This window comes from Babylonia areolata, chromosome 7 (genome assembly GCF_041734735.1).
Source record: "Babylonia areolata isolate BAREFJ2019XMU chromosome 7, ASM4173473v1, whole genome shotgun sequence".
Taxonomy (NCBI): Eukaryota; Metazoa; Mollusca; class Gastropoda; order Neogastropoda; family Buccinidae; genus Babylonia; species Babylonia areolata.
This window is the reverse complement of record NC_134882.1, coordinates 13,473,941-13,541,440: the sequence shown is the minus strand read 5'-3', so window position 1 is coordinate 13,541,440 and position 67,500 is coordinate 13,473,941. Positions and strand designations below refer to the sequence as shown.

Sequence of the window (67,500 nt, the reverse complement as noted above, 5' to 3'; positions counted from 1 at the left end):
CTGCGTTTCGTTCTGGGCACTGCTGCCACAGAGTCCACTGGGGTCGCTGCCTCCATCTTCATGGAAGGGGTGAGACAAGCTCGTCATCTCTCTCTCTCTCTCTCTCTCTCTCTCTCTCTCTCTCTCTCTCTCTCTCTCTCTCTCTCTCTTTCGAACTAGTCATACCTGAAAGTACAGAACAAATTCACGGTATCATTAGCAACGATTTACATTTGCTATTCGTCTTGTCCGTTTTGTCATAAACCTTCAATGATGTCATAATACAGATTTAGTCATTAGACATTTGATTCGTACTTCCGGCAAGAACATCGTATGCTCCCCCGTTTAAGCTTTTACATCAAAAGAAACACAGAAACACTTTTGTAAATATTATACAACATGACAGCTGAGGAAACCAAGTGCAGGTGACATCACACGATGGCTTCGGAAAGAACATGAATATACACAAGGAATAAACAAAAAGATGGCCAGGTACCCTGCCAGTTTCATTTTCAGGCAATCAAAAAGCTATAGAAATGCTATTTACTTTGTCCTTCATAAAAATTGTTATCCTTAGGGAAAGGAAACAGCCCACTCTTTAAACAATGTTTTCATTATTGTTTACTGAAAAACACGTTAGCATAGACTGGTAAATTATAGGTTATTTCGTTCCAACCGAAACATAGAAACGAATAGAAACTGGAAAGCCCCCGAAACATAATGATATGCTGGTTTATTACTTTTTCAATCCTGTTTGATAATATCGTTAAAAAAGAATACAGCCGAAATTTATGGAATGTTAACAGGGCTGTCCATCTATACATATACGTGTGCGTGTGTGTGCGTGTGTGTGTGTGTGTGTGTGTGTTTAGCTTTCTATGTTAGTGTCACAGATGTTATAGTTTGTGAATGCTAGTCCTTTTATACCCATATGTTTCATGTATCCTCGTTATGCCTTTCTTTATTTCTTTCGGATTTTATTGTCCATCACAAAAAGTTGTTGACAAAATTGTTTCGATGATTCGGATTTTGCCACAAAACAACAGATGCTTATCATTCAAAACATATGTCGCAGAATAAAAAAGAGAGAAGTTTTCTCTTTGCCATAGTGAAGCCGACTATCAGTCTATAAATGGCCATTGTATCAAGACTTAACTACGCAGTTTAACCTTTGCTGGAGTGAGCACCCTATGTTGGCATGTAATGGTTACACATCAGTTTCCTTCACTGTATCCGAGGTTAAAGATCAAGGTCGTCACATGGGTTCGAACCATGGCAGCCTTCAGTCGACATTGGGAAGGTATATGTTGCGCTGTATGGTTCAGGAGCAGTTACCACAAAATGTCGAATACTGTTCTCATTAATTAAATATATAATCAAAAGAAAACTCTGCATCACTGCTGTCAGTAATAAAGTCCCTTTAACTCATTATTTAAAGGAATTTCACCCCCATGCTTCTTATCAAATAAGAAATGAAAACAGTTTCGCAAACCCATTCTTTAAACTTCATAGCAGTCAGTCAGATTCAGAAAGTGAAAGGGGACAAAAAGGGAAGCAAAAAAGAAAGAACAAGAGAGGCAAGGCCTTCAAGACTCACTTGTGATACACTTTAAAAAAATCCAAGCTTTTTATGTATTGAGTATAATTTCAAAATGTAATGTTTAAGATGAGAAAGATCAGTTTAAAGCAAATTAACTCCCCTAGCATTACAGAGTAATTTCCCTTTTTTTACTATCTGCACCAAAACGTTTGCAAAATAAATAAAACTTCCATGCTTAGCAAAAGAAGTTCCTGTTTGAACAAAAAATGATACTAATGACTGCTCTAGCTGTTGGGTCAGAATATCAGATCAAGGTGCCAAGTTTAGAGAATACAAAAAATATAAATATAACAATAAATGCAGTTTGCATATAATTAGGCTTCATTCTTTTTTTTTTCTTCTTTTTTTGTGCCCATCCCAGAGGTGCAATATTGTTTTAAACAAGATGACTGGAAAGAACTGAAGTTTTCCTATTTTTATCCCAAATTTGGTGTCAAATGACAAAGTATTTGCAGAGAAAATGTCAATGTTAAAGTTTACCACGGACACACACACACACACACACACACACACACACACACACACACACACACACACACACACCCACACACACACAACCGAACACCGGGTTAAAACATAGACTCACTTTGTTTACACAAGTGAGTCAAAAAGCAACAGAAAGAATCAAGAAACGAACCACTTGAAACTCATTCATGAATCAATTCTGCTCGCAGGTACGCTCAGTGCATTACAAAGAAATTCATACGCTCAATACATTGCAAACACATTTATATGCTAAATAATAATAATAATAATAATAATAATAATGGTATTTATATAGCGCTGAATCTTGTGCAGAGACAAATCCAAGCGCTTTCGCACCAGTCATTCACTCGCAAATACAATTCAAACATTGTAGTGCGCCCATGCTTTACAAACAAATTTATGCACTCACATCAAGAATAGAACGACTTAAAACACATGAAGCATTCTGAGCTCTCGTGTACACTCAGTGCAATAGAAATAGACTGATATGTATGTGCACGTCGTCCACCGCTAAGGAATGCTTGCACAACTATGTTTTCAGGCCAGTGCTTTGCTGACTCTCCGGCCCTACCTGGATGGGCTGACCAAGTCCGAGCTGTTCGCACTGGTCACAGCATGCCTGGCCTCCATTGGCGGAGCCTTTCTGGCCATGTTGGCACAGATTGGGGTGAGTGAATCATCCACAGATAGTGCTTGGCGTCCTTTGCTGGTTTGTCTGCAACATGCCATAGTAACAATATGTGACGTGTTCAACAAAGGTCTGTTCTGACCACAACTAGGAACTTTCTACGATAATGTGTATCAGAATAAGAACTTAATGTTGATGTTAAGAATTGTTTTAAACGAATACATTCGGTGATTTTATTCTGAAACTAAAATGGTTTTAAACTGAAAAAAAAAGACATCTACAAACGGGACGGTGTGGCTACAACCAGAAGTAAATGCGTCCAAATTGCAAAAACAAAACAAAACCCACGGTGTATAGCATCGACAAACTCGGGAACTAAACTGTTTCCTGCCTCAAGCAAGCAGCTTTGGCAATCTGATCTTAGTTAGCAGACGTCCAGACGCAGAAAGAACCTTAAAATAGCTACAATGCGTTCAAGCGGATACTGCCTTCGCAACCGTATATTTGCTGACTGTCACCCTAACAAAACCAAAGTTATGAACAACCTATCTCATCTGATGCAAACAGAAAAGTGAGATCACCTATTCAACATTTTAAACTCGAAAGTCTGTACTTTTTTTTTTCTTCTTCTTCTTTCGTGGGCTGCAGCTCCCACGTTCAAACATATGTAAGGGTGGGCTTTTATGTGTGTGTCCCTTTTTAACCCCGCCATGAAGGCAGCTATACTCCGTTTTCGGGGATTGCATGCTGGGTATGTTCTTGTTTCCACAAGAACACTGACATGGATTACAGGATCTTTAACGTGCGTATTTGGTCTTCTGCTTGCGTATGCACATGAAGAGGGTTCAGGCGCAAGCAGGTCTCCGCTTAATGTTGACCTGGGAAATCGGAAAAATCTCCATCCTTTACCCACCAGGCGCCGATACCGAGATTCGAACCTGGGAACCTCGGATTGAAAGTCCAAAGCTTTAACCACTCGGCTATTGCTCCCGTCGAAACTCTATACGCCCTGCAGTTACCCAGCCGGCGCCGCGTGACCGAGAACTTTAAGAATCTCTTGTGTCAGCAGAATGGTCAAAGATTCTAGAAAAGCAAACCCTTCCAGCAGAAATAATGAAATCAACCGCGTTGCTTCCCTTAGACCAAAGGACATAACCATTTAGCTGACAATCAGCTAAATCGTTGTTGTTGTTGTTGGTGGTGGTGGTGGTTTTTGCTTGTTTGTTAGTTTCTTTGCTGTGTTTTGTTGTTTTTCTCACTATCTTTCAACAGTTACTAAATAACTTATATAATAATTTTATATACTCTAAAACTGCACCTAAAACTGTACCATAGAAATCTTTAAAATGAGTCACTTATGCATACAGATAATTATGCTTGAAACAATACTGCAGAACTGTTATTTTCTCCCATCCAGATTCCCGTGGAGTTCATGTTGCCGGCCATGGTCATCAGTGCCCCCGCCACGTTCACTGTGTGCAAGCTGATGGTGCCCGAGACACGACAGACCAAAAAGGTCTCCTTCAGCGGGGATCTGCCGCCTGACATGTACGTCTTCCCTCTCTCTCTCTCTGAACCTTGTAAAATTGCAAGACTAAAGACATGTGCAAAACGGTTAACTGTTTCTGAATAGATAAATGATAGATTGGAAAAATATATCAATCATAATTAGATAGAAAGTATATAAGGGTAGGTGGGAAGATAGGAACAGGTAAATTAAATCAAAATGACCACGATTTTATGGACGTGTTTGGCTCTGGTCCGAGTCCCAATCGATTAGACGTCTATGGTGATCTGTATTGATGTCAGGATTTTAAAAAATGTTATGAGAATCTTAACTTTTCTTTTTTTATTGCAGAAAACAATACATACATGCATTAACATAAAGTACCATATATGATGCTTGCGCAACATCTGAAGCATCAAATGGTAAGACAGAGTGTCCAATCTACAGGTCCAAAGGAATTGTGCCCTACCCAGTGTTGATTGAGTGTGTGCTCCTCCAATGGACAGGACAATTTGTCCGAATGGAGGATAGCAGAATTCCAAAGATGCTGCTCTACAGACAACTGAACGGAGGACAACGTGACCAAGGAAATCCTCTCAAGTAGATACAAAGACACCTTGAAGGCCAACTTCAGAAGCTGCAGCATCGACACTGCTTCCTGGGAAGCACACAGAACACAGTGGAAGCAATGGTGTACTCAGGGCACAAAGACATTCGAGTGCAACGGAGCAGCCGCCATCCAGGAAAAGAGGAATCGGAGAAAACGGGGCCCATCCTTGCAGGACTCAGTTCCATGCAGCGTTCTGTGGACGACCTTGAATTCCTCAGGAACTGGTCTTCATTCCCATATGAGGACCTACATATCAGTAGATGACCTGCCTTTAACGTGCGTCTGTGTGTCTGTGTGTGTGGAAATACGGGCTGGTATCTTCCTTCATTCCTTTTTAGGCGATACTCATCCATTCTGGAGGCGGCACAGACAGGGGCGATCAGCGTGATCGGTGTGGTGGCTGACGTGGTGGTGAGTGCCTTCGCCCTCTTTTCCCTCATCGAATGGATCAACACCACCCTCACCTGGTTCGGCCTCAGAGTCGGCGTCCAGCAGCTCACAATGGAGGTGACATATTGATTGATACCTGTTGTTATTTTTCATCATAATTAGAAGGGAAAAAACAGAAAATTTTGGTTAGAATGTTTTATGTTTAAAATGTGTGTCTGTAGACACAAACCATGAGCAGTATTTTTTCTTTAATGGATGTCAATCACCCAATACATTAATTTTGAAAATAATTATGGTTCAAGGCATAAAAAGTTATTTTACTCTTAGTGTGAAGGTCTTAAACTATCTACATTCGCTCAGATAGTCGTTTTGTTGATAAGACGTAGAGTCCCCTGTGGCTTCCTTTTATGTATCTCATCATCAGCACGCGGACCGAAGCAATAGTTCACAAAAACATATGATTGAAAGGAAGCGAAGGAAACTGCTGAGTGTTGTTCAGAGAATGACTTCTGCAAAGACCGCATCACTGCATAATGTCCACGAATGACCGTCCAGAATAATAGATGTGCTTGCCATTCGGTGTTGGGTCTCAACACCGTTACACTAACTGGCACCAAGCAAGTGCATCTGAAGGGTTGTTGTTCTTGGTTTTTTTGTTTTTCGTTTCTGATTGGATCAGTGAGATGCAGACTTCGGCAATCATTTGGAAATAAATGCTCTTATTATTTCAAATGAGCTTGCGTTTTCACGAATGCAGACAATGACTAGCCATTTGGGGGCCGTTCGTACCCATGTTACAGTGCTAACAGAGGTTTGAACAGCTTCGCTTTTACAGTGTCTTAAGTCGCGTGTACAATCAAGGTCTCCCTGATTTGACACACGGAGAAGACAATAAGATGATCAAAATGTTCCGAGTGGGAGCAAGGAGAAGACAATACCATGATAAAAATGTCCGGAGTCGGAAAACGTATCCGATCCGCCGATCCTGACTTTGATGACAATTATTACCCAGTACAATTATCGTGTAGGTACATCCAGTAATGTGTTTCGAGATTTTGTTTCAGTTCACCGAAGCAGGGATGTAGTGGTGGAAGAAGAGATAATTTTGAAACTTTAACAGATCCATATTACTATCAGCCAATGAAATTCCGATCGATGTTTGCTGCTCTAGGTGGAAGTGTTCAGCAAAGACCTTTGGGTTCGAAAAACATTCGTTTCTGAAGGTGAGCAAGGCGAGGGGGTCTGATGCCTGAAGTAGAATACACCAACTGAAGTGTCTCTCTGTGAATGTATTGACACGCTCGATTTGTCATCTCCTTCCTCCCCCAGAAAATCCTGTCCTACATCTTCTACCCGTTGGCCTACCTGATGGGCGTAGAGCGGAGCGACTGCTGGAATGTCGCCAAGTTGTTTGGCTTACGGATATCGACCACCAACTTCGTGGCCTTCCTGAAGATGTCGCAGATGACGGTCAACAGGGCCAAGTTTCAGCAGTATTCCCTGCTGCCTAACGCCACTGTGACCCATGACGGTGACCACATTGTGCTGGACCAGTGGAACGTCACCCTGATCGACGGGTACATCTCGGTAAGAAGGGCGGGAAGGGTGTCATGCTCCTGCCCCAGGCTCCTGTCAGCAACTCACAAGCATGAAGAAAGATGACTCATTTTTCAATGATCCTTTATTAAAATGAAATATTGCATCAATGCTTTCATTGATATAGATATATGATAATATTATTCTGGCTATGCTCGTGTTTATTTTGGTTGAATATTCGTTGCGATTTCAGTTGAAACGATAAATACATTGACTTCACACGCTTCCTAGTAAGGCAAGACAGAAATTCACAAAAGCAGATACCTCTGCTCGTATCTCTCAGTTTTATATACTCACATCTGAAGGCTACTGCTGTGTGGACGTACACAGCAAGAATGCATTGCAAACATCCAACCTATGCTTGCTTTCTTATTTGCTGGAAAAGATTGTTTATCGCTCAAAGTGGGTTTTAAATCCATATGGGAAAAGTCTACATTTTGCGATCATTATTGAGTTCGTGTTGGAGAACAGAACATGGAATTCAAATGAAACTTATTTGGATTGCTTAGAAAGCATGAATATGTGCACATATGTTGCTCCAAAGCCATTTAGAATAACAGTTTGTCAGTTTCCAAAGCCATGCCATTATCGCTGTGTGAAAGAAGGCAGTTTCAGTAGTTTCAGTTTCAAGGAGGCGTCAAAGCGTGCGGACAGATCCATATACGCTGAACCACATCTGCTGAAATAGGAGAAGAACGAAAAATATAGAATCGAACAGGGACTGACCAAAGTATGACTTTATCCTCAGAGAACGAGTCAGAACTGGACTCATGGGTGCAGTGCATGCAGTCTGCTGTAGTATTGTTTGTGCGAAAGGCCCACAGTGATCAGAACCACAGATTCAAGTTTGATTGGATGACTGTGTGAATATGAATGATTTTAAGATTGGACAGAAAAATGACATTTTCTTACTTGGAATTGCAAATTACATTTCTTGCATTTAAATTTTCTCAATCCAGGCACCTTAGAGATTGACTTAGTAAGCGTTGATCACAAGGGGGCATATTGCTCATTTTCCTTTCGCACCAACACGCACGTTTTTAGGACTTGTGTGTGATTCATAATAGTTTGTGTTGGTGCAACACATTTGCTGGTACCGATAATACTGTCAACATGGAAGCAAAGTGGGACATCGATTCTGGTTCAATTCAGTCAGCTTTCAAACAGATAAAGACCATTCCCAGGACTGACTTGTTTGCATTCCGATTCAATACACAAATGAAACAACATTTCTGACAGACTTGACCCACACTAAGGCGTAGTTCTCAGTCTTGTGGACATATCAGTACCTTTTACGCATCTCGGGCTTTCGCTATCCTCGTACGGGTTCTCCAAAGGTGTAGAAAATCAAGGCACGGGGAACTGTTAGTGCTAAACCTCACAGAGCTGGTATCCAGTCTTGTGCAACCTAGATGTAATGGTTCATGTGTATCCTATTTGCAGGTACAATGTACTCCATTTCAAAATGCGGGAAATACGCTTTCTGATCCTGAAACAAAATCCAACTTCTCTTTCTGGTCTGCAGCTAACTCTCAGAAAACCGGGATTTGTAGAATGGGGTCGGGGGCTGTCCATGTGATGACCATCCTGGAGCACAGCATTGAACAAAACACATAAAACATTTCTCAAACTGTGACAGGATTTTGCTAATATGACAAGACTGTCTCAATTGACTACACGTTTTAATCTCAGCATGCCTGTAGAATAGAATAGATTTTATTGTCCTGTATAAGTTAGGAGATACTCATGGCACCATGGAGTCACCATATTGTCTGGGGACTGACCAAAGTTTTGTCGTTATCGTCTTCTTAGTTGTTGCTGATGTTCTTTTTCTTCTTCTTCTTCTTGTTTTGTTGTCTTTGTTAGTTGTTGTTTTTTCAAGGAAGACCTTCTTGACCACCTTACACTGAGAAAAGGATATTGGAACTGAAGATATGTATCCAGAGACAGACTGATCAGTAAAGACTGCTTAGACCTTCCACCTTACACAGCGGGTTGCACATCGGTGTCTTTCGTGGAGACTTCAATTTGCAGAAAATCATGGAAAATACCAAATGGATTATGCCTGGGAAGACGAAAGTTAATTCTCATTTTGAGGGCAACTTCAGAAATCATAACTGCACACCTGATCATCATGCTATGAATCATTTTAACTTTCATGCCCTTCCCAAATATCACTCTTCAGAGGAACACGCATTCGTTCTACTAACGTCATCCTCTACATAACCGGAATTTACCTTCATCTCCATGTCAGACTACCGTTTAATCATGTCGTTATCATTCATTCATTTGTTCATGTTTTTGATTAGTGTATTCCGGAAAGGTATCATATTCCTTCAACATAATCAAAGGATTGATGAAAAAAAAAAGGTTTATTATCAAGACATCGCTATAGTTCTTTTTCTTCCTCCATATTCTCCGTCTATCCCTCTTTTGTCATGTTTGAGGATCGCATTGTTTTGACAGTCATTTTGTCCTTTCCATGTTTTTCAGAGGCGGTCGGAAGCTATTACCACCTACTCACTGTGCGGGTTTTCTGGGGCTCTGTCCTTGTTCATCACTCTCAGTATCATTGCCACCCTGCTCCCCAAGCGGCGACCCTGGCTGGTCAGCATGGCCATCCCGCTTCTGATGGCCGGCAACCTGGCCAACTTCATGGTCGGCTGTTTTGCAGGTCAGTGCTCCAGTGGCATCTGAATTTTGGGAAGCTCTGGCATAACGGTGTGGGATTTTCCTTGCGGTAATGATCATAGTTTGTGCTTGTGTGTTTTAGATCAGAAGACTCGCCATGATATACTTAATATAGATGTTTGGGACTCTGATAGAGAAACACAATCCTCGCCTCCTCTCCTCATCCCATCCTCATTTCCCTTGTTCTCCATTCTGTCTAGTTGTGGGTGATGTTTTAAGTCGTAGTAAACGTAGAACAGCTGAAAAACAGACAGGCATATCTACGCAGCCATATCGCGCGCGCACACACGCTCGAATACACAATAAAATGAACGTACGTACACACGCATGCACGCACCCCCGATCCACACACACACACACACACACATACACACGCACACACACACACGCACACACACACACACACACACACACACACACACACACACACACACACACACACACTGTGAATCAGCCGCACTCGTTACAACATTATGATGATCTGTGTTTTGCAGGTTTACTGGCTGATCTCCAGTGAACTGCCCTCAGCCCAGTGTGCAAGACACCCTCAGAAAGTTTTCTGTGGATATGTGCACTGTTTGTGCACCGCCATGTCGGTGCAACATGTACCCGACAAGGTACAATAACATCCTGTTGAGGTCAAGACAAACTTGTATATATGAAGACCAAGGAGCAAGACACTTTTTGTTACACACGATATCAGTTAGTGACATTAGCTCTCTGTCCCTGTCTCTGTCTCTCTCTCTCTCTCTCTCTCTCTCTCTCTCTCTCTCTCTCTCTCTCTGTCTCAATGTTTTCCCCATTTTGTAATAGTGTGAATGAGGATGAAAATCATTTTATATATGCATGTCCTTTGTATGTCGATCTTAGAAAAAAAAAAGTTTCTTAGTTTGTATGTCAATGTTCAGATTAACATTCTGCTGGAAGGTGTAGATAAAAAAAAACGATCTTGTTCTGTAGCAAAATATATTTTTCATTCAATTAATCGCAGACAAGAAGCGATAACTAATCAATGAAGAAGAACATTTCTAGACACGTGTGTGATGGTAAATGTGGTATGAAAATCCATTTCAGTAAAATGATGAATATATATCTGACATTACGGGATATATTTATACCAATCCTGTACAAAATCGGTGTTGATGTTACATCAATGTCAGAGTATTGGATAATTTCTAATATTCATCAGAATGTCAATGGAATGCTATTGTCATCACGTCCCCCTTCCCAGCATCCCAATGCAATGATGTCTATGGCCTGAATGCAATAAAACATTCATTTATTCATTCATTCATTCATTCTCACTCTCAACAACAATAGTTTTACGGCAACAACTAACCAGTTTGTATACTGCTGCAAGTTCTTTGCTTTTAAAAGTGAATATGGATAAAACGACTTTTGTTCGTGAGGGTATTTGGCAAGAAATAAAAGATGGTCGAATGGAAATGAAAGAATAACTACAGTTAGTGCGTTTAAGTACTTTAATATTTAGTTTTCAACAAGACTCATTTTCAACTTCGCATGTCAAGACATAGCTGACAAAGCAACGGAAGCAGTAATTATAATGCTACATATTTTGTATAAATTAGATTGTAGCTCGTTTAGTGTATTTGTCATGTTATTTGTTTTTTTAAGTTCAGCCCTAGTTTGAAGCAGAAATATGGGCAATGGAAAATAGCGACAGAAAAAGTACTCTTACTTTCAGTGAAACGGTTTCTGAATGCAGACAACCGAACTCAAAGTGATGAGCTGAGTGTAGGTTTAGAGGCGCGAGGCGTGTCTGGAATTATGAGTATGAATGATAAGAAAAAAAATAAACTTCAAGGAGATAAACGTTTAGTCGGTAATTATCTCTTAATTCAGTTGTATGCATATGATTATATTCGGACGACGGCGATCGGTCTGTCCACACAGAACAGGTGACTTTGAACAATACCATTCTCTTAATAGGGCAAAGACATGTTATTACTCAAATCAATTTTAATCAGTGTTTTGACACTGAATATGTGTTCATCCATGTCTAAGACGTTTTTGACTCACGTGTGTGTGTGTGTGTGTGTGTGTGTGTGTGTGTGTGTGTGTGTGTGTGTGTGTGTGTGTGTGGGTGGGTGGGTGGGTGGGTGTGTTAAACTTTAAATTGCCATTTTCTCTGGAAATACATTGTCTGCCAATACAAACTTTGGCTTGAACATAGTATGAAAAAATTTTCACAGTCATACCAATAATAGGTTGTAAGTTTCCCGAATTTAGCTGTATTTCCGGATCATTAACGGTTTATTTCGTTGATATTCGTTCCAAAATCCGAAAATTCCAACAACAAAAAACCGCTTCCCACTGACTTACTAGAAGGTAAGTTGTGTTTGGTCAAGAATACATGACCTAACTTTACTTGTTCACAATTAAAAGGAAGGAAATACAAATTCTGGACAGAACACATACAGTGATACTAACTACACCATCGACGTGTTTTCTGCATACAGATATTCTGAAGTGGACACTGAATTAACTGGAACGAACATAAAAGAAAAACTAAATCGATTCTTTCTTTCAGCCAGGTGTAGACTGGTTCGTGCAGATCTAGAGATCTAGCGTGTGTTGCAATGTGCTGGAAGCAATGGCAACGTCTCCTTTACCGCCGAAATAAAAGAACAATCGAGATATAATAAAACACACAAAAAACATGATTTAACGGCATTATTACGTCCAATACAATCACGTCTATTTATCGCACGAAGAAGATAACAACAACATTGCTTCAAATATTACATTTAGTCAAATTACGTCAGATGCGCTGCAGCATTGGGGATTTGTCTGCTTGTTTCGGAACTGAACATACATTGATCGATCCTGCTTGCTTGCCTCTCTCTCTCTCTCTCTCTCTCTCTCTTTCTCGCAAGCTTATTTTCTATATCATATTCAATACAGAACACTTTTTAAAGATTTTTTTTTCTCTTCTCATGATTCCTTTTCTGGATAAAACGCGAAACACTATGCCTCTTGTTTGTTATCATCTGAGTGTTTATCGACCAGGAATTGCTGGTGATCACCAAGAATCATTTCCTTGGGAGCAGCGTTTGGTGCGTTTAAGTTGTATCTTATGGTGTTGGGTTTTCCCAGTTACTGATGTAGCTGGTGAGTTACATGTTGGTATTGTTTGTGGGTCATTGTGGTGTGGTTGCGTATGTCTTGTTAAAACTTTTTTTCCCCTTTTGGGGGGTGGGGGGTGTCCGGGGGGGGGGGGGGGGGGGGGGGGGGGGGGGGGGGGGGGGCGAGGGGGGATGGGGGGGGGGTTACGGCTTGTCTTATCATTTCAGTTTCAGTTTCATGGCGGTGTCAAAGCACGCGGACTGATCCATGTGCTATTTTAGGGAAAGTGCGTAGTTGACGTTCATATTCCTGTCGAAAGCTATTCTTTTACAACAAACATTACAAATATTATAAAAACAAAACATAAAATTTCGAAGATAATCTTATTCTCGACAAACATACATCACGCGATAATGATGATAATGATAGTAATAATAATAATGGTAATAATAATGATGATATAGCACACTATCCAGAAATCTACTCTTGGTGCTTTACAAAACACATGTTTTTTGTCGTTGTTTTTACGAAGAAAATGCACACACACACACACACACACACACACACACACACACACACACACACACACACACACACACACACACACACACACACACACACACACACTGCATACATATATTCAAACATACATTCTTCTTCTTCGTAGGCTGCAACTCCCACGTTCACTCGTATGTACACGAGTGGGCTTTTAAGTGTATGACCGGTTTTACCCCACCATGAAGGCAGCCATACTCCGCTTTCGGGGGTGTGCATGCTGGGTATATTCTTGTTTCCATAACCCACCGAACGCTGACGTGGATTACAGGATTTTTTACGTGCGTATTTGATCTGCGTGCATACACACACGAAGGGGGTTCAGGCACAAGCAGGTGTGCACATATGTTGACCTGGGAGATCGGAAAAATCTCCACCCATTACCCAAAAGGCGCCGCTGCTGAGATTTGAACCCGGTACCCTCAGATTGAAAGTCCAACGCTTTAACCACTCGGCTATTGCGCCCGTCAAAAAAAAAAAAAAAAAAAAAAAAAAAAAAAACAAAACCAACATGCATTCAAACATACGTATATGTATACCAGCCGCCCTCCACATACACCCACACATACGCACACACAACACCCCCCTATATATATATATATATATATATAATTTCAAATACCACTATATTCAGAATTCATTAATCAGGTGACCACTGTGTATGCTTATCATTACAATGGGTATATATTTTGCACGAAGGCAAGGAGATACAAATGAAGAATGTCGGTTAATGGTATCCTTGTTCACAGAAGATTCTGAGATGGTCACTCACATCCCTGTGTCGTCCGCAACTCTTTAGAGGTCAGTCAGCAAACCCCCGACACACAGGACACACAAATATATAGCAAGGACTCGAGTGCACTTTCCAGACTTAGTGTTCCAGGGATTTATGTGAAACTGGTCAGCCATTATCAGATCAGACTTGTTATTTCCCCAAGTGCGCAGAACCTAAATTTTCATTTCTCTGTCAGTATCCCTAGTTGATCTCCGTATCATTTTCAGTTTATTAAGAGAAATTGACATTTTGGATTGGATACTGTAATCGTCAAATTGGTATTCGTCAAAAACGTCACAGTGCTTCATTGAGACAGTGTGCATTTCAATAACCTGTATAAATAGAAGATGAAGTGTTTTTGTGGAAATGGTTACGAGTTGGAATCGTTGCTTGAAACAGGTGAGAAAAGAATTTTGTATTTGTTTTATTATTATGTTGCAATTTGCTTTTCTCTATGTTGTTATCTTCGCATTCTTGGGGTTTCTCCGGTTTTCTTTTGGAACACAGTATGAATTCACGATGAAATAAATGATGAACTGACAATCCACCTGTGTTTGTTATCTTCGTGAGAGCACGTGTATATCAATCACTCTACAAAGCTAAACCCACACAGTGCAGACCGTTCTGCTACATGTAAATGACTGGCGTATTCATTGACATGAATGAGAGAGAGAGAGAGGGGGGGGGAACTTTATTTATTCAGTCTAAGGTCAAAGGAGTGTAAACAATCCTCAAACACTCCAGGGGTCAGAGAAAACAAGACAAGACAAGGAAGAGGTAGGGAAGAGAGGCTGTCTAGGGAAGAGGGTTTTAAAACCAGACTTGAAAGAGCTGAGTTCGAAAACCTGACGAAGAGAAAGCGGAAGTTCATTCCAACTGCAAGGCCCAGAGACAGAAAAAGAACGGCGGTCAGCAGTCGAGTGTTTGAATCTGGGTATGCGTAAACAGAGTGGATCCGAAGCCGATCGTAGAGAGCGGTATTGAGTGTGGAGATGAAGGCAGCCACAGAGATAGGATGGGACAGATTTGTGAATACATTTATGACATAAAGTGCTGATCTTGTACTTTATTCTGTATGAGACAGGTAGCCAGTGGAGATGTTTCAAAAGAGAAGTGATGTGCTCAGATCTTTTCTTTCTGAGAACGAGTCGGTCAGCAGAGTTTTGTATGCGTTGAAGGTACTGAATGGATGAAGCAGGCAAACCAGACAATAGAGAGTTACAGTAGTCAAGGCGAGAGAGAATGTGTGAAACGACAAGTCTAGATGTTGCATCAGTGGACAGATATTTCCGGACGGAACTGATGCGCTGCAATTGACAGTAACAGGACTGACATGTCTGACATAAATTTTTGCATGGACAGTGTGTTGTCAAGGACAACGCCGAGGTTCCTGACTGAACTGGAAAGAGGGATGGATGTACTGCCAAGTTTGATTGTGTGAGTTATGATGGAAGAGAGTTTTTGTTTTGTTCCTATGATCATTGCTTCAGTTTTGTCCGCATTCAATTGTAGCTTGTTTAGAGTCATCCAGTTTTGTATGTCCAGGAAGCAGTTGGATGTTTCTTGCAAGAGCGACGACAATTTTTCAGGGGTATCACTCTTCTAGAGTTGATGTCATCAGCATAAGAATGATGACTGACATTATGGCCGTTGATAATTTCAGCGAGAGGAGCAGTGTACAGTGTGAAGAGGACTGGGCCTAAAACAGATCCCTGTGGGACTCCATGTTCGATTTTAACGGGTTCAGATTGAATAGTGAAGTAATGAGAGTGTTTGGAGGAATATGAGATATGCCCACAGAAAAAGGACACAGAATGACTGTCGCACAGATCTTGCATGTGTCGTTCAGGAAATCTGGGTTTCACGTCTCTTGCTTATATTCATGCACTCAACAAAACGAACTCCACCTGCATTAAAACCATCCAAATGAGACGGCAACCAATAGCAACAACAAACCGATAACAAATCATGCAAATCATATCAAACACCACCTCAAAGGGTGGCATAAAATTTCATGGACACGTCGTTTGTGGCAACTCATTACAAACTCTGTGTGTGTGTGTGTGTGTGTGTGTGTGTGTGTGTATGTGTGTGTGTATGTGTGTGTGTGTGTGCAAACAAAAAAAAATGTGGAGTGATGGCCTAGAGGTAACGCGTCCGCCTAGGAAGCGAGAAAATCTGAGCGCGCTGGTTCGATTCACAGCTCAGCCGCCGATATTTTCTCCCCCTCCACTAGACTTTGAGTGGTGGTCTGGACGCTAGTCATTCAGATGAGACGATAAACCGAGGTCCCGAGTGCAGCATGCACTTAGCACACGTAAAAGAACCCACGGCAACAAAAGGGTTGTTCCTAGCAAAATTCTGTAGAAAAATCCACTTCGATAGGAAAAAACAAATAAAACTGCATGCAGAAAAAATACAAAAAAAATGGATGGTGCTGTAGTGTTGCGACGTGCTCTCCCTGGGGAGAGCAGCCCAAATTTCACACAGAGAAATCTGTTGTGATAAAAAAAAGTAATACAAATACAAATTAAGAAATGAACCATCAGAAGCCAGGTAGCTGAATCCTCTTTTTTGACGGAACCGTTCATATACTGGCTAGTGTATGTTGCCAGCAGGTTAATTTCCAGGTGATAAAAAAAATCTTCACTGATACAGTATCTGTTTTGGTTTTGTTTGGTTTTGTTTAGTCATTTGCGCAACTCTTTTGCTCCACCTGTGCTGTCCACCCGTCTCCCTCTCTGTGTCTATGCCTATGTGGGTTTGCTTATCTAATTTTTTTTTGGTTTTGTGTACGTGTGAATAAGTATTTGTAACGTTTTCTTGTGTAATTTTGTGCCTGCACACCCACCAGTACAGTCCCAATACCTCCTTGACATCTTCATGTGAACGGTTTGACTACCCCTGTTCTTTTCTCTTCTTTTGCGCTTGGTGAACTGACAAGCACTTTGTGTTTATGTCTTTAGGTCACTCATTTCCCTATCTCCCAATCTCCTGCCCCCCCCCCCCCCCCCCCCCCCCCTTCCTCCCTCTCCCCAACCCCCTCTCCCCCGCCACCTGGCCCCAACCCTCGCCGCTTAAAAAAAAAAAAAAGAAAAAGAAAACAATTGTGGTAAAAGCTTTGATGGATTAGTCCGTGTGTTTTGGTATCTCCTTGAAACTATTCACTTGAATCTATTTCTCTTATGTGCACACACATGCGTCAATTTTCTGTGGAGAAGTGTAAACATGTAGCAACATAAATTACGACTGAAAGACCGGTTTGACAGTTGTGTACAACACACTGAACCATGACAAAGCAACATTACACGGTCGTGCAGACAAATAACAACGCACTCATGCAGACAAAACAAATCTGAAAGGGACAACACTGCAGCTACAGGCTCATTTCGGGGACAGCATCCCAAATGTTGAACCGAGAAAATTCTGTGACACGATCTGAACGATTTCCTGTCACAAGATTTGTGTTATGCGATGCACATTATGCCAACAAGGCAACCCAGTGCAACGCAGCACTACATGACAGGTCAAATCACGGCGCAACGCTTACGAAGAAAGCCAGCGGCATGTGGTTTGGGGATGAGATTTATCATTTGTTTGTTTACTTGTTTGTTTGTTGTTGTTGTTTTTTGTACTGGTGTCTAAAATATTCAATCATAATATTCGTGTATTTTTTCTGTCTGTCTCCTTCTCAGCCTGGCTTTGACTCTTCCTCTCTCTCTCTCTCTCTCTCTCTCTCTCTCTCTCTCTCTCTCTCCTCTATCTATCTATCCATCTATCTCTCTGTCTATCTCTCGCTCGCTCACTCTCGCTCTCTGTGTGTGTGTGTGTGTGTGTGTGTGTGTGTGTGTTGGTCACGGTCTCTGACTTTTCTCTCCTCCGCTCTCACTCTCTCCATCTCAATCTCGACAAGCATTCTGTACTCCCGTACTCGGTTTACGCTGTCAGAACACAGTAATTTATATTTTCTGTCCTGTGGTGTTTTTCACGTGTCAACCCAAACAAAGCGCCCGGACCAGACGGACTGTCAGGTCGCTGTTAAAAGTTTGCGCCGACCAACTTGGTCCAGTTTTTACACGTGTTTTCCAGTTTCTTTTAGATGATCATTTTATGCCCCGCTTATGGAAGATGACAACTATTGTTCCATAGCCAAAGTTATCTGGTGCTGTGCAAATGAAAGATTTACGCCCTGTGGCTCTCACAACTGTCATTGCAAAATGTGTGAGAAGAGTTGTCTATGGATACCTACTGAAATGTGTAGCTGATCGCATGGATCCATTTGCAGTTTGCGTACAGGGCTAGACGAGGTGTGGATTTCTTTAACTGATCTTATCGGACGTCATTTGGACAATTCTGAAACATCTGTTAGGGTACTTTTTATGGATCTGTCCGCTGCTTTTAATATCATTCAACATCATATTTTTAGTGAGGAAACTTTTCGACCTAGATGTAAAACCTGACCTATTTTTGACAGTTTTTATGCGATCGTCCACAGCGTGTTTGTCTGAATGTCAGTTCTGGCTGACACATAATGTCTGAAAATATTACTGTGAATACTGGAGTTCCCAGGGTTGTGTTTTACCCCTTTGCTTTTCTACCTCTACATTAATGACATCAGGTTTTCAGTCCTTTTTCTCAGTCTTGTAAAATATGCTGACGACATGGCTTTAGTTGGTCTTTTAAAAAAACGAGTTTTCAATTGCACAGTTCTTTTTTTTTTGGGGGGGGGGGGGGGGTGGGAGGGGTTAGAATTTAGTGTCATAAACTCTTTCTTAAAAGATAACTTTCTCGAACTGAACGTGGAGAAAATAGTAGAACTTATTTTAGGCAGTGAAAGGGACATACACACACAAAATCCAGTTATGATAGATCTGAAAAATGTGGAGATAGTGGACAGTTTTAAATATCTAGGGACAATAGTTGACCACAATGTCACAGTCAGTGAACATATTGATGCCACTACCAAGAAAGCGCACCAGAGACTCTTTTTACTGCAAAAATTAAGAAGTTTAAAATGTTAGTTCACACATACTTGAGTTGGTGTACAGAAGTCTGACAGAAAGTGTCATGGCTTTCGGCATTGTGGCCTGGTTTGGAAATCTGACTGTCAAGTTAAAAACAAATTACGACGAGTTGTAACCCTGGCCAGCGAAATCATAACCAAGCCCCAGCAACAACTGAACACCCTTTTCCAGTCCACTCTTAGCAGAAAAGCACTCCGAAGGTTTAATGATTCCACTCATCCACTTAACTCTGTCTTTCAGAAACTTCCTTCTGGTAGACGACGTAAAATCCCTCTTGCAAAGAAGAATGTGTACAAAAATCATTTGCCGCTTCTGTTGCTGTGATAAATGATTCGTTCAAATAATGTTTTTATTCCATTGCCTGTGATCTGTTTATTGTTTTGATGACAGTTGTCTTTCTTCCCTATATGCATGCATGCATACATGTGTAAAGAAAGAAGTGAGGGTAGGGGGTGGGGGGGGGTATAGGGGAAGAGGGGATAGATACGTGTGTGTGTGTGTGTGTGTGTGTGTGTGTGTGTGTGTGTGTGTGTGTGTGTGTGTGTGTGTGTGTGTGTGTGTGTGCGTGCGTGCGCGCGCGCTCAGTGTTATTGTTTTGCCGCAGAGGGGTGTGAAAGGGGTTTTGCATGCTTGTAATCTTGGTGGCGGTTTTGACCTTTCAACTGTGATTTCATGTCTTAAAGTTAAATCTGTCTTAATTTTCTTTTCATATGATGATTGATGTCTGCATAGCTGTATGGGAAGTGCTTATTGGTCATCTGTCTATATTCATTTCACTTGGGTCTTAAATGCTATAATTATCTTAATGAAAAGTTTCCTTTTATATCACTGAAATGTTTCACTTTATCTTTAAATGTAATTTTGTTGTTGTTTTTTTACATGATAATTCATGTGTGCGTGTGATGTCCTTCCCTGGGAGTTAACAAAAGCAAACGTCAACATATGTGCTTCTGACGCAACAAAAGGAGAATCTCCACATATAATAGCAGCATCTGTCAGAATTGAATTAGAAGGAAATTTTGATTATCATTTAAAAGTTCACACTGATGGCTCGGTCCTGGGTGATGGTAGTTCAGGGTCTGGTTTTGTCATTCCTGACCTGAAAACAGAAAAATCATATCATTTAGGTAAGGGACATTCAATTTTTACAGCTGAATTGGCGGCCATCCTTACGGCTTTAAATGATCTTGTTGATATACCAATGATAGTAAGTAATATCCTATTTTGTGTTGATTCTCAATCTGTTTTAAAAAGTTTGCTCCTTTTTGAGAATAATCAAAGAGAAGATTTATTGTTTGAAATTAGGTATTTATTGCACTCCCTATTTGTGAAGAGTACAAATGTTGATTTTTGTTGGATACCATCCCACACTGGATTCCGTTATAACGACCAAGCAGTCAGGGCAGCAAAAAGGGGAGCAAAGAATCATATAGATAGTATAAAAGTATATTGCCCATTGTCATACAAGGAAATAAGCAATATACTAGAAAGATACTTTTATAGGTGCTTGAATTCAAGTCTAAAATCTCGTCAGTTGAATCTCTCAGACTTTGGTCCGATTCGCAGACCAGTTCTGAGTTTAGCTCCCAGACTATTTATTATCAAATTCATTACGGACCAAAATAAAAGTATTGTTCTAATGTCAAGTGCATATGCTTTAGTAACCTGATGATTAAGCATATAATTTTTGACTGTAGCTTGATGAAGCCTTATGTACACGAAAAGTGACTGAGAACATTGATGTTTTTGACTTTTTGCATTCATTATCAGCTGTTTCGCATGTCAGTTTAACGACTTCTCTTTTACGAAGTCCGTTAAGTAATTTCCTGTAATTGTATTTAGATTTTTTTTTTCAAATTCCACCCTCATTTCACCCTCATTTGCCCAGTTTCCCCCAACCCTCCATTCATTCACATCTCCCACCCCTTCTAACCGATAAAACTCAAATGTATTCATAAATACTTTAACAAAATGTCTTCAATCACCGTTATGTGTGACGGGACATTAAACAAAAATTCCTCCTCCTTGTTTTTCGTTATTTGTTGATGAGCATTTGTCTGTTTAAATGTTATAATCAACTTACTGAATATTTTCCTTTTTATGATGATTCAAATGAACAGTACGCGCGCACGCGTGCCCGCACACTCTCTTACACAAGCACGCGCACGCACACACGCGCACGCACACACGCGTACGCACACACATACCTATGCATGCACACACACACACACACACACACACACACACACACACACACACACACACACACACACACAACACAGTTGTTTCACTCTAAATTATAATGTAATAGTATCTTACCCACATGTTTTTCTTTTTACATAATAATTGATGTGTGCATATTGATCAGTGAAGGGTGTGTCAGTTGTTCGTGTTTTTGTTTTTGTTTTGTTTTTTTGTTGTTGTTTTTTTGTTTTGTTTTTTTGGTTTTTTTCTCTTTGATATTTGCTGGCGGGTATTTTAAGTGAGCCGAAAGAGAAATTTCTGTTTTGGTTGCAGCAGACAATAAAGTATTTTGAAATGAATTGAATTTGAATTTTGATGCTGTTGTACGACTTTGTTCATAGTGGATTAGATTGGGACACTCATCTTAGAATTACTGATAAAGTCAAAGAAGTAAACTAAAGAGTTTCAAATGAGAATATATTACATAATACTGGTCATAACCTATGTGCTAAAAAGCTACTGGATACGGAAGAAAACGATAAATACGCCTTTTGTAAAAGCAAAAAACAAAAAACTCCATTAACCCATTTTATTGTATTGTATATTTCCGTTCAGATTCTGGGTGGAAATACAAGTACTACTGAAGCAAAAACTGCGACCTCATGGTATCGAGAACATGCTCGGTTTCAACTATCACCAAAACCAACTCATGGCATAACATTAAGAAAGCGAATGGACGTTTTCTACAAGACCAAAATATATGCACATTCACGAAGACACCTGTCAAAGATTTTCCATGCCATATGAGGTTGCGATTATGTCCTCACAAAAATTATGTCTCACTACGGGTGTTGCCTTAAACAAATGTGGTAAGGGCATGGGATGGAGGATGAAGGGGGAACCCATCATGCAGGCAAGCGACGTGTGGTGGACACGACAGTGTACGCAGCGCAATCGGTCACAGAGAGGGTGGCTTTGCACAGCGACAGGTGTTTGTGTTTTTCGCTCCGCTGCTGTGTGAATAGTCTCTGTCTTGGGAGCTGCGCTGCATAGTCCTATGTGTACATTCGAACTCATAGAAGGTACTTGGTATTCTGAAGACATTGTGTGTGTGTGTGTGTGTGTGTGTGGTGTGTGTGTGTGTGTGTGTGTGTGTGTGTGTGTGTGTGAAAATGTGGAAACCGAACGGCCAAATTCGTCCGGACTGACCAACATTTTATGTTTTTGTTTGTGTGTATTTTTTGTCTTCAGTTTACACTTTAATTCACTCCGATTAATGTTTCTGTCTGACTTAATTGTATAAGACTAGCATGCAAAGAGATTACAGAAAGAAAGAAGGGCACGGAGGAAGGGAAGAAAAAAGAAAGAAATCACGAAAGCGATGAGGAAGGCTCATGGAGGAAAGAAAGAAAGAAAGGAAGAAGAAAAATGAAACCTACATTTAGAAAGAAAGATACAAAGAAATATAATCAAACAAGAGGCAAAGTCTTCACGCCTCTCATGATCCTTCTACTTCTTCTTCTTCATTCGTGCACTGTGACTCCCATGTTCACTCGTAAACAGGAGTGGGCTTTTACAGGTACAGGTACAGGTACAGAATTTGGGACTTTTTTTAAAGCCTTTTTGGCTTTTCAACGCCCCTTCTTAATATAGAAATAGTTTAGGGTTGCGTGCATGCGTATGAATTTTTAAAAATGTTCATTCATCAAAATCGAATGGTTTTATTAATGATTTAGAGTCATTGTCTAGAAGATTCTTGAACTGGTCAATAGTTTTAGCTGTTTTTGTTGAATTGTTCAGTGCATTCCATCCTTTAACTGCTCTAAAGCTAACAGAAAACTTGATTTGTTCTACAAAATTTTGTGAAAAGGTTAGTATTTGAACTTCTGGTAACATGGAGTTTGTTAGTAGAAAAGAAGGTGCAGGGGTCAGTGTCAACCATTTTATTAATTATCTTGAATACTTGTATCATGTCTCCTCTATATCTTCTGTATTTTTGTGAATGCAAGTTTAGTTGTCTCAAACGGTTTTGGTAGTCCAAATCTCTTAACTCTGGTATCAAGTTAGTTGCTCTCTTTTGCACCTGTTCAACTGCTTTAGACTGTCTTACCGTTTTTACCTCAGCAGTGTAGGCAGCCATACTCCATTTTTAGGGGATGGGTGGGGTGCATGTCATGTATCATCTTGTTTCCATAACCCACCGAACGCTGACACGGATTACGCGGGATATGCAACACGCGTATTTCATCTTCTGCATGCGCATGCACAGGAAGGGGATTCACGCACTTTCAGGTCTGCACATATCTTGACCTGGTAGATTGTAAAACTCTCCACCACCCACCAGGCGCCGGGACCGGGATTCCTGTACTAGCAGGAAGGGGAGTGAGGAGAGGAGGGGCGGCAGTGGCTAACCAGTACTTGCATATATCGACCCAAATCGTATTTTTTTTTTGCTCCCTATCAAAAAAGTGTTAATCAAACCAAAAACTGTGTGCTGGAACTGGAACAAATTCCTATCTTGAGCTGCCCACAGTGTACAGCAATTCATTGTTTTTCGATCATGATAATGATATAGATCTGTTTCACACTTTCCCTGTCTTCATATCATGACTTTCCGGATTCCATAAATCGTAAGAAAATCGCCAGCTGCATTTCCTGGCATTATATACACAATAATCACTCCGCATAAGACCAGTTCTTTCGACAAAATTATGATCGGCGGATTGGATGCATTCTCCAACTCAAACATTTCTGTCATGATGTCGGCTTCTCCGTGACTCAAGTCAGGCTGACATGAGGTGTGCGCTAAACTCACAGACTGCAATATCAAAACCTGTTCAAAAATCTCCTCGGACTGTATCTTCGGTACGAACGCCGAAAAAAAAGGCTACTGGTTGTCCGAGTCCATAAAAACGCATAAACAAATAAATGAATGAATAAATGTGACGGATGCGTTAGCATCATTTGGTATTTCTTGTTTTGACATTGTGGGGTTTTGGTTGATTTTGGCTTCAAGCAATGGACCCTGTGTTGTTTTGTATGTATAGTTGATTTTCATTGGCTGAAGTTAAAATTTTGTTAATTGCTTCATTGGGGAAGAAAAAAACATTTTATTATATGAATGTCAAGTTGAATACTTGGCTGGTTTTCTGGGCTTCCTCGATGAGCATCCTGCTTTTGTCACTCAGCTCTTTCAACTTCTGGAAAGTGGAGGTGCTCACCTCGAAGTTCGTCCCAGTGAGGTTGAACGTCATTCTGTCTGATGACGTCATCTTGTTTTTGACGTCACTTTTAGTTAACTGCTTGGGAGATTGGGAGATGCGTTTCCAGAGGAGAATGTCCAGAGTTCTTGACATGTGGTGGTGTCTTATTCTGAAGAACGGTTGTTTCCAATTCAGCTTTTCTCAGTTCTGGGTGCCAGAGAGCACTGGGGCTACGTTTGATGTCGCTGGTGGAACATCAGCCCCTAACCTGAACCTGAACCTGAACCTGATCTGAGGGAACGTCTGGTGTTGCCCTCCTTGTTGCTGATGAAGGCAGTCCGATGTTGAGAGGGGTGGTCCGACATGTGTATGTGAGATGACGCCGTACGGTAGGCAAATGCTAACTGAAATGATTAACCAAGAAGAAGCTGAACTGATGAGTAAATCGACAGGTGGTGAATCAGAGACTGTCGGATTATTGTGAAATATGAATCACAGACTGTTGTAGTAAAGACTACCAAAGTGTGATGAATCTTGGAACAGAAATACAAATCGTCGACGCGATATTTATGAATGATAAACTGGAGTTATAATGAACTCTGCGACTGGAAGCGGGAGTTGATGACAAATCGTTTGGTATCCGTTGAGAATTAAACTATGAGATCAACTGAAGGGGATTTAGAATATCTTTTTTTTTCTTCTTCTTTTTTTAAGAAGTTGGGTTCTTCTTTCTTCAAGACTGTGGGGACGTATGTGTGTCATTTGGCCTTTGCTCTTCAGTTTATATAGTGTCAGGTCCGTTGTTTTGTTTACGGAGTGTTTGTGGTGATTAGATGTAACAGCGTGTGTGTGTGTGTGTGTGTGTGTGTGTGATAAAGGGAGAGAATAACTTAGAACACGCACAGACATACATACACACATAACTTTCAGTATCTGTCTATATTTTTAACAACATCATAAACACCGTCAGTAACAGACTACGAATGCATCTCTACAAATGATTGCCATTCAGAAACTAGAAAATGTTTCAAGCGCGCATACGTAATGATAAGTTGTAGTTAAAAGACGCTGGACCCAAACACTGGAGAGAAAAAAATCACTCCACACACGCTGCATAGATCGAAAGGCGAAGTAGATCCGCTGATCTAGATGATCTTTCGTGGACATTGTGGTGTATGTGGTGAGACCTTTCCACAAATCATCCTCTCAATGAAATGTAGATTCCGATATATGGGACAAAACAACAACAAAAAAGAGTAGAAATAAAATGACAGTGGAAACTTTTTATTATTATTATTATTATTATTCATATACTAATTCGGAACTTAATTATCGTGGCATTACCAGAAGTACATTATCAATCTAATCATAATGAATGGAAAGAACTTATTTTGTTTTTATTCCAGTCCAAATTTAGTGTCGACAAAGTATTTCCGGAGAAATGAATTTGTTTCAGTTTATCACAGAGGTATACATACATGCATGCATACATACATACATACATACATACACTCGAACAGCAAAAAAACAAAAACAAACAACAACATAGACTCGCGTTGTTTGTCAACACACATGACAGCCAGTAAAGAAAGCATAAAAATGACATTTACTGTCTACTATCCTTATTGCTATACGTCTTTCTGGTCATTGACAGTGTGGTACTCAATGTTATGTGAATCGAAGTGTTTGCATTGTTCTTGTTCTTTTGGATGATTTTTTTGTACATGGTCAGTGCATGTACACACACACACACACACACACACACACACACACACACGCACGCACGCACGCACGCGTGTGTAAATGCACTGACCATGCACAAAAATCATCCGAAAGAACAAGGCAAACACTTCGACAAATATATATGTGTGTGTGTGTGTGTGTGTGTAATCAGAGGAGCCGTGGTAGAATCGGTGAGGCATTGGATAACTGATCCAGTGGTCAGGGCTCGATCCCCCTTTTCGGACTGGTGTTGTGTCTTTGGGAAAGGCACTTTACTCCAATTTTCCTCACTCCACCAAGGTGTGAATGGGGACCTGACTTGTTTGGGGAAGGTTAAAACGGCGGAAGGAGAGGATTGGGTCCCGCCTTCCTATGCCGAGCCCTGGACACATTGGTAATGAATTCACTGCCCCGATGGCTGTGAAAGGCTATGGGACATTCAATATATATATATATATGTGTGTGTGTGTGTGTGTGTGTGTGTGTGTGCGCAAAAGTACAAAATTTGCCCTGGTCCTGGCACTAATTATTGACCCTGGATTATTTACAATGGCACACAGAAATGATTTTTAGATAGTGTGAATCAGTTCCGTTATATGTGTTCCTTTCGCAGGCAGACAGAGCGGTAATAATCCTCCCCGTAATGGATTCGACCCACAAACACCAAAACAATGCCCCGAAGCCTTTGGAGCAGAAACCTCCACTGCCCACAGTCACCAATGAAAAAGACACCGACATAATATTCGAATCGGACGACCCTTTCCTTGACCACCAGCCTGACGATGACCACGACCCATTTGACGACCCCAGTGAGGATGAGGATGAGGAGGGGAGGTTGAAGAACTCAACGTTCGTGGGTCGTGTTGTCCTTCACGTTCAGCAAGCTTTGAGGAAGGTGCTGGGCTTCATCAACGACAAACTGGGTGGCCACTTCTTTGCCATCCTCTTCCTGCTTTTCTACATCGTCTACTTCTGCTACGCTATGTATTACAGGTCAGTGGTTTGCGTGTGTTTGTGTGTATCTGATTGTCGTTGTGTGTACCTACATATAATACATACATACATGCATATATACATATACATAATGTGTGTGTGTTTTGAGGTCCTCCGGTCACTACTTGAAATCGTGTGTACTGAAACATGGGTTTCCTGAGTCGGGCAGACATTCCTGCAGTTGAGGAGCTCATCAACGGTTCCAGATTGTAGTGGATGAACATGACGTACTGAGCGTGGCAGACGGTCAAAATCCCAAAGAATTTTTTTAAATTCCTCTTAACTGAGCTGGTGACTAGCCAGAGCTCCTGCTGCCACTATTTACACCCTGAATCCTCACTAAAACTGGCTGCTGGCCATAGTTCTTGAAGCCTTGTCTTCACCCTAAAAAAGCTTTGGAGAACTCTTTGCTTGCCTCAGTTATCTCCTTACTGTTAACTCACTCAGTACGGCCAGTCCCCTCTTCTCCTCTACACAGACCCCGCGGATGTCCAGTGGGTGTCTGAATGACCCAACCTTTAGCTTCCGTCGTCAGAATTGTGGTATTCTTTGTCAACATTCACCTCTTCAGTATAAGTGCCTTCCGCTTGCAATATTTTGATGGTGGTAATTGGGGTGAAACGCTGTTAACGTCTTCTCTTTCGCCGTTCGTATGGAGAGAGTTAAAAAGTTCTGAGAATATCACTATTCTTCACCTATCCACTACTTCAAGGTTTGTCAACATTGTACATACGCGCCATGTCGCTGCTTAAATCCTGAGATCAAAGACCAACAGTTTTATAAGAAAAAATTGTAACCAGTGAAAATATCTACCCAATCGATATATTTAATGCCAGAAAGATTGCCGAGTATTGTTATTGTCCATCCGATCTCAGCAGTTGTAGATCACGACACAGCAAGCAGAATGGAGAACGCTTTATTTTGGAAATACCGACACCTGTAAAGCGGAAAAGACCCCAATGCGTGTAAAACAGACTGTACGAGGCCCTCGTGTCTTCTGCCTTACCACCGGCGTACAGAATACTGAGGTCATGGATCAGGATGTCAACCTTTCATCTCCATCGGGGGCTTCACTCTTGAACCTTTAAATACTTGAATTCCATTGTCACAATGATGGAAGAAGAAAAAGAAAATCAACAAGAGTCTGTCAGTTTCATTTTCAAGGAGTTGTTAAAGCGTGCAGACTGACCCATATACGTTTCACCACATCTGCTTAAAAAAAAAAAGCATACAACAGAAAACACTGAACTAAAGATCTACCCGGCACGTGTGCTCACACCAAGTACATAGTCTATGGCAGCAAAACATGGACTTGCCGTGTGACGACACTGAACCTAATCCATCTGCGTTGTCTCTGACGCAACTTTGAGCTGTCTATAAGACAAGGTTCCAAACATCAGTGAACCAAACTCCTGAAGTCTGACCTCAGCCACTGGTGTCTCAGATGACTTGGCCCTTTATAGGACTGGCGCAGCTGCCGAGTGATTAAAGTGTTGGAACTTTCAATCTGTGGGTCCCGGGTTCGAATCCGATCACGGCACATGGTGGGTAAAGGGTGATGTTTCCGATCTCCCAGGTCAACAGATGTGCAAACCAACGAGTGCCTCAACCCTGTTCGTGTGTATACGCATGCAGAAGATCAAATACACACGTTGAAGATCCCGTAATCCATGTCAGCGTTTGGTGGGTTATGGATAAAAGAACATACCCGGTATGTATCTCGCCTAAAACGGAGTATGACTACCGACATGGAGGGCGGGGGGAGGGGGGGGGGAGCAGTCATATGCGTAAAAGCCCACTCGTGCACGGGTGAACGTGTGAGTCGCAGCCCACGAACGAAGAAGAAGGCCCTGTTGAGAGGACAGAGAAGGGACTCACTCCAAAGGGACGGCTTCTACAGACAACGTGAGGCAATCTCCAGCTTCTGAATGTCTGCCCCTGCAGTTGAGAGTCCTTTGAAACAAAGACCTGATCTCTACTGCCGTTGATGTACACAAGTGAAAACTAATCGTGAAAGACTCAGCTGCTCAAGGCAAGAGGGGGTCAAGTAAGCTGAGGAAGAGCAAATGACATAGTTCTCCAGGCAAAGGCAGTAGGATAATTCATAGACTGCTTGAGAGAGAGAGAGAGAGAGAGAGAGAGAGAGAGAGAGAGAGAGAGAGAGCATTGTAATTTGTGAGTTCAGTTTCAAGAGCATTGTAAAATGTTCAGTATGAACTGAATTATGGTGTAGCCCATATACATCATTAGGTGGTTCGTGATTAAGTTGCTGAATCACACTGACTGACTGACACTGCATGTGCAGGTTTGGGGACGAGGGGTCCATACGGTTGTTGTGGTGTACCTTGCTGGGTGTTGTCATCGCCAGTCGTCACAGGGTGAGGGACTTGATGGGCAGGACCAGTCTGGGCAGATGGTGCACTGGACCAAAGCCCCCCGCCACAATCATCCGAATAAACAAACTTCGCTTATTCCTCAGATGGTCTGTCACACTGGATAACAATCATCATCATCACCATCATCATCATTATAACCATAATAATGATAATGGACAGTCATAAAGTGCGGGTGAGCTTTTTTTCTGAAATACTGTTTAAAGCGTTTACGTTTTCGTTGTTGTTTCTATTTTGTTGATGTTGTTTGTTTTTTTAATTATCCGTTTGCCGGTTATATCAAATGAGATGTGTGTGTGTGTGTGTGTGTGTGTGTGTGTGTGTGTGTGTGTGTCCAAGCTCTAGTTGTGTCGATATCTGGTCACCTGATGAAAGGAACATTACACACAGGGAAAATGTGTGCAGTTGTGCACATGTCAAATGATTGGTACAAGAACAAACCCAGTGCTTCCTTTTATTCTGAGTTTATTCCAATGTACCTTTTAAAATTTACCTGTATGCTAGCTGAATTGGTAACATAGGCAGCATTGATTTGAAGTTATGTACCTTGTAAATGGAGAGAGTTACCACGTTTTCTATGTGTTAATCATTTGTTCTCCTGGGTTGATTGTTTATATATTATGCAGTTACGTAATTCCAGGTCTGTTCAGTTGGATTTAGACAATTTCATGTTTATGTGTGCAGGTTGTCAAACGTGGGGATTGGCGCTTTCATGATTTACGTGATTGTGGACGTGGGTATAGAAGACCCCAGTAAGTTGAGGTCTCTGCCCGGCATCTTTGCCTTCATCCTTGTCTGCTTCCTCTTTTCAACACATCCCTCCAAGGTATTCCATGCACTCCTCATTATCTCTGTCTGTCTGTCTGTCTGTCTGTCTGTCTGTCTCTCTCTCTCTCTGTACACACACACACACACATATATATATATATATATATATATATATATATATATATATATATATATATATATGTGTGTGTGTGTGTGTGTGTGTGTGTGTAATGGACTAAGTAGTGGTAAGGGGTTGTTTGATTTATGAATGAATTTGGATAAGAGAATTAAAACATTAAAAGAATAATTTTGGATCTATTTTGTTGTGGATCAGTTAAGGATGAATATCCTGTCGGCGACGCCACTTTTATCTAACTGTGTTAACCTGAGTGGTATATCATGAAGGGGTTACAAAAGAATTACTGATTTAGACAGGATAAAAAGAGAAAGGATAGAAAGCCCCTTGCACAGGCCAAGGACATATAGAGGCCAGTTACAAACGTTTTTTTCTTCTATTGTTTATTTTACAATATTAAGAAGAAAAGAAAGAGGATGAGAAGACAGTGCAGTGGAATGTCAGGCAGCGGACTGTGTGTGCGACACTGAGTGTGCATTTGAAAACAACGCTATGTGAACTGACGTGCTGGGCGCCAACCGCTTTCAATTCAGATTCGAATTTGAATAGTGTTACGCTACACGAGTTACCTCCAGGACACCGTCACTGTAGTAAAACTGTCATACACTTCATGGCATGTGTTGTGAGTTGAACTAAGGTTAACATAGCCAGCTCAGTACTTGGCTACATCTCCCCCGATCTTTTGAAATCCATCGTCCGTGATGGTTGATTAAAAGTTATTCTTGTTAGCAGACTTAACTGAGCATCAAACAAGATTTTTGGGTCAGGTAAAGGGAGACAATAAAGCTGATAACAAATAGCAAAGTGAAATTTGAAGTGACTGCAACTTTCTTATGAACTATACCTTACTTCTATATTTCTCGAGGCCTGACTAAGCGTGTTGGGTTACACTGCTGGTCAGGCATCTGCTTGGCAGATGTGGTGTAGCGTATATGGCTTTGACCGAACGCAGTGACGCCTTCTTGAGCTACTGATACTGATACTGATATATCCAAAGTGGCATTAGCCAGGTTTAGTTATGGGTTTGAACTTAGTCCAATGCATCCTAACTCAACTTTGAACAGTTTGAAAAACAGAAGGGATCCCAGTTAGGTTAATGAAAAATGCAGTTGGAAAGCATTCAATTTTGTGCCCATCAATCTATGTATCAGCACTGTCAGTGTCACAGCTCGTTGGCGATCGTTGTGCGTGTTTGTGTGCTCTTCTCTTTTCCTTCCCTTCTCCTCCTTTCTCTCCCCCCCCCCCCCTCTCCCTTCTCCCCCCTCTCTCTCCACCTCTCTTTCACCTCCCTCTCTCCTTCATGTGTATGTACGTGCATCTCTGAGGATATGTGTGTGGCATGTCCCTTCTCTTAAACATTTTTTTTTAACTCTGAGCGAGTTCAGAAACTTATGTAGTTTGGGAGAAAGATTCCCCTTGGCGGTTGATGCCAAGCTCTCTCAAGAGACGGGTCACCATTCCAGCGTGTGAGTTGTTGGGTGCCGTCTGTGAAGTCGTGGGGCGTTTCCTTCTTACCCCCTTCTTCGGTGTGTGTTGGTGGTGGTCTGTGTGGGTCTGTGTTTCCACCCTGGGCCAGTGGTGAGCCTATTTACCTGGTGACAGATTTTCCTGTGAAATTTTCTCCCCGTGCCACTACCTTAAACGGATCTCCAGGACGACTCTGGAATGGTCCTCGTACCCCTTCAATCTTGTCCTTCCCAAGTTTTCCTCACGCCCGCTCCCACTCCACACTTCCAACGCACCCCTTTCCAATTTCCCATTGTCCCTCTCACCCAGACCTTCCCCAGCCATCGAATTTGCAAGTGCCATGTGTCTTCAGCTGTCGGGAGGAATTCTAGGCCTGTGAACTCTGGCAGCATCGTTGAACTGAACTAGTGCTGCAGTTGTCTGCGACTGAAGTACAATTGTGTTGTGGTTAGACAGGGAAGGGTGGGGGTATTTATTTGGTTACCAATGCTTTGATTCGTCACGAATACTTATTTTGCATAACCACAGTAAAACAATGAGCTGAACTCTTGTGTGTTTGGGTTGTCAGGACGTTAGTTAGTCTGGGAAGGGGTGGGGGGTACATGGCCAACCCCTTATGGGTTGTGACAGTCAGATATACATGTAGAGTGGCATATATGTATAAAAGCATAGCAATAAGAAACTCTAGGGAGAGCTGGACAATACAAGGTCTTCAGAGAAGAAGCCCCCCTCAGTCAAGTTTTTTAGCCCAAAACTCCTTACACTCTAAGGGGGCTGGGCCACACCCAGGTCATGACTCCTGATTGCCCTTGTATTGCCTTCTTTTTTTCTTTCTTTTTCCTGGTCCTCAGCAGGTTCGAACCAGCACTTCCAGGGTGGTTGCCACTTCAGGACTGAGTCACCTTTTCTGGCAGAAGTTGGAACCACTTAACTATCATACGCCTAGTTTGAGTAAGGAAAATTCTTATGAAGTTCACTTTCATACCTTTTCGACCAGATCCAGCTGGAACACGTTTCTGCTGCTTCTGGCATTGCCTTGAGAGCCTATGTCCGCTCTCTGCCAGAAATCGACAGCTGTTTCATGAGGCTGTAGGCAGATGTGCTTACAAACCCTCTTGCACCAATCTCTATGGCTAGGACTTTGGCTTGGAAGCCAGATTCTCTCAGGCTGCTGGCTAGACTAGCATACTTCTTGGTCTTGTAGATGTGGGCTTTTTCCATTCTGCTTTTGTATGGCACAGTGAGCTCAATCAGAATCGCTTGTTTCGTTGGCTTGGAGTGGAGTACTATGTCAGGTCTTATGCCGCTCTTGCTGATGATTTCCGGGTGTTTCTTCCCCTTTGTAGTTCAACTGTGCATTGCCAATCTTCAGCACCATCAAGCAGCCCACGTTTTCATGCTTTGGATGTTACAGCTGTTCCTGGCCAGACTTTGCTGCATTCTGCAGAGTGGAACTCTGCTGGAACTCCTGGTGGGGTTGGGCTTCTTGGACAGTGCTCACCACGTGTGCAGTTTCTTTTAGCACTTGGTTGTGCCTCCATGTGTACCGTCCTTGGTTCAACGCTGCTTTGCATGAGCTGAGGACATGTTCCACTCTTTGTTTGTCATTGCAGAGTAGGCACGCAGGGTCATCTGCTTTCCCCCATTTCACCAAGTTTGTATTCGAGGGAAGGAAGTCGTACACAGATCTTAGGACGAAGCTGATCCTCAGAGGGGCCATGTTCCACATGTCACTTCAGTTGAGGCTCCTTTGGAGTGCATTTTCTCATGTTGTTCACTGCCCCTGCTGGTCTTGCTGGACTGCCTTTTGGACTCTTTTATCCTCTTCTTTTTTGATCTCCTCTTATGATTATGTCTCTTTCTGCTTTCCCCTTTGCCTGGACCACCATTCCATCTTTGTCGATCCCAGGCCTTGTCTGTTGGTTTGGGTGTGTCCTATTATTTCCTTCGTCATAAGACTTTCTTTCACTGCATTGACTGCCTCCCTGACTTTCCATTTCCTGCCAGTCTTCAGCTTGGATTGGTTGGATCTCACGACACCGTCTCTTGAGTCTTTGAGCATGCTGAGAAGTCTTGCCTTCCCTACCTTGTATTCTTCGACAAGGGACTTCAGAGGTATTTGCTTGGCAACAGTATAGTGCCACATCAGTGAGACCATGTGGGATACAAAGCCATCTGCGTGTGTACTTGTTGATCTTTGCCTCGACTGCGCTGCAGCTGATATGATATATCAGGAGAGGCCACAGGAGCTTTGGTATCAGCATTGACTGCAGGCACCACACTTTTTATTTGACAGGAAGGCCACACTGGCCTATGATATGCAGGCCTTCTTCTGCTGTCAGCTTGGTTTCCTTTCCTCATATTGTATCTTTAAAGGACTCATCATACCATCTTCCAAGGCTCTTGACTGGTTCATCTGACACCGTTGGAATGGCTTGGTTGGCTACAGTGAATGTGATCATTTCAGCTACCTTTCCACCGTGATTCCTTTGGTTTGAAGTTCAACTAGCTCGTCCAACCACTTCAATATTTCATGGGTGTCATCCTCTGTTTTTGAAAGGACTGTTGTATCATCCATGAAGGCTTTCAAAGGAGGTATCTGGTATCCGTTACCTAGGTCGGCTCGATCAGTTCTCTTCATTGAGGCTTTCAAGATCACTTTCATTGCCAGCACGAACAGGATTGGAGAAATTGCACAGTCCATGGCTATGCCCACTTCCAGTTTGATCCAATCTGTTGTGCATTCCTTGGTGATAACCACATTGAGAAGCCATGGAAATACTTCTTCAACATTCCCCTGATGTTCGTTGGTACATGGCGCATCTTGAGAGCCAGTTGGATCATTTCATGAGGAACTGACCTGTACGCATTTGCCAGATCCAGCCATACCACGTCTAGGTTCTTTTCTTCTGCCTTTGCTCTTTGAATTGCATCCCAAATCATTGTGACATGTTCTACACAACCAGGAACTCATGGGATGCCGCCTTTCTGGACTGACACATCCAGGTACTCATTTTCTGTGAGGTATTTTTTCACTTTTGCAGCCATGACAGAGAAGATTTTTCCTTCAACATTCAGGAGCAATATTGGTCTGAACTGGCTGATAGTACTTGAATTCTGCTCTTTCGGGATGTACATGCCATCAGCTATCATCCACTAGTTGCTGATCTTCAGTTTCCTCCATGCTGATCTTATCACTCTGTGGAGCCACTCAAGGACTTTAGGACATTTCTTGTACAGCAGGTACAGTATTCCGTTTGGCCCTGGTAATGATAATAGCATAGATAACAGCGACATGAATTATAGTAGCATGTTAACAGACATACTTTGCATTGCTCAGACCACGTGACAAGCTAGATCACAGGTTAAGTAAGAATTTAAAAATAAATAAATAAACATGAATTTTGCAGAAATATCTGACATGAAAAAACATAAAGCATTGAAAAGGCCATATGACATTGATAGGTCATAGGAAAGGCAAACGTAGACTGAAATGAAAAAGAAAAAAAGAATAAATGATGCATCCAAACTGTTCTTGCTGCAAAATGTTTTTCTTCAGTGTCAGTGCACTGGTAATGGTGCATGTGAGGTCAGTCGTAGGGATCACCTAGGTGTAGGAGCTGGGAGTGGAGGCGGCTCTGGTGCAGCTTGCATGATGGAGGCCCTGGGTTTTGGGCCTGGGCCTGACCAGCCACACACCACTGTCAGTGTCAGTGTCTGACGCCTTGCTGTCCTGGCAGTGCAGTGGAGCTGGATCTGTTGGCGTGACAGCAGGTAGTTGTTGGCTGGACCTCTGCTGCATGGTGCTGACTACAGGTGGGCGTCACCTGCATCGCTGGTTTGGTGCTGGAGCAGCTGGCGGCAGTCCAGGTTGCCAAATGTGTGTAGTGGCAACACACTGGTTGTGGGCAGGAACTGGAGGCTGGTGATCAACCTTCTTTTGCCTGGCTTGTCCCAACAGTGGTCCTCGGTGTGCCCAGACCTCTCACACCAGACACATTGTGGAGGGTCTGGGGCCCAGTCAGCAGCACAGTGGTGAGGATGAAGTACTGGTTCTGGAAGATGCGGCAGGTGAGATGGCATGGGGGACTGCTGCTGCTGTTGTCACAAGCTGGTGACCTCAGATGTAAGTGTGGCCAGCTGAGCTTCCAGATGGACAACAGTGGTGTTGTCCATGCCAGGGCAGGTTTCTTTGGCGTCACTGTCCTTCCGCATCCATTGCTGGGCCTCCTTTGCTGCCTTGAAGGTGGTGTCAGGGTGGTTTTTGATGAAGCGCCTAACGTCGCGCCTGAATACAGCTGGCTGAAGACCTCTGGCGAAGGCATCGTGGAGGCTGGTTGCTGGCACCTGCATCACCCCATCTTCAGCCTTGTTGACCTTGGTCCACAGGTACTGAAAATGTGACGTATACTCTGCCACTGTCTCCTTGGGCTGCTGCTGTCTGGTGAAGAAGGCAGTGGCAAGGGCTGTGGCGTCCTGCTGCTTTCCCCAGTTCTCGTCAAGAACTGCAAGGATCTTGGCTGGGGTGTCCACGTTGATCTGCTGGTGAGCTCAGCTTGCAAGGGCTGAGATCAGCCAGAGAGAGGCTGTCACGTCATCCAGGGGCAACAGATGGAGAATCAGTCTGGCTTCCCAGATGAAGTCGTCGACCTCCCTGCCAGTTTCCTCACCGGATAGCATCGGGAGTTTGGGCAGGAAGTTGGTTGGTTGAGCCATGTTTGTGGGGCGACGTTTCTTTTCGTGGACTTGGTGTACCTGCTGCACTGTCTTCTCTCTTCTCCTATGTTAAAATAACCTTAGGTGACTGTTAATACAGCCTCTTGTCCCTGTGTGATCCTAGCTCACAGCACCAAGTTGTCACAAACTGAGTGGAAAGGTGGTTTGATTTGATTGAATTTGGATAAGACGGGCTGGGCGCCAATTCAGTTTCAATTTGAATTTGAATAGCACACGAGTGTCCTCAAGTCAATGGTTGGACACCATCACTGTAGTAAAACTCATCCACTTCATGGCATGTGCTGACAGTTGAAAAGGTAAACGTAGCCAGCTGAGCACTTGGCTACATCTCTCTCTCTCTCTCTCTCTCTCTCTCTCTCTCTCTATATATATATATATATATATATATATATATAGATAGATAGATAGATAGATAGATAGATAGATATACAAAAACAAAACAACAAACACGTCTATCCATCCATCTGTCTTTTTTAAAGTTAGTTCACCATTAGATAATATCAATAATGCTGACCATTCCCTGTTGCTGCTGCTACTGCTGCTGCCATCAGTGACACAAACACTGCTGCTGCTGGTATTGATGATAATGGCAATACAAACAATGAAGTGGCGATGACTCCGATAACGATGATATTGATTTTAATGATTGTGGTTGTGATACTAATGATGATGATTGTGGTGGTGGTGGTGGTGGTGGATGAGATGGTAGTGATACATGGGATTGCCAAACTGACATAGGGTCAACTTTGATGGTGTCCAACTTATGGTGATGGCAGTGAGAAGAGATGGTGATGATGATGAACATAATAATGTTGAGGAGGAGGATGACGATGATGGTGATGCTGCAGGTGAACTGGCACACCATCTACTGGAGTCTGGGCCTCCAGTTCATCCTGGCAGTGTTGGTTATGAGGTGGCAGGGGGGGAAGGAGGTGGTGCTGTGGATCCAGACACGGCTGGACGGGTTTTTCGCCAACTCCAAGCCTGCAGCCAGGCTGATTTTCGGGGAAACCTACGCTGACCACTACATGATTTTTGGGGTGAGCTAAAGTTGTTGAGAATGTTATCAGACACGTAGGTGCTTGCGTGCGTGTGTATGTGTGTAAGCGTACGCGCGCGCGCGTGTGTGTGTGTGTGCACAGACAATGGACCATGCAAATTGTGTCTGTGTCCTGCAGGCGATGCCCATCATCTTCCTCACCAACGCCGCACTGTCCATGCTGTACCACGTGGGGGCCATGCAGTTCCTGGTGCGAGTCATCGGCAACTCGCTGCGTTTCGTTCAGGACACTACTGCCATAGAGTCCACTGGAGTTGCTGCTTCCATCTTCATGGAAGGGGTGAGAGAGGGCCGTGTTCTCTGTCTGTATCTATCTCTCGAACACGTCTTACCTGAAGCCACAGAACAAATTTATATTTCACGGTATCATTCGCAACGATTTGTATTTCCTAGTCATTCTTGTCCATATTGTAATAAACCTTCAACTGTGTTGTAATACATTTCTAGTCATAAGACTTTGAATTCATACTTCCAATAAGAACGAATTCGTACTTCCAATAAGAACATCATATGTTATTCCGTTTAGCTTTCACGTAGAAAAACAACAACACAGAAACTCTTTTGTATGTATTCAAACAACATGATAGTTGAGGAAAACGTGCGCAGGTGACAACTAAGCGCTTTGGGTCACTTCGATTCTCTTGGAGGGAGAGAACCTGTACCTCATATCATGACTGCAGTTTTGTCCCCTGTGGCCTCGTCAGATATCTGGACAGCAGCTGCAATAAATGATTCCCTCTGACAGGTCATCTAGATACTATTATTTATCATGGCAGGGGAAATCAGAATTCAATGACATATAAAAGCTGTCCGTGAAGGCTGATGTAAAGAACAGGAAGAAAAAATACAACTAAATGTACTGTGAAAAAAGAAACAATTTCGGAAATAATGGAATTTCTCACAGATGATTTATTTTTGCAATCTTATATTTCGGAATCTAAAAAAGGATGCAAGGGAGATCACAAAATTAATGCATGTCAAGCACGAGCGGTCAGCTCAACGCAGTTGTAATCACCAAGCATTGTCAGGCAAACCAGCACTGACATAATGAAACGGTTGTGTATAACAGCCTTCACTTGGATATCTGAAGAGATGTTATCCACAGCTAGTTGTCAAATTTCGTTCGAACAATATGTTGGTGGAGGAAACCAAATGCAGGTTACAACAAAACTCTTCTTTCTTTCACACACACACACACATACACATACATACATACATACATACATACATATGTATAGAAAGAAAACCATGTTTACATTCCATAAAATTTTGCTATATTTTTTTAAGCATATTATCACACGGGATTTAAAAAAAAATGATAAAACCCATTCTTTAAACTTCATTGCATCCGTCAGATTCAGAAAGTGAAAAGCGGACAAAAAGATAGGTAAAAAAAAAAAGAAAGAAAGAAAAAGCTATAGAAAGAATCAAGAAACGAACCACATGAAACTCATTCATGAAGGAATTGTACTCGCAGGTACGCTCAGCACATTAAAAACATATGCATACGCTCAATACATTACAAACATATCTATATGCTAAATACATTCCTAGTATAATAATACTCTCAATACCTTATAAATGTATATGCCCACGTCAAGAATTGAAAGACTTGAAACACATGAAGCATTTTAACTTTCATGTGCACTCAATGCAAGTGAAATAAGTATATGTGTATGTGCACGTCGTCCATAACTGATGAGTGCTTGTAACGCTGTGTTTTCAGTCCACTGCTTTGCTGGCTATCCGGCCTTACCTGGGTGGACTGACCAGGTCCGAGATGTTCGCACTGGTCACAGGATGCCTGGCCTCCATTGGCGGAGCCTTCCTGGCCATCTTGGCACAGATTGGGGTGAGTGAGTCATCCACAGATAGTGCTTGACGTCCTTCACTGGTTTGTCTGCAGCATGCCATAGTAACATTATGTGGCGTGTTCAACAAAGGTAAAGTCAGCGTTTTAACTTACGGAGCCGTGTGCTTGGGAGGAAAACTGGACCAAACATGACAAAGACAGGTTGGAAAAAGTCATTTGGAAAGCGGGTGACAAGACACCTTTAGCGACATGCACACTAGAAAACTGACTGACAGACTAACCACAATTTTGACAGACAAAACACGTCCACTTCATGATAACATTATTAGCAGACGGTCAGACTAAGTGGCAGATTCAGAGCTCCACGCCCAAGAATATCTCGCTACATTAATTCATTCATTCCTACAGCCATTCGCGCACACAATCAAAGCATCCAATACACTCACTCATGGGACTGTGAAACAAATCACACCCCCACCCGCACTGAAACAACTGAACTTCACCAGCAGGCGAGTGCATGGGAGCAGACATGCGTGTATATGGGACTGAGTGGGTGAGTATGGGCAAGCGTTTCTGTGTGTGTGATCGGAAGTGATTTAAAAAAAAAAAAAGAATTTAGCTTTAGCTTTATGTAATGTACTGGTTTTATTGGCGTGACATATGTTGTGTGCGTGCGTACGTGCCTACATGCATGTGTATCTGTGTATGTGCATTTTACTCATATATACGATTTATTTCCGATATATATATATGTGTGTGTGTGTGTGTGTGTGTTGCTGTACATACCTTATAGTCTTAACGTGTGTGTGTGTTTGTGTGCGTGTATGTATGTGTGAGTGTGTGTGTGTGTATGTTCGTGGGTGCGCGCGCACGATATTTTAGTTATATATACCTTTTATTTGTAGGATGATTTTATTTTCAAATATTTTTGTGCAATACCCTATTGTTTAAACGTGTCTATGTGTGTGTGGGGGGGGGGATGGGTGCGGGGGGTGGGGGGATGTTTTAGTCTATCGTCAGCTTTTGGGAATTCTTATTTTAGAAGTTTTAATCTCTTTTTATGTTGCGCATTTTCATTTTATGTTAGTGTTTACAACGAGCCTGTGATTGCACAAGTTAATTTCCAGGTGGATTAAGATGTTTTTGATTTGATTGAATTTGAACTATCTACAATAATGTGTATCAGAATAAGAACTTGATGTTGGTGTTAAGACTTTTTGCAAACGAATACATTCGGTGATTTTATACTGAAATGAAAATGATGTTATATCGAAACAAAAGAAACATGCACAAACAGGGCTGAAAATAGGACGGTGTGTCTACAACTAGAAGTAAATGCGTCCAAAAAACAAAAACAAAACCCGTGGTGTATACTGTTGATAAACTCGGAAACTAAACTGTTTCCTGCCTCAAGCAAGCAGTCTTGGCAAACAGATCTTCGTTCGCAGACGTGCAGACGCAGAAAGAATCCTAAGGTACGTTCAATACGTTGAAGCGGAAATTACCTTGACAACTGTACATTTGCTGATAGATAAAACTTTTGTCACCCTAACAAAGCCAAAGTTATTAACAACCAGTCTCACCTAATGCAAATAGAAAAGTGATATCACCCATTCAACATTTTAAACTCGAAAATCTATACGCCCTGCAGTTACCCAGCTGGCACAGCGTGACTGACAACTTTAAGAATCTCTTGTGTCAGCAGAACGATCAAAGATTAAAGAAAAGCAAACCCTTTCAGCAGAAATAATCAAATCAACCGCGTTGCTTCCCTTAGACCAAAGGACATAACCACTGAGCTGACAATCAGCTGAATCGTTGTTGTTTTGCAGCTCACTGTTTTGCAACAGTTATTTACATACTCTAAAACTGCACCATAAAAAAAATAATTAAAATCAGTCACGTATGCACACAGATAATTATGCTTGAAACAATACTGCAGAACTGTCATTTTCTCCCATCCAGATTCCCATAGAGTTCATGTTGCCGGCCATGGTCATCAGTGCCCCCGCCACGTTCACTGTGTGCAAGCTGATAGTGCCCGAGACACGACAGACCAAAAAGGTCTCCTTCAGCGGGGATCTGCCGCCTGACATGTACGCCTCTCTCTCTCTCTCTCTCTCTCGCAAAACCTTGTAAAATTGCAAAACTGAAGACATATGCAAAACTATTAACTGTTTCTGAATAGATAAATAACAAATTGAAATAATATATTGACCATAATTAGATAGGTAGTATAAAAGGTGGGTGGCAAGATAGGAACAGGTAAATTAAATCAAAATGATCACGATTTTGTGGACGTGTTGGCTATGGGCCAAGCCCCAATCAATTAGACGTCTATGGAGGTAGTATAAAAGGTGGGTGGCAAGATAGGAACAGGTAAATTAAATCAAAATGATCACGATTTTGTGGACGTGTTGGCTGTGGGCCAAGCCCCAGTCGATTAGACGTCTATGGTAATCTCTAATGATGTCAGGATAAAACAAAGGTCGTGTGAATCTGGACTTACGTAGATGCATTAAAACAAATCATAAAAAGAAGCGCATAGATATTCAGAAACAAAACACAACAAAACAAAAGCAAACATGCCATGATCTCTATGAACAGAAACTATGGATACGGAGAAATTGGATCACACTGTCAGCAGCCTCTTTTCTTTTTTTCTTTTTTTCTTTTTTTTTTTTTTTTTTTTTTTTTTTGAATATCAAAACATCACGACACTTTTCCGTTTCCATATGATCTGGTGCTAAAATAGCACGTTGATATCCACTGATATGTATCTTTTCCCAAGCAAAAAGCTTGGACACGTTTTCGTTTGGGTTTTTTTTCATACATTACCAATCTACTGACACAATGTATTTTTCTAAATCTGTAGAAACAAGCACACCAGGTGGATTATTTCTAAGTAGTGTAAAATATAATACATATAGTTCTTAAGTTATATACAGCATACCTACCTGTCATAAAACCGATCTGTTCTGGAGGTGCGGGTCACAATTTGATACGAGTCCCACTTTTGTTTGAAGGCAAGATGACACAAACAGTTGTGGGCCGATTTTCTCGGAACTTGTTAGAAGTGAAAATCATGGGCCAGAAAAACGTGGATAGATAGATACATAAATAGATATATAGATAGATGTGTGTGTGTGTGTGTGTGTGTGTGTGTGTGTGTAAATATGGTCTGGTATCCTCCTTCATGCCTTTTCAGGCGATACTCATCCATTCTGGAGGCGGCACAGGCAGGTGCATTAAGCGTGGTGAGTCTGGTGGCCAACGTGGTGGTGAGTGCCTTCGCCCTCTTTTCCCTCATCGAATGGATCAACACCACCCTCACCTGGTTCGGCCTTAGAGTCGGCATCCAGCAGCTCACCTTGGAGGTGAACTCTCTCTCTCTCTCTCTCTCTCTCTCTCTGTGTGTGTGTGTGTGTGTGTGTTACTTCTGTCATTATGTCTTCTTTTCTCACTTGCCTGTGAAAGTAGATGGAATCAGTGTGGTCGCACTTCATCAGAAAACAGACACAGGGTGTTTCTGTACAATACATCACATACAGAGACACATGTACGTATACACACCCACCCACACACACACACACACACACACACACACACATATGCACGTACTCACGTGCGCACGCACGCACGCGCACACACACACAGCCCGTACGCGTACACTCACACACACACACACACACACACAGCCCCCCCCCCCGCCCCCCCCCCCCCCCCACACACACACAAAACAAACAAACAAGCACAAACACGCACAGACACACACACACACACACACACACACACACACACACACACACACAAGCAAGCACGCACAACCCCATCCCTCATACAACAGCAACTACAACAAAGCATTTAACACAAAAGAAAACGAACACCGTAATCAAAACTTATTCAAACAAATCATGGACAGTTCTGATAGAACTGATAGAAAAAAATACCGCGTTGATTACAATGTAGTATGGACAACATAACATACCACACACAAAATAGTGTGCGCAGTGAATTCCCTTCAAAACAACCCGACACAAATCAGCGTAAAGAAAAATCAATGCTGCAGTTCCATGCGGTGGTTCCTGTCACAGCCGTTTCATCCAAAGCCAATAGTTCGTCCAAGATATTTTGCCCATTGCATGCATTATCTTCCAGGAGTTGGTGGAAGGAACTGATATTACAAGCGATTACAAGGTGGGATTAAAAAGGGATACTCAACAGTCCATTTTTTTTATTTACCTTGCTAACACTTTTGAAGCGTGAGCATTAATTCGTGGACTTTGAAAAGGCTTTTGAATCCATAAACAGAAATATCATAATGCCAACTTTAAAATGGTGTGACAGCTAATTCATACAGATGTATTAAAATCATATATCATTATATACCACACAGTCAAAACTAGAGTCCGTTGTGGCGCCAGATTGACAGATTGTTTTATATGTTCATCTGGGGTCAAATAAGGTGACACGTGCAGCCGATTCATTTTCTCTTTAGTTGTAAATGAACTGGCAATAAAAGTAATTGATAATGGTTAATATAGTGCCATGTTTTCACTCTATGCATTTGAAGTGTTTATTCTTTTGGTAGCTGATGATATTTCATTTCAGAAACAATTTTAGGTTTACAAACAAAACTTGATAGTTTACAGCTTGCAGCTACATCTATGCAATTCAAAGTAAATGATGATGTCTGAAAGCAACATCGTAGTATTCCGGAAATGTTGATATATCTAAGTACGATATAGCGGTAGTTTTATGATGGCGTTGGAATGCTTGTTGTTAATTGATGTAAGTATTTGGAAAATCTTTTTCCCCCATCCGTTTCAGTTTTGTTCAAGGAATTTGCAATTAAAGCAAACAATGCTTTCATCGGTTAGTTAAAAATGTCATACATGCCATTTATTCATTCAACTGTTTGATTTTCACATACAACCAAAATACAGTCTGTGTTATTGTTGTTTTCAACTGTGAATCAGATAATTCACTGGTAGGTTTGCGATCACCAAATGATCTTGTTTTTGCAAGCTGAATAAAGGCTTATAAAGGAAGAACAAAAAAAACAACAACATCGGTAACGAAAGTTTGTCTTTGTTTGAATATGGATTTGACTTTATGTGAATGTATATACATATACGGAACTTTCTGTACAATAAAACCTAAATTTTACAAATATCCCTCTCTATTTAAGGTTGTTAATGACGTCAGGCAATATCAATGGCATGTTCAATCTCTCTCTGAGATAAACTGATACTTCGTAAAATTATATATAATGCATGGTGTAATGTTCAAACTTACTTGCTCTTTCATTTCCACGAGGTGTATTGTGTTGACATGAACTTCTTCACCATTCCCGATTCTGATCCCGATGCTCTCTCACTCTCTCTCTCTGTCTCTCTGTCTCTGTCTGCCTGTCTGTCTCTCTCTCAGATATCTATATCTCTCTTTATATATATATATATATATATATATATATATATAATTGTATATATATCTGTGAATATATTAACTCGCCTGATGTGTGTTCTTTTTGTGACCAAGCGCTATGCTTGCTCCAATATTTGCCTCACGCACAAGCTGTATTAGCTTGCCTCACGCACAAGCTGTATTAGCAGACGAGTTTTCCCTCTTAACCCGCGCACAGGATTGTGTGACGTCACTCCGCTTACATCATTTTGTCCTCGCCAGGCCACCTGCTCGGCCAGTGTCGCATCGCGGTACGTCATTGGCTGAGAGCAAACTTGTGTTTCTGTTCCACTGTAATTAATTAATACCTCTTTTGTCAGATCAGTAAACTACAAGTATTATATACTGGCAGAATCGTCGCAATTCCATCTTTAAGTCTGTTCCATTTATGTTTGCCTACGTTACACTGATTTAACGCAGTTTTTGTGCCGTACCCTATTAGAACCACTCGGGACACGGCTACATTTTTTACCAACACAAAAAATAATGTCCTCTCTCTCTCTCTGTCTCTCTCTCTCTCTCTGAATATAACTATCACCACGGCCGATGAGCATTCTCTCCTTCCCCAACAGAAAATCCTGTCCTACGTCTTCTTCCCATTCTCCTACCTGATGGGCATAGACCTGGTGGACTGCCGGAACGTGGGCATGTTGATGGGCTTAAGGGTATCATCTTCCAACTTCGTGGCCTTGCTGAAGATGGCGGATCTGACAACCAACCGGGCCAAGTTCCAGCAGTATTCCCTGCTGCCTAACGCCACTGTGACCTACATCGGTGACAACATTGTGCTGGATCAGTGGAACGTCACCCTGTTCGACGGGTACATCTCGGTAAGAAGGATGGGAAGGGTGTCATGCTCCTGCCCCAGGTTCCTGTCAGCAACTCACAAGCATGACGAAAGAAGTCTCTTGTTAGTGATGCTCAATAAAAAAAATAAATAAATAAAAGAAAATCATGAATGCGAAAACATGGACAAAGAACACAATTTTCAGTGAGAATTTGGCAAAGTTTGTATTGAACAAAAATGTCGGTACACATAGATACGTACCTTCTGAATTTCCACATGCCTAAACCTTTTCTTGTTTCTGTGGAAACATGTCTGAGCACTGGCAGTGAAAAAGTGGTAATAGGATTGAAGGAGTCTTTTCTGGGAAGATGAAAGTTAGTTCTAATAATTTTAAAGATAACTTCAGTAGCTGTGATTGCGAGCCTGCTCATCATGTTTTGATTTATTTTCATGACCCACGCAAGGATCACTCTTGTCCGTTGTCAACGCCATCCTCAATATAGACCGAATTTAACTTCATCTCAGTATGTCTCATTTGATTTTATAGTAAATTGTCATCGTATGTTGGTCTTTTTGCTTGGTGTGTTCCGGAAAGGTACCATTTTCCTCCAATATAATCAAAGATAGGATAAGGGAAAAAAAACACTCAATCGTTTGTTATCAAAACGGCGCTGTTGTTCTATTCTTCTTCGTCATTCTCTGTATCTTCCTCTTTTGCATTGTCTTCTATTTGCGATTCTCCTTGTTCATGCTTTTTTCCTGTTGTTTTTTTTTGTCCAGAGGCGGTCGGAAGCTATTGCCACTTACGCACTGTGTGGGTTTTCTGCAGTACTGTCCTTGTTCATCACTCTCAGTGTCGTTGCCACCCTGCTCCCCAGTCGGCGACCCTGGCTGGTCAGCATGGCCATCCCGCTTCTGGTGGCCGGCAACCTGGCCAACTTCATGTGCGGCTGTTTTGCAGGTCAGTGCTCCAGTGGCTTCTGACAGTTGGGAAGCTCTGGCATAACGGGGTGGGATTTGCCTTGCGGTAATGATCATAGTTTGTGCTTGTGTGTTTTAGATCAGAAGACTCGCCATGATATACTTAATATAGATATTTGGATATTTGAGACTCTGAAAGAGAAACACAATCCTCGCCTCCTCTCCCCATCCCATCCTCATTTCCCTTGTTCTCCATTCTGTCTAGTTGTGGGTGATGTTTTAAGTCGTAGTAAACGTAGAACAGCTGAAAACAGACAGGCATATCTACGCAACCATATCGCGCGCAATGTAATGAACGTATGTGTACACGCAAGCACACACCATCACCACTGCCCCACTCCCCCTCGCGCCGTCCCCTCCCCGCCGCACCCCCAGCCCCCCCCACCCCACACACACACACACACAAATGTAAGCACGCAAACACATGCATGCACGTGCATACAAACACACACACACACACACACACACACACACACACACACACACACACACACGTGTGTGTGCGTGTGTGTATTTCCTGTGAATCAGCCGCACTCGTTACAACATTATGATGATCTGTGTTTTGCAGGTTTACTGGCTGATCTCCAGTGAACTGCCCTCAGCCCAGTGTGTAAGACACCCTCAGAAAGTTTTCTGTGGATATGTGCACTGTTTGTGCACCGCCATGTCGATGCAACATGTACCCGACAAGGTACAATAACATCCTGTTGAGGTCAAGACAAACTTATATATATGAAGACCAAGGAACAAGACACTCTTTGTCACACACGATATCAGTTAGTGACATCAGCAGCTCTCTCTCTCTCTGTGTGTCTCTCTAGCATGTAAGCGATTCTTGGGAGTGCCAGTGAAAACACCAAAGTGGTTTATGGTGATCTTGGTAGATATCCGTTATCTATAAACTCGTTATTAAATGTTATAAGGTACTGGTTGAGAATACTACAGATGGATCAAAATAGATTGCCTTACATGGCTTATCAGATGTTGCTTGGATTAGATTTAAATGGAAAACAGTGTTAGGCTTCTCAAGTTAGAGAAGTATTATGTACAACAGGTTTTAATTTTGTGTGGTTGCAACATGGTGTTGGTGATGTGAAAGGATTTCTTATTACTTTCAAGCAAAGACTTATAGATATCTTCATTCAAGAATGGTCGCGTACTATTAGTGATAGAGACAGATATTCATGCTACAGATCATTCAAAGTTGTATTTGAAAAAGAAAAATACATAACAAATGCTGATGAATATTGTTTCAGAGTGGCGTTGTCTCAGGCCCGATTTAATGTGCTTCCTTTAAATAACAATGTTAATAGGTACACTGAAAATGATGTTTTGAAGCATTGTCCTTTTTGCCAAGGTGAACTAGAAGATGAATACCATTTGTTGTTTGTTTGTTCTGTATATAATGATTTACGGACAAAATTTCTTCAAGACTGTTTAAACATGTCTCTTAGTTCACTTCTCCGATCAAACAACAAGCTGAGAAATTTCATGTATCAGAATTTATTTTCCATGCGATCAAAAGGAGAAATCATACACTCAGACCTAATTAAGTAGAATTAATGTCAACTCCATGAACATTATGATATTGTGTCATCTATTCAAGTGTTACAATACCCCTTCCCATGCCCACCCCCAGTTCCCTGGTTTTGAATTGCGGCCCATGGCCAAAGTTCATTAAAACAATTTCGTTCGTTCCTTCGTTCTCTCTCAGTTGGTTTACGGAAGCAACTGACCAGTTTGTGTACTACTGCAAGTCATTTGCATTTAAACGTGAATACGGATAAAACGAGTTTTTTCGTAAGGGTATTTGGCAAGAAATAAAAGATGGTCGAATAAAAATGAAATAATAACTATAGTTAGTGTGTTTTAGTACCTATGTATTTAGTTTTCAACAAGACTCATTTTTAACTTAGCATGTCAAGACATAGTTAATAAAGCAACGGAAGCAGTAATTATAATGCTACATATTTTGTGTAAATTAGATTGTAGCTTGTTTAGTGTATTTGTCATGTTATTTATTTTTTTAAGTTCAGCCCTAGTTTGAAGCAGAAATATGGGCAATGGAAAATAGCGATAGAAAAAGTACTCTTACTTACAGTGAAACGGTTTCTGAATGCAGACAACCGAACTCAAAGTGATGAGCTGAGTGTAGGTTTTGAGGTGCGAGAATTATGAGTATGTATGATAGGAAGAAAAAACTTCAAGGAATTAAACTTTTAGTCGGTAATTATCTTTAATTCAGTTGTATGCATGTAATTATATTCGGACGACTCGACGGTGATCGATCTGTCCACACAGAACAGGTGACTGAACAATATTATTCTCTTAACATGGCCAAGAAATGTTATTACTCAGATCAGTTTTAATCAGTGTTTTGACATTGAATATGTAACCATCCATGTCTTGGACGTTTTTGACTCACTTGTGTAAACAAAGTGAGTCTAGGTTATAATCCGGTGTTCGGTTGTCGGTGTGTGTGGGGGGGGGGGGGGGGGGAGGGTGTCCGTGGTAAACTTTAACATTAACATTTTCTCTGGAAATACTTTGTCTGCCAATACAAAATTTGGCTTAAACATAGTATGAACAAAAATCTTCACAGTCATACCAATAATAGGTTGTAAACTTCCCGAATTAAGCCGCATTTCCGTAACATTAACAGTTTTATTTCGTTAAGGTTCGTTCCGAAATCCGAAAATTCTAAAAACCGCTTCCCACTGACTTGCTGGAAGGTAGGTTGTGTTTGGTGAGAAGACATGACCTCGTATTTCTTGTTCACACTTTAAAAGAAAAAAAAACCTAATTCTGGACAGAACGCATACAGTTATACTAACTACACCATCGACTTGTTTACTGCATATAAATATCCTAAAGTGGACACTGAACTAACTGGAATGAACATAAAAAAAAATTGAATGGATCGTTTCTTTGTCACCCCGTTGTAGACTGGTTCGTACAAATTTAAAGATCTACCATGGGTTGCGATGTCCTTGAAGCGAATCATTAAAAAAAAAAAATCAAATACCAATATACTTAAAATTCATCAATCAAGTGACTACTGTGTACGCGTGTCATTACTATGGGTATATATTTTGCACGGAGGCAAGGAGATACAAATGAAGGATGTCGGTTAATGGTATCCTTGTTCACAGAAAACTGAGAGGGTCAGTCACATCCCCGTGTCGTCCGCATCTCTTTAGAGGTCAGTCAGCAAACCCCCGACACACAGAACATGCAAAATATAGGAAGGACCCGAGTGCGCTTTCCACACCTAGAGTTCAAGAGAATATTTTTAAACTGGTCAGCTATTATCAGATCAGACTTGTCATTTCCCCAAGTGCGCAGAACCTAAGATTTTATTTCTCTATCAGTATCCCTAGTTGATCTCCGTATCATTTATCATTTACAGTTTATTAAGAGGAATTGACATTTTGGATTGGATACTGCAATCGTCAAATTGGTATTCGTCAAAAACGTCACAGTGCTTCATTGAGACAGTGTGCATTTCAAAAACCTGTATAAATAGAAGATGAAGTGTTTTTGTGGAAATGGTTACGAGTTGGAATCGTTGCTTGAAACAGTTGAGAAAAGAATTTTGTATTTGTTTTATTATTATGTTACAGTTTGCTTTTCTCTGTGTTATTTTGTTATCTTCGCATTCCTGGGATTTCTCCGGTTTTGTTTTGGAACACAATATGAATTCACGATGAAATAAATGATGAACTGACAATCCACCTGTGTTTGTTATCTTTGTGAGAGCATGTGTATATCAATCACTCTACAAAGCTAAACCCACACAGTGCAGACCATTCTGTTACATGTAAATGACTGGCGTATTCACTGACATAAGAGACAGAGGGAGAGGGAGAGAGAGAGCTGAAGTGAATTTATTCAGTATAAGGTCAAAGGAGTGCAAACAATCCACAAACACTCCAGAAGACAGGGGAAACAGTAGCTTATTTCCCTTTAACTGTCAACAATTGCTGAACAGATGAATCCACGTATACATTCGTATATACTAGATTTCCCTTTTAAAGAATTTGTTGCTTTTTTCGGTTAAAAAAGGGAGGGGGGGGAGGTTCACGAAAACAAAAAAGTCACATTCTTCATTGTATTCTGAAAGATTCGTTTTTACCTTTTGAACACTGTTTGTCACCGTGTCAAGATTCAAGATTCAAAAACTTTATTACTCAAGGATAAAGATTTTAGGCATTGCCTAGTCTTCCAATCTGTCCTTGTGACAACAAACACAGTACGACACAACAATAATAGCAATGGTAAATACTACTACTACTACTATTACTACTACTAATTATGATACTAATCAATGCACCATCATCATCATTATAAAAATATAATGAAGGGAACACAGTCACACACTCACACCCACCCACCCACACACATATGCACACACTCATCTCCAAACACACACACACCCTTATGCATATACATATTCAGTTGCACATATACACACATGCATGCATATGTCTACATGTACATACATATATGTATGCTTATGCATACCTAAACATAATTAGGTGTCACTGAGTAGTAGAGACTTTCTGACCCACGGAAAACCTCATAAAACAAATATTGCAGTCATTCACCTACCGGTGGTGAATTCCATGAAGGCAGCACTGAGGTAAGTCACAAAGCCAGAGCAGCACTGACCTGCCAAACAGCCGACCATGAAGTTGGCCAGGTTGCCGGCCACCAGCAGTGGGAAGGTCGTGCTGACCATCCAGGACCGCCGTCTGGGGAGGAGGACGCCCATGACGCCCAGCATGATGAACAGAGACAGCAGCCCAGAAAACCCACACAGGGCGTAGGCTGATATCACGTCGGATCGTCTCTGAAAGCCAGGATACTGTGTGTGGAGGGGTGGAGGAGGGGGGAAGGGGGGAGGGTGTGTGTGTGTGTGTGTGTGTGTGTGTTAAAAGACAGTCAAGATGGGTATGTGAAACGACTGTGTAACTAAATGTATATTCAGTTTCTCAAGGAGGCGTTTTAAAGTGGACAAGTCCATTGTATCGTTTTGACGTGAACCGAAGCCTGTTACTGAGAGCACCGCGTCTAAAGTATTTGGCGCTGAGGAGCGTTTTTCACACATTAACTTGGCTGGATCCCGCATACCTTGGAACGCTTGATGATCCCACGCCTCGTCATTGGTGAGAGGTGCATCTCAAACAATGTTGTTTGAACTCTAGTAGATGAAAGTCAAAATATAAACTCCCAGGAGTATGCGTCTATACGTTTGGCCTGCTGTGGCAACATTTTTTTTTTTTCTGACAAGCTTTAGAATTTCAAAGACAACTGCCTTGTTCGCAACACTGAACAATGAAAATGGAAAATAATTCAGGCTTCTTGTGGCCATCGCAGAGCCCCGAATTGAATAGTGAAGTAATGAGAGTGTTTGGAGGAATATGAGATATGCCCACAGAAAAAAGGACACAGAATAACTGTCGCACAGATCTTGCATGTGTCGTTCAGGAAATCTTGGTTTTCCGTCTCCTGTTTATATTCATTCGCTCAACAACACGATCTCCACCTGCATTCGACAGTGCACCGGAAGAACGACAGTATTTCTCGTTGGGAATGTGTATAGGTGAGTGCAAGAGCACACACACACACACACACACACACACACACAATTTACACGAATATAAGAGCGTGTGCGCACCTCCACGCGTTGATTGTGTCCAGGATTATATATAAAAGATATCAAACCGAAGCACGAACGTGCACAGACTACGCTATTAGAAAAGACGTACATGTCAGGCGGCAGATCCCCGCTGAAGGAGACCTTTCGGGTCTGTCGTGTCTCGGGCACTATCAGCTTGCACACAGTGAACGTGGCGGGGGCACTGATGACCATGGCCGGCAACATGAACTCCACGGGAATCTGACGGAAAAACAAAGTTTGAGATATGTACCACATGATAGCTAACGATTTTACTGCATCCCAGAGAACTCGATCAAGACAGAGAGAGACGTGGAGACAGAGAGTGAGACAGAGACAAATGTACAGAGGAAGACGACCATCCTTCAGTTTGTAAAGACATTTGTTTCCAGTGTGTAGATGCACTTTCCTCTGACTGTGACAGACAATTATTCCTTACTATTCTCAAATAAACCTACCAGCAGCAGAAGCACTGAAGAAAGAACATAAGGTGGTGTGTTTCTTGCTGTGCAGTTTTGATATAAAATAACATGGATGTGGGATAAAGAAAAGAGGGAAGACGTATAGGCTTCACATTTAGTGCGTCGGTCTCTCAGCCTGTCTGTTTACCTGTCTCTCTGTCTGTTCGTCCGACCAACTGTATGTCCGTCTGTCTCTGACTGTCCTGTCTGCTGGTCTGTCAGTCTGCCTGTTGCCTCGTTTCTGGAAGTGACTGCGCTTAGAATTAGCAGAACGGCTATTTGCGAAGAGTATCCAGTACACACACACACACACACACACACACACACACACGCACGCACGCACGCACGCACACTCACACACACACACACACACACACACACACACACACACGCACGCACACACACACACACACACACACACACACACACACACACATGGAATATAACATGAACCTGCAGTTTGTCGGATTGCCCACACGGCAAACAGCGAAAGAGACACATTCGGGCAATCGGTATCTTGGGGACGTAACTCTTGCAATTGAGCAAGCTGCTGCAAACACTAATGAATTGTCTCCCTGCCACAATCAAATGAAAACGGAGGTGACCAAGGAGGGATAGCTGTCAGATTTCCCTGGACTGTCAGATCCGTCTGAATTCAATGTTACACGGACTTTATGAGAATCGATCAATTAATCAACCGATCGATCAATACATCCTTACTAATCCTTATTAATCAGTTAAGGAATTGTGCATTCACATGACTCGTGTTTTATATCCCACATGACAAATAAAAAGCACCGATTAAGATTAAAACCAGGAAAATAAGACTGTAACCAATAACAACAACCAGACCCATGGTAAGTCATGCAAATCATATCAAACATCCCCCACCAAGGGTGGCATAAAATTTATGAACACGACGTTTCTCACAACAACTCATTACAAACTGTATGCGTGTGTGCGTGTGTGTGTGTGTGTGTGTGTGTGTGTGTGTGTGTGTGTGTGTGTGTGTGTGTGTGTGTGTGTGCAAACAAAAAAGAAATGAACGATCAGAAGCCAGGTAACTGGATTATCTTCTTTGACAGATCCGTGCATATACTGACTGGTCAAACTACCTACAGGTTTATTTTCATGTGATAAAAATCTTCACTGATACAATATCTGTTTTGGTTTTGTTTGGTTTTGTTTAGTTATTTGCGCAACTCTTTTGCTCCATCTGTGCTGTCCGCCTGTCTCCCTCACTGTGTCAATGTGTCTCCCTCACTGTGTCAATGTGTCTCCCTCACTGTATCTGTGCCTATGTGTCTCCCTCACTGTATCAATGTGTCTCCCTCACTGTGTCAATGTGTCTCCCTCACTGTATCAATGTGTCTCCCTCACTGTGTCAATGTGTCTCCCTCACTGTATCTATGCCTATGTGTCTCCCTCACTGTGTCAATGTGTCTCCCTCACTGTATCTGTGTCAATGTGTCTCCCTCACTGTATCTGTGCCTATGTGTCTCCCTCACTGTGTCAATGTGTCTCCCTCACTGTGTCAATGTGTCTCCCTCACTGTGTCAATGTCTGTGTGTCTCCCTCACTGTATCTGTGCCTATGTGTCTCCCTATGTGTCTCCCTCACTGTATCTGTGCCTATGTGTCTCCCTCACTGTATCTGTGTCAATGTGTCTCCTTCACTGTATCTGTGTCAATGTGTCTCCTTCACTGTATCTGTGCCTATGTGTCTCCGTCACTGTATCTGTGTCAATGTGTCTCCTTCACTGTATCTGTGTCAATGTGTCTCCCTCACTGTATCTGTGCTTATGTGTCTCCCTCACTGTGTCAATGTGTCTCCCTCACTGTGTCTATGTCTGTGTGTCTCCCTCACTGTGTCTATGTCTGTGTGTCTCCGTCACTGTATCTGTGCCTATGTGTCTCCGTCACTGTATCTGTGTCTATGTGTCTCCTTCACTGTATCTGTGTCAATGTGTCTCCTTCACTGTATCTGTGTCAATGTGTCTCCCTCACTGTATCTGTGTCAATGTGTCTCCCTTACTGTATCAATGTGTCTCCGTTACTGTGTCAATGTGTCTCCCTTACTGTGTCAATGTGTCTCCCTCACTGTATCTGTGCCTATGTGTCTCCCTCACTGTATCTGTGCCAATGTATCTCGCACACTGTATCTGTGTCAATGTGTCTCCGTCACTGTATCTGTGCCAATGTATCTCCGTCACTGTATCTGTGCCTATGTGTCTCCCTCACTGTATCTGTGCCAATGTATCTCGCACACTGTATCTGTGCCTATGTGTCTCCCTTACTGTCTCCGTCACTGTATCTGTGCCTATGTGTCACCCTCACTGTATCTATGTGTCTCCCTCACTGTATCTATGCCTATGTGTCTCCCTCACTGTATCTGTCCCTATGTGTCTCCCTCACTGTGCCTATGTGTCTCCCTCACTGTATCTGTGCCTATGTGTCTCCCTCACTGTGCCTATGTATCTCCCTCACTGTATCTGTGCCTATGTGTCTCCCTCACTGTATCTGTGCCTATGTGTCACCCTCACTGTATCTGTGTCAATGTGTCTCCCTCACTGTATCAGTGCCTATGTGTCTCCCTCACTGTATCTGTGTCAATGTGTCTCCTTCACTGTATCTGTGTCAATGTGTCTCCTTCACTGTATCAGTGCCTATGTGTCTCCTTCACTGTATCTGTGCCTATGTATCTCCGTCACTGTATCTGTGCCTGTGTGTCTCCGTCACTGTATCTGTGCCTATGTATCTCCGTCACTGTATCTATGCCTATGTGTCTCCCTCACTGTGCCTATGTGTCTCCCTCACTGTGTCTGTGCCTATGTGTCACCCTCACTGTATCAGTGCCAATGTGTCACCCTCACTGTATCAGTGCCTATGTGTCACCCTCACTGTATCAGTGCCTATGTATCTCCGTCACTGTATCAGTGCCTATGTGTCACCCTCACTGTATCATTGCCTATGTGTCTCCGTCACTGTATCTGTGCCTATGTGTCTCCCTCACTGTGTCAATGTGTCTCCCTCACTGTATCTGTGCCTATGTATCTCCGTCACTGTATCTGTGCCTATGTATCTCCGTCACTGTATCTGTGCCTATGTATCTCCGTCACTGTGTCTGTGCCTGTGTGTCTCCGTCACTGTATCTGTGCCTATGTATCTCCGTCACTGTATCTATGCCTATGTATCTCCGTCACTGTATCTGTGCCTATGTGTCACCCTCACTGTCTCCCTCACTGTATCTGTGCCTATGTATCTCCGTCACTGTATCTCTGTCAATGTGTCTCCGTCACTGTATCTGTGTCAATGTGTCTCCGTCTCCGTCACTGTATCTGTGTCAATGTGTCTCCGTCACTGTATCTGTGCCTATGTGTCTCCCTCACTGTATCTGTGCCTATGTGTCTCCCTCACTGTATCTGTGCTTATGTGTCTCCCTCACTGTGTCAATGTGTCTCCCTCACTGTGTCTATGTCTGTGTGTCTCCCTCACTGTGTCTATGTCTGTGTGTCTCCGTCACTGTATCTGTGCCTATGTGTCTCCGTCACTGTATCTGTGCCTATGTGTCTCCGTCACTGTATCTGTGCCTATGTGTCTTCCTCACTGTCTCCCTCACTGTATCTGTGCCTATGTGTCTCCCTCACTGTCTCCCTCACTGTATCTGTGCCTATGTGTCTCCCTCACTGTATCTGTGCCTATGTGTCTCCGTCACTGTATCTGTGCCAATGTGTCTCCCTCACTGTATCTGTGCTTATGTGTCTCCCTCACTGTGTCAATGTGTCTCCCTCACTGTGTCTATGTCTGTGTGTCTCCCTCACTGTGTCTATGTCTGTGTGTCTCCCTCACTGTGTCTATGTCTGTGTGTCTCCCTCACTGTCTCCCTCACTGTCTCCCTCACTGTATCTGTGCCTATGTGTCTCCCTCACTGTATCTGTGCCTATGTGTCTTCCTCACTGTATCTGTGCCTATGTGTCTCCCTCACTGTATCTGTGTCAATGTGTCTCCGTCACTGTGTCAATGTGTCTCCGTCACTGTATCAGTGCCTATGTATCTCCGTCACTGTATCTGTGTCAATGTGTCTCCCTCACTGTATCTATGCCTATGTGTCTCCCTCACTGTGTCAATGTGTCTCCCTCACTGTGTCAATGTGTCTCCCTCACTGTATCTGTGCCAATGTGTCTCCCTCACTGTGTCAATGTGTCTCCCTCACTGTGTCAATGTGTCTCCCTCACTGTGTCAATGTGTCTCCCTCACTGTATCTGTGCCTATGTGTCTCCCTCACTGTGTCAATGTGTCTCCCTCACTGTGTCTATGTGTCTCCGTCACTGTATCTGTGCCTATGTGTCTCCGTCACTGTATCTGTGCCTATGTGTCTCCCTCACTGTACCTGTCCTATGTGTTTCCCTCACTGTATCTATGTCAATGTGTCTCCCTCACTGTATCTATGCCTATGTGTCTCCCTCACTGTATCTATGTCAATGTGTCTCCCTCACTGTATCTGTGCCGATGTGTCTCCGTCACTGTATCTGTGCCAATGTATCTCCGTCACTGTATCTGTGTCAATGTGTCTCCGTCACTGTATCTGTGTCAATGTGTCTCCGTCACTGTATCTATGCCTATGTGTCTCCGTCACTGTATCTGTGCCTATGTGTCTCCCTCAATGTGTCTGTGCCTATGTGTCACCCTCACTGTATCAGTGCCTATGTGTCTCCCTCACTGTGTCTATGCCTATGTGTCTCCCTCACTGTCTCCCTCACTGTATCTGTGCCTATGTGTCTCCCTCACTGTCTCCCTCATTGTGTCTGTGCCTATGTGTCTCCCTCAATGTGTCTGTGCCTATGTGTCACCCTCACTGTATCAGTGCCTATGTATCTCCGTCACTGTATCTGTGCCTATGTGTCACCCTCACTGTATCTGTGTCAATGTGTCTCCCTCACTGTATCTATGTCAATGTGTCTCCCTCACTGTATCTATGTCAATGTGTCTCCCTCACTGTGTCTATGTCAATGTGTCTCCCTCACTGTATCTATGCCTATGTGTCTCCGTCCCTCACTGTATCTGTGCTATGTGTCTCCCTCACTGTGTCAATGTGTCTCCCTCACTGTATCTGTGCCTATGTGTCTCCCTCACTGTATCTGTGCCTATGTGTCTCCCTCACTGTATCTGTGCCAATGTGTCTCCGTCACTGTATCTGTGCCTATGTGTCTCCCTCACTGTCTCCCTCACTGTATCTGTGCCAATGTGTCTCCGTCACTGTATCTGTGCCTATGTGTCTCCGTCACTGTATCTGTGTCAATGTGTCTCCGTCACTGTATCTGTGCCTATGTGTCTCCCTCACTGTATCTGTGCCTATGTGTCTCCGTCACTGTATCTGTGCCTATGTGTCTCCCTCACTGTATCTGTGCCTATGTGCATTTGCTTTTTTTATTTTATTTTATTTTTTTATTGTTTTTTTGTTTTTTTGGTTTTGTGCACGTGTGAATAAGTATTTGTAACATTTTCCTGTGTAGTTTTGTGCCTGCACACCCACCAGTACAGTCCCAATACCTCCTTGACATCTTCATGTAAACGGTTTGACAATCCCTTTTCGTTTCTCTTCTTTTGCGCTTTGTATACTGACCAGCACGTTGGCTTCATGTCTTTAGGTCAGTCATTTGCCTATCTCCCAGTCTCCTCCTCCCTTCCCCCTACCACCACCCCACCCCAGTTCTCGCCAGGTTTTTTTTATATGACAGTAATTGAGGTAAAAGCTTTTATGGATTAGTCCGCATGTTTTGTGATTTTGAAACTATTCACTTGAAACTATTTCACTTATGTGCACACACATGCGTCGACCAGAGGGGAGCATCTCGAAAATCTCAAAAGCTGGGTATGATTCATCCTGGCTGATTGATTTTGCTTTTTTGAGTAGGTTCAGATGTGTTTTTCGTTTCTTTTCGCGTCTTTTGTGTCTTACTTAAAAACGACACGGAAAAGACATCTGAACAAGACAATCAGCATAGATATTCCAGGACTTATCATGTGATTTTTCACATTCTTTTCCGGTGTATTTGTGACTCGTCGTCTTTTGCGTCCTTTTCTGTATCCGCGACAATATGTACTCTGACCTTTCGTGTCTTTGAGTCATATCGTCTTTCGAATCAGAGCATTTTAGTAGGGCACGCGGGTCATAAAACTCGAAAACACGCCGAAAAGACACGAAAAGACGGGAAAAGACACGAAAAAGCATTATGAAAAGACTTGTGAAATTGCGAAAAGACCACGAAATGACACGAAAAGTGTCTTTTCACATGTTTTTTCAGATGTGTTTCGTATCTTTTCGCGTCTTTTCGTGTCTTACTTAAAAGACGCGAAAACACATCTGAAAAGACATCAGAATAGATATTCCAGGACTTTTCATGTCTTTTCACATTCTTTTCCGGTGCGCTTATAATATATGTCTTCCAAAGAAGGTAGATCAGCCCCGGTGATCTTGGTGGCAGTTTTTACGATTCTGTTCAGGGCTGCGACTTCTGCCTTGGAAATGTTTCCGTACCAAACAGTAATGGCGAAGGTTAACACGCTTTCAATGACTGCTCGGTAGAAATCAACCATGATTTCTTTTCTGATTCCGAACTTTTTGAGGCGCCGAAGAAAGTACAGGCGCTGTTGTGCTTTCTTAACAATTTTTTCCGTATTTTTCTCCCATATCAAATCGTTGGAAATGATCAGTCCGAGAAATTCAAATTCGCTGATGATCTCTACTTGCTTGTCTTTAATCTGGTCTTCCTGAAATCTAAAATTAATTCTTTTGTTTTTGATACGTTGAGTTCTAAGTTGTTTTGATCACACCAGCTGACAAGTTCTAGTACTTCTTCCCATAATATAATTCTAGGTATTTATGTGTAACGCTTTGAGGAGGAAGATGACAGTCGTTGGGTGACTGAAATACAGCAGGTTTTTTATCTGTCAGTTACAGTGCTCCGTGTCAGGTTTCTACAGCTGGCCACCCGGCAGTGTCACGTTCCCACTGGAGAGGGCATGATCGGACATACCACACCGCTCCATGTCTCTTAGTCACACACACGATTCTTTCTTCACTGCCAAGCATTGGTCAGGGCAGTTTTGTATGGTCAAGGTTGCTGCCGTGGCTGGTATTTGAAACTGTCCTGGAAAATGAGGTATCGGGAAGTGTTAGATTCTTTTGTGTAACTTCTCTGTCTGTCTGTCTCTTTCTCATCCCGTCTTTGCCTCTCTCTCTCTCTCTCTCTCTCTCTCTCTCTCTGGCTGTCTGTCTGTCTCTGTCTCTATCTCTCTCACTCTCTCTCTCGGTCGCTCGCTCACTCTCGCAATGTGTGTGTGTGTGTGTGTGTGTGTGTGTGTGTGTGTGTGTGTGTGTTGGTCACGGTCTCTGACTTTTCTCTCCTCTGCTCTCACTCTCTCCATCTTAATGTCGACGAGTAGTCCGTACTCCGTTTCCGCTGTCAGAACACAGTAATGTGTATTTTCTATTCTTCTGCGTAATTTGTGGACTTTTTTTCTTCAGACTCGTATTGGTCCACGTATATGTTACACACGCGTCCTTGGGGTATACTTACTTATATACCCAGGCCAGGCTTTTCACCCCTCCTACGGTATAGGCCTTCAACAAGATACCTCCGTAGTCCGGTGTGGAATTTTGTTTATTGTCCCGTCATACATACTAGTGATTGTAGACATTTTGAGAAAAACAACAACAACAACAAAAAAAACCCAAAAAACATGCTAAGTGGACTTAGTAAAAGGGAAGTCGTTAACTTAGCCAGAGAATATTATACGCTTATCTGTCATATCACTGACAGAAATACACATGATATTAGGGCAATATCTAGTCCGTAATGATTTAGATAATAGTCTGGTTTGCGAATCAGACCAAAGTTTGAGAGAGTCCAGTGACGAGGTTTTATAGTTGAATGGAAGCACTTATAAAAGCCGGATTTTAGTTTGTTTTGACAGCATTTTGGAGATTCAAGTGTGTGTTCTTCAGCTGTATACTGGCTGTTCTGACCTTGCCAATCCTTGCTTTGTCATCTGCATTTGTGCATTTGTGCTGCCCTGCTTGTTGACGGTGTTTCCAAGATATACGAATAACACTTTTTCAAGCGCCTCACATTGAGTCTGACTGGCTTAGTACTGGTACTATCTATTCTCATGTCCTTCGTCTTGTCCCTGTGTATGTTGATGCCTACTTGTGATGAAGTCTAATTCTGCATTTGCTACGAAAGATCATCCGCAAAGACCAGGTAATTCAGCTGCCTCCGTAGTTTTTATCGGACTCCGTTTCGTCTCTTTTCTGTTGATGTTTTCAACATCCAATCAGTGACAAGTAAGAAGAAGAATGAAGACAGGGGGCGTCCTTGCCTGACACCAGTTTTGACCTGGAACTGTTTGGTGAAATGTCCCTTGTGCATGACTCTTAATACTAATACCCTGTATTTGAAGCATTTACTGGAGTCACCTTTCTTTGGGAGTTTGATAAAGTTGCTTCCGTTCTTGTCCAATGGTACTTCTTCTTCTTTGTTTTCTTTTTAATGTTATCCGTGTGTTTATGTGTCTGTTTGTGTATTTATTTATTCATTTATCTTTTTAGTTATGTGTTTCGTTCTCTATTTATCTATGGATTCATTTATACATTAATCAAATGATGTATCCATTATGCACTTTTTTTCTTCTTTTCAAGGCCTGACTAAATGCGTTGGGTTATGCTGCTGGTCAGGTATCTGCTTAGCATATGTGGTGTAGCGTACATGGATTTCCGAACGCAGTGACGCCTTTTTGAGTAACTGAACTGAACTGAACTAAACTTCCTAAATCTTTCCAAAACAGTGGTTACAGCAGCTCTTCAGTGGCGTCTACCTCTGTCTCGAGGCTTCTGCAAGAAAGCTGTCTGGTCCTGCTGCTTCGTCGTTTCTGATTTGTGGTATTGTTTTACTGGTTACCTCTCTGCTAGGCCTTTTACAGCTGGTCGGGAGGTCCGTCTCAGCAGACTGGATGTATGGATGGTGAAGTGACGGGCGCAATAGCCGAATGGTTAAAGCGTTGGACTTTCAATCTGAGGGTCCCGGGTTCGAATCTCGGTGACGGCGCCTGGTGGGTAAAGGGTGGAGATTTTTCCGATCCCCCAGGTCAACATATGTGCACACCAGCTAGTGCCTGAACCCCCTTCGTGTGTACACGCAAGCAAAAAGATCAAATACGCACGTTAAAGATCCTGTAATCCATGTCAGCGTTCGGTGGGTTATGGAAACAAGTACATACCCAGCATGCACACCCCCGAAAGCGGAGTACGGCTGCCTACATGGCGGGGTAAAAACGGTCATACATGTAAAAGCCCACTCGTGTATATACGAGTGAACGTGGGAGTTGCAGCCCACGAACAAAGAAGAAGAAGATGCTGAAGTGGCTTGGGTCTAAGCAGCAGTTTTTCAAAGTTTCCCATCTGCCAGTTGACCTGGTTTTCTTTCGCCTATGGTTCTTTGTCCTTCACAGGTCTTTCAGTTTTGCCATACTTGACTCACGGATAGATTCATGAGCATACCCCCCCCCCCCCCACCACCACCACCCTGCCCCCATCCCCCAGCTGGATGACGACGACGGTCATCATCGATCTCGATGGACACACACCACCACTTGACTGACAGCTTTCAGGTGGTGTTGCAGAACTGTGTCGTAGACCTGTGTACTGCTTATTGTGCTGGGCTGTTCATGAAATTTCCTTTGTCTGCCCTCGTGTTTCGCTTTACCTCTATTTTGCTTGCTTCAGCTTCAGCCCTTGATTTTGATGCTGTTGTACGACTTTTGTTCATTGTGGATTGGATTGGGACATTCATCTTAGAATTACTGATTGAGTCAAAGAAGTAAACTAAAGAGTTTCAAATGAGTGTACATCACGGAATATTAATTATAATCAATGTGCTAAAAAGCAACTGGATATCAAAGAGAACGATAAATACGCCTTTTGTAAAAGCGAAAAAAAAAATCCATTAACCCATTTTATTGTATTGTATATTTCCTTTCAGATTCTGGGTGGAAATACAAGTAATGCTGAAGCAAAAAATTCGACCTCATGGTTTCGAGAACATGCTCAGTTTAAACTATTAGACTATCACCAGAGCTAACTCATGGTATAACATTAATTAAGCGACGTCACGTTATCTACACCACCAAAATAAATGCAAGTTCACGAAGACACATGTCAAAGATTTTCCATGTCATTTGAGGTTGCGATTATGTCCTCAGAAAACGTCTGTCTCACTAAGGGTGACTGTCCTTTAAGTTTGGTTGTATATATTCCGAGTGTTGCCTCGAGAAAATGGGGCGAGGCCATGGGGTGGAGGATGAAGGGGGAATCCATCATGCAGGCGAGTGACGTGTGGTGGACACGACAGTGTACGCAGCGCAATCGGTCACAGAGAGGGTGGCTTTGCACAGCGACAGGTGTTTGTGTTTTTCGCTCCGCTGCTTTGTGAATAGTCACTGGCTTGGGAGCTGTGCTGTTTAGTCTTCTGTGTACACATCGAACTCACAGAAGGTACTTGGTATTCAAATGAGTGTACATCACAGAATATTAGTTATAATCAATGTGCTAAAAAGCAACTGGATATCGAAGAGAACGATAAATACGCCTTTCGTAAAAGCGAAAAAAAATCCATTAACCCATTTTATTGTATTGTATATTTCCTTTCAGATTCTGGGTGGAAATACAAGTAATACTGAAGCAAAAAATGCTACCTCATGGTATCGAGAACATGCTTAGTTTGACAGGTGTCTTGTGTGTGTGTTGTTGTTGTTGTTGTTAAAATGTGGAAACCCAACGGTCAAGTCGTGCAGAGTGACAAGGATTTTATGTTTTGTTTTGGGGGGTTTTGTGGGTTTTTTTTGTTGTTTTGTTGTTGTTGTTGTTGTTGGTTTTGCAGTCTTCAGTGTAAACTTGACATCACTCCGATAAATGTTGGGAGGTTTTCTTGTTTGTGTGTGTGTGTTTTTCTTCTTTTTTGTTTTTTTCTTCTTTTTTTTGTCTGACATTGTTTTCATGAGATAAGCATATATCAGTGAAAGAAAACACAAAGGGCAAGGAAGAAAAGAAGGAGAAAAAGGTCAGAAAGCACTAAGGCACGTGGAAAGAAAGAAAGAACGAACGAAAGGAAGAAAGGAATTAAGGAAGAAAGAAAGAAAGAAAGAAAGAAAATGCCGATATAAAGGAAAACCAACATACAGAGAGAAAGATACAAAGCAATATAATCAAACAAGAAACAAAACCTTTATGGCCCGTCGTGGCTCAGGTACTGTGACCGGCATTCCTGTTGAAAAACAAAACAAAACAAAAATCATCTCTCTGCTTGGCACACATATCTTCCTTTGAACGACATAATGAATAGACATTGTCTTTAGAAAATCCTTTTTTTTTAAAAATAAATAAATAAATAAGAAAGCCGGGGACGCTGAGAGTAGGAGGTAGGGCAGTCAGGAGAGGAAGGCCAGGGTTGTGGCTTACCAGAACTTGCATATATCGATCCAAATCACATTTTTGCTACCCATCAGAAACGAGGGTGGTTTTGTTTTGTTTTTGTTTTTTTGTTTGTTTTTTGTTGTGTGTGTGTTGTTGTTTTTTTACTCACTTGTGTAAATAAAGTGAGTCTATGTTTTAACCCGGTGTTCGGTTGTCTGTGTGTGTGTGTGTGTGTGTGTGTGTGTGTGTCTGTGTGTCCGTGGTAAACTTTAACATTGCCATTTTCTCTGCAAATACATTGTCAGTTGACACCAAATTTGGCATAAAAATAGGAAAAATTCAGTTCTTTCCAGTCATCTTGTTTAAAACAATATTGCACCTCTGGGATGGGCACAAAAAAATTTAAAAAGAAGCCAAATTATATGCAAACTGAATTTACTGTTATATTTATATATATATTTTTTTTTATTCTCTAAACTTGGCACTTTGATCTGATATGCTGACACAACAAGAGCAGTCATTTTTATCAATTTTTGTTCAAACAGGAACTTCTTTTGGTAAGCATGGAAGTTTTATTTATTTTGCATGTCTTTGGTGCAGATGGTAAAAAAAGGGAGAAATTAATCTGTAATTAATGCTATGGGCTTGATTTGCTTTAAACTGATCTTTCTCATCTTAAACATTACATTTTGAAATTATACTCAATACATAAAAAGCTAGTGTGTTTTACTCACAGTGTACATGGCTTTCACTATGTTCATTCGCCCAAGTGGTCTTTTTTGGAAAATACTAAAATCAATACGACGAGTGGACTTTATAGATATATTGGCTGAGCCCTGAAGATCATGGACAAAAATCAATTGCGTACACATATTGCAAACGACACCATTTTGTTTCAAGTTGTTGACCTGCCCGTTCAATCCTATATTCAATCGACAATACACGATAACATGTGATGGAATGTTGGAGAAGGAGACCGTTAAATATTTATTCAGAGAAAGATTTGTGAACGCCTCATCACTTACTGGATTATGCCCCAAACTGCCATAAAAATATCCACAGAGTCAGTCGGAATTCACAGTTTAAAATAATAAACCATGAGAGTTAATACCCTTGAATTGATGAAACGTAAAAATTTCCAGTCTTGGCTTTTCTCAAAATGAAGTCCTTTTCACTTCATACAACGTTTAGAAGTACTTGTACTTGGCTCTACATGTTATTAGTTTAACAAAATACTCAATTTTCATATCAACTTTAAAACTATTAAACTAGAATGAACATAAAAGAGAAATTGATTCGACAGCGTCAACCGTGTGTAACTAAACTTGTACATCTATATAGATCCAGAGAAAACGGCTAAATGTTGCAGTGTGATTGCGGCGATAGCCACGTCTCCTTTACCGCAGACTTAAAAAGAATTTTTAATTGCCCTTAAAGATTTTTTGAATGCCCAAGATACATCAGAATAATATTATTTAAACAGCGTTCTCACTGCGAATACAGCAATCGATTTATCGCCCTTTAAAAAAGCATGTTTAAATGTTATATTTTTGAACGTTAGTAAAGTAGCCACGACAGTGTAATGGGTAAGACAGTTTCTTCTCACCCGAACACGTTGATTCGATTCTGCCGTTAGGACTTTTTTTTTCTTTTTTTCTTTTTCTTTTAACCCGAAGCTTTATAATAATAAATACAGAACACATTTTAACGATCAGATTGTGTGTGTGTGTGTGTCTGTATGTGTGTGTATGTGTGTGTGTGTGTGTGTGTGTGTGTGTGTGTATCACAAGTGAGTCTTGAAGGCCTTGCTTCTCTTGTTTGTTGTTGCTGTTTTATCAAACCTAAAACTGCGTGTTGGACCTTGAACAAATTCCTATCTTGAGCTGCCCACTTTGTACATAATTCCATTGTTTGTCGAGCATGATAGTATAGATCTATCAAAGTTTCACATTTTCCCTATCTCCATCATCATGTTCCATAAATCATAACAAAATCGCCAACAACATTGCCGGGCATAATATACACAATGTATTTTTTTCTAATCATTTCGGATGAGACCAGTTCTTTCGACAAAACTATAATCGGCAAATCGGATGCATTCACACACTCCAAGTATTTTAATCATTATTTCGTCTTCTCCGTGACCCAAGTCAGGCTGACATGAGGTGCACACAAAAGTCACTGACTGCAATATTTGAGCCTGCTCGAGCATTTTGGGGGACTGCATCTTCAGCATCTTGTCAAAATCCGTAAAACGCATGCTCGCCTTTAAATAAACAGATAAACAAGCAAACAACTACGGAAATTCATCTCCAAATGATAACCATTCAGAAGCTTTTCAAGAACACATGCATAATGTTGAGTAATGTTTAAAGGACGCTTTATCCAGAGGCGTACACACCTACATACACGGTGGTGTGTGTCCATCGAGATCGATGATGATCATCGTTGTCATCCAGCTGGGAGATGGGGGGAGGGTGGTGGTGGGATGGGGGGATGCTCATGAATCTATCTGTGAATGCGCAGATGGCTGAATAGTCCAATCTGCGCACGAAATGTTCGCTGACAGTTGGGACAGACAAAGACAGACATATCATTGTCAGGGAGCTTGTTTGCCCGTGACTTTCTGGCCTGCCTCTTCTGAACAGCTGCAGCAGTCCTGTTGGCCTCGCACAACTTGGCGCCTTTGTGCGCAGCAGCGCGCCATTTGTCACGGTCCACTGCAGATTCCTCCCAGGAGTCAGGGTTGATATCAAACGCTTTCAGAGAGACTTTCAGAGTATCTCTGAAGCGCTTCTTCTGACCTCCGTGTGATCTCTTCCCTTGTTGCAGCTCGCCATAGAAGAGCCTTTTGGGCAGCCGATGGTCTGGCATGCGCGCCACGTGTCCAGCCCAGCGAAGCTGGGACTGCATCAGGATGGTGAAGATGCTGGGAAGGGTGGCTTTTGCAAGCACCTCCGTGTCTGGGATCCTGTCTTGGCACTTGATTTTCAGTAGCTTCCTGAGGCATGTTGTGTGGAAGTGGTTCAGCTTCTTGGCGTGTCGTTGGCACACTGTCCAAGTTTCGCAGGCGTACAGTAGTGTGCTGATGGTAAGGCCGAAGTTCCTGCTGGCAGTGGCAAACTTGTCAACGCTGAGTTGCATGTCAGCTTCAGATCCAGCGTTGAGGGCACAATTATCAGCAAACAAAAAGTCTCTGATGATGTCTGTCATGACCGTTTTTGCTTGAAGCCTTCTGAGGTTAAACAGCTT

At 42.1% G+C, this 67,500-nt stretch overlaps 2 protein-coding genes across 2 annotated transcripts in view; both read left to right on the top strand.

Annotated features, from left to right (window-relative positions):
• Nucleotides 1–22,008: 22,008 nt before the first annotated feature.
• On the top strand, nucleotides 22,009–50,368 carry LOC143283728 (putative transporter YutK). Its single transcript, XM_076590008.1, has 12 exons — nucleotides 22,009–22,194; nucleotides 26,651–27,030; nucleotides 29,336–29,512; nucleotides 30,108–30,249; nucleotides 37,380–37,571; nucleotides 37,710–37,871; nucleotides 39,318–39,443; nucleotides 41,370–41,500; nucleotides 42,613–42,781; nucleotides 45,443–45,700; nucleotides 46,438–46,618; nucleotides 47,207–50,368. Exons 2-12 carry the CDS (start codon nucleotides 26,681–26,683, stop codon nucleotides 47,227–47,229), a joined length of 1,911 nt encoding a protein of 636 aa, XP_076446123.1. The 5' UTR covers nucleotides 22,009–22,194; nucleotides 26,651–26,680; the 3' UTR covers nucleotides 47,230–50,368.
• A 12,819-nt stretch (nucleotides 50,369–63,187) lies between these two features.
• LOC143283729 (putative transporter YutK) overlaps nucleotides 63,188–67,500 on the top strand; it is a 30,778-nt gene continuing 26,465 nt past the window's right edge. Inside the window, exon 1 of the mRNA XM_076590009.1 lies at nucleotides 63,188–63,330. The gene's annotated coding sequence lies outside the window, so the exon portion shown is untranslated. The remainder of the gene's footprint in view (nucleotides 63,331–67,500) is intronic.

Bases quoted from the DNA above. Each gene is read 5' to 3' on its own strand.
- LOC143283728 (XM_076590008.1), top strand. From the start codon at position 26,681: ATGGATTCGACCCACAAACACCAAAACAATGCCCCGAAGCCTTTGGAG. The intron at 29,513-30,107 runs GTCTGTCACACT...TTATGTGTGCAG, and splicing joins CTTCGCTTATTCCTCAGATG to GTTGTCAAACGTGGGGATTG. The intron at 41,501-42,612 runs GTACGCCTCTCT...ATGCCTTTTCAG, and splicing joins GGGGATCTGCCGCCTGACAT to GCGATACTCATCCATTCTGG.